General features: G+C 33.8%; 5 protein-coding genes across 8 annotated transcripts; 1 reads left to right on the top strand and 4 right to left on the bottom strand.

Moving 5' to 3' along the window:
• Nucleotides 1-10,656: 10,656 nt before the first annotated feature.
• LOC105780278 (prohibitin-1, mitochondrial) lies at nucleotides 10,657-14,767 on the bottom strand. 3 transcript variants are annotated; one of them, XM_012604506.2, is made up of 6 exons: nucleotides 14,610-14,767; nucleotides 13,667-13,854; nucleotides 13,281-13,397; nucleotides 12,116-12,286; nucleotides 11,814-12,026; nucleotides 10,657-11,563 (listed from the first exon to the last, which is right to left on the bottom strand). In XM_012604506.2, the coding sequence occupies exons 2-6, from the start codon at nucleotides 13,841-13,843 to the stop codon at nucleotides 11,372-11,374; spliced, it is 870 nt and encodes a 289-aa protein (XP_012459960.1). In that variant the 5' UTR covers nucleotides 13,844-13,854; nucleotides 14,610-14,767; the 3' UTR covers nucleotides 10,657-11,371. The 3 variants fall into 3 exon arrangements, with proteins under 3 accessions (XP_012459960.1, XP_052485578.1, XP_012459961.1); XM_052629618.1 differs by having other exon boundaries at nucleotides 14,614-14,634; XM_012604507.2 differs by lacking the exon at nucleotides 14,610-14,767 and adding an exon at nucleotides 14,513-14,554.
• A 3,434-nt stretch (nucleotides 14,768-18,201) lies between these two features.
• On the top strand, nucleotides 18,202-22,368 carry LOC105780184 (ankyrin repeat-containing protein ITN1). The gene is made up of 4 exons (XM_012604366.2): nucleotides 18,202-18,497; nucleotides 19,118-19,852; nucleotides 20,408-20,817; nucleotides 20,984-22,368. The coding sequence occupies exons 1-4, from the start codon at nucleotides 18,473-18,475 to the stop codon at nucleotides 21,812-21,814; spliced, it is 2,001 nt and encodes a 666-aa protein (XP_012459820.1). The 5' UTR covers nucleotides 18,202-18,472; the 3' UTR covers nucleotides 21,815-22,368.
• Nucleotides 22,369-37,491: 15,123 nt separating this feature from the next.
• On the bottom strand, nucleotides 37,492-38,694 carry LOC105779257 (probable membrane-associated kinase regulator 4). The gene has a single exon (XM_012603023.2). The coding sequence runs from the start codon at nucleotides 38,546-38,548 to the stop codon at nucleotides 37,808-37,810; it is 741 nt and encodes a 246-aa protein (XP_012458477.1). The 5' UTR covers nucleotides 38,549-38,694; the 3' UTR covers nucleotides 37,492-37,807.
• A 4,969-nt stretch (nucleotides 38,695-43,663) lies between these two features.
• On the bottom strand, nucleotides 43,664-52,584 carry LOC105780070 (uncharacterized). Of its 2 annotated transcripts, none has more exons than XM_012604176.2 (18): nucleotides 52,292-52,584; nucleotides 51,384-51,605; nucleotides 50,924-51,019; nucleotides 49,920-49,972; nucleotides 49,577-49,673; nucleotides 49,409-49,482; nucleotides 48,662-48,779; nucleotides 48,115-48,228; nucleotides 47,861-47,937; nucleotides 47,079-47,145; nucleotides 46,334-46,399; nucleotides 45,696-45,803; nucleotides 45,445-45,575; nucleotides 45,185-45,251; nucleotides 44,911-44,978; nucleotides 44,760-44,835; nucleotides 44,345-44,415; nucleotides 43,664-44,263 (listed from the first exon to the last, which is right to left on the bottom strand). In XM_012604176.2, the coding sequence occupies exons 1-18, from the start codon at nucleotides 52,439-52,441 to the stop codon at nucleotides 43,873-43,875; spliced, it is 2,046 nt and encodes a 681-aa protein (XP_012459630.1). In that variant the 5' UTR covers nucleotides 52,442-52,584; the 3' UTR covers nucleotides 43,664-43,872. The 2 variants fall into 2 exon arrangements, with proteins under 2 accessions (XP_012459630.1, XP_052485576.1); XM_052629616.1 differs by having other exon boundaries at nucleotides 52,336-52,556.
• A 1,773-nt stretch (nucleotides 52,585-54,357) lies between these two features.
• On the bottom strand, nucleotides 54,358-57,589 carry LOC105780362 (probable receptor-like protein kinase At5g59700). The gene is made up of 2 exons (XM_012604646.2): nucleotides 57,169-57,589; nucleotides 54,358-57,025 (listed from the first exon to the last, which is right to left on the bottom strand). The coding sequence occupies exon 2, from the start codon at nucleotides 56,975-56,977 to the stop codon at nucleotides 54,497-54,499; it is 2,481 nt and encodes an 826-aa protein (XP_012460100.1). The 5' UTR covers nucleotides 56,978-57,025; nucleotides 57,169-57,589; the 3' UTR covers nucleotides 54,358-54,496.
• Between the last annotated feature and the right edge of the window lie 14,500 nt (nucleotides 57,590-72,089).

Raw genomic sequence — 72,089 nt, forward strand, 5'->3', positions numbered from 1 at the left:
CTTAGAGTAAGATTAGGGTGGGCGGCACACCCCTAGTATTCCTACTAGGTAAAATTATGATGAGTTTACCCTTAATAAAATTTTTTGAGAAAATATGTTTAATATTTCACCACTCAACTTGTTCACTATGATCACATGGTTTATTTTCATTTTCGGGTTTTAAAATAGCTCAAAAACATAAACTCAATTTAAATCATTTTTAAGAATTCATTGTTCAGTTCTAAATGAATTCATTTCTCATTTTCATTTTCGTTTTCATTTTCATTTTGAAAAAACCACATTTATTTCCAAATGATTCCATTTTCTTCATTCTCATTTTCAATTTGGAGAAAATCATAATTATTTCCTGAGTGTTTTCCGTTTTTACTATTTCTATCCATTTTTGTTCATTTGATTCAACATGCAATTCATTTCTGGTTTCAACGAGCTAGTGGAGAAACCGATTGGACATATGCGATTAGGGCTTAAATGATTAATAATTAAGTTTAAGTTTTTCGCCTATTAATTATAGACTCATTTAGTCACAAAGTCATTCCACTATAGTTGTAACAACCCAATTTTGGGCCTAGTTGGAACAGTGGTTTCGGGACCACAAATTCGATGACGATAATATTTATTTTTATTATATTTTTATGGTCTACGATTTCACAAAATGATTTCATGAAAATTTTGTTCGAAAATTTCGACGTTTGGGCACTCAATTTAGTCAAAAGGATTAAATTGTAAAAAGTGCAAAAGTTGAGATCTACATGTTAGAGGTGTCCAATTGTTATGAAATTTTAAATTGGAGGTCCTTTTATGGTAATTAGACTATTGGTTAAGTTGGTGGACAAAAATGGACATGGTTAGGCATGTTTCCAAAGTTTTTCATTAAGGGCATTTTGGTCATTTAGTTATTAAAATGAATTAAAAACAAAATTAAAAGCCAATTTTTGTCCATCTTCAACCCCTAGGCCTAAAATTGCATGGAGAAACTATGGATATGGTTTTTCAAGCTTCCAATCACAATTGTAAGTCTGTTCTAGCCCCGTTTTTAATGATTTTTACGTTTTTGAAATCCTCGTAATAAGATTTACCTATTTTTACCATTATTTTGAACTAGGTTTTGTGTTTAAAAATTTACCCATGAATGATATGCATGTATTTTGATGTTTTATGGAAGAATATGATTGTTTGGAGTGTGATGAACGTCTTTTACTAAGTGATTTTCGATGAAAATACCTAAAATGATTAATTTATAAAAGTTATAAAATATGTCACAAGTGTGAATAAGTGAGAATTGTGGACTGCCATAGTTTTGAAAATGGTTTGTCTAGGCCTAAAATGCAAGGAAATTGAATAAAAATTATTTTACGAGCCTAGGGGCAAAATTGTAATTTTGTGAAACTTTAGGTTCAAAAATGTAATTTTTGCCAAAGTGTGATTTTTGGACTAAATTGAATAATGTGAGTGTTAAGTAAGTTAAATATGTTATTATAAATCAAGAAAGACGAGAAATTGACTTTGATCAGTGAAAAAGAAAAGTTAGAAATTTCCCGGTTGAACCTCCGGAATACAAAAGATATGAATGTAGTGACAATAATGATCACATGTGTGGCATGGGCTGTGTGCAGGCCACTATGTGAAAGAGATAGTAATGGTCATGTGTGTAGTACTATGTGTAGGCTACTATGTGTACCGGGAACCATTGATTATAAATGTGGCTACTGTGTGCTGATTCCACCGGGTATCATTGATTATAAAGGTGGTTGTTGTGTGTTGATTCCACCGGGTACTATTTCTTAGGAAAGCGGTTGTTATGTGTTGATTCCACCAAGTATCATTGACTATAAGGGTGGTGCTATGTGTTGATCCACCGTGTATCTGTTATTATTCCGAAGTGTTTATCGAGAAATTGACTAAGTGAAAGAACATGAGATCATGTAACGACTAAGTGTAATTGAAAATGACTACTTGACGAATGAGTGCAGGTATAAGTGTGAAAATTTATGAACAATGTGCTCGATATTTGATCAAACCATCGCTAAGATGCAATGGAGTAAGTGAAATTATGAAAAAGTAAATTTAGCAACAAAACAGTTTTGGACGGCAACAGTTGTATGAATTTGAAAAATCACCAAAAATGGTTCAAATCTAATTAGAGAGTGAATAAGATCTGAAATTAAAGATTAATGAGTCTATTTTCACATAAAAGAGACAGAGCAAGCAAACGAGTTTTATATTATGAGATATTTGAATTTTAGTGAGATAGGGCTAGAATGATTTCGGAATCCCTTGTTCTGAATTTGGAAAATCATTAGAAATTATAAAAAAATAATTGTGGGATAAAATTTATATTTTTAGAATCCCGAATGATTCTATTTTCAAAATAAATAAATGAGAACATTATCCAAATTTTGTACTATGAAATAATTAATTTTTAGTGAAGAAAGGTCAGAACTATCGAGCGATGAAATAGGGGAAACTTTAAAAAATAAAATATACTTACTGGCTAAGAAAAAATTTCTTAAAATTTTATGGTAAGAATATATATGAGTCTAGTTTTGGGGAAAATTAACGGATCTTAATTTGGAGCTCGGTAGCTCGAGATATAAATAAATTAGTGACTCTGGCTCAAACAAACAGTTTGAATTTACATACAGGAAAATAGTGAAAGTATGGATAATGTTGTTTAAGTGTGTTATACACATTAAGGATGTGGAATGGAGAGGAGAAGGAGGAAAATTGGGAAATATATGAATGGTTTTTGTATAATTGGTAATATGCTCGATTATAATTGATAAACGATGAAATAGAAATGATACTTATATTTACGCATTATTGGTCTTGATTTAAGCTCATGTGGGAAAATAAAGTTTTATAGTATGTGTGTATGGTATATTTGGAATATGATTTAGCTTGAAGTAATGTCATGAATGGTTTATGAATTAACACATGTTTGTAAGTTTGATACATTAATAAATGTTGTGCTCATCCATGCTCATAATGTTTATACTATATGTTTATTTGGTTAACATATTTGATGTACATGCTTAGGCTTTGACCAAGTTGTGGCTGGATTATGCCACGTTAAACTTATAAGTTATGTATTGAAATGGTAAGTGCCTAAATGGAAATATGCGAGTGATCATGACAGGGGTGGTAAGGTTTAAATTATGTAATCTCTAGTGAAATGGTTTATCATGTGGTTAGTTCCAAAAAGAATTATGCTTAAATGCACTAGCTTGCGACTATGGTTGAACGATATGTTTATGTCTTGTGTGATATGCATAGGAAACGGGTGTGGAAAGGTAATGAAATAGTAAGTTCATATTTGAAGCGAAAAATGACGAAAAAGGGGATGATGAGTTTAATTGATGTTGTTATTTAAGATAAAGTGATATTTTCATTGTCAAAATTGAGAATTTCATAAACGTGTTAATGAATGGTATAATCGAAAAACATTGAGTTAAATGGTAAATACGTATTAGAATTGAACTTACTAATATTTAATTGTACGTGAATTAAATGGAAATTGCTAGTGATATGACTTGAATTGTGAGCATGAGAAATTGTGAACTGAATGAAATGGAAATGAAGCATTGAATTGCATGGGTATGTATCGGGTCTCGTAGGCCCTATTTATTATGAATATATTATTTTGAGGATATACTGTGAAGAATTATAAAAGCATGTTAAAAATTTTGAAAGTTTTAATTTAGATGAAATTTTATAATACGGTTAAATACGTTTACAAGCGTTTGTGTTCTGGTAATGTCTCGTACCCTATTCTGGTGTCGAATACGGGTAAAGGGTGTTACAATAGTATTGTGACTGAGCTCTCTCCAACGGCATACCATTATGAAAGCAACTCGATCACTGCTCGTCCAATGACCTTGTCATAAGTGTGTTACCCTCATAAGATATCCTTAATCTCTTTGGGATAAATCCGTTCTCCCAATATGATCCTATTTTATCTTATGGTAACCATTACATCTTCCTTCATGAAAAATCAATTACTATCAGATAGTAATCAAGTTATTCATCACAAAGACAAACAACCCGTGGCCATGTTCACTTTTCATCAACGATGTAATGCCAATGAGAGGATATCATTTACCCATGTCTCAGGCTATGAATTTTATTGTTGTGAACGACGCTATATACTGTAGAAGTCGTATACCCAACGCACCAGCTTTCGATCCCTTATCTTTTTGAAATTAGGCTTTTTCTTACATCAAAATATATGGGTAGTGCATACATAGTCCCTAATCCACTCACTATTAAGGTATGTCACACTTTAAACATAACAGGTGCATAAATCCATAAACGAATTTAGAATCTATTCTTCTTGGGTCCAATCCGATGTACTATCAGTCTAATGTACTATCAGTCTAGTCAGTCACATCTATGTCTCTATCTTCTAAGAGTCATCCGCTCCGATGTCCAAGACAAAGCATCTCCCTAATTGGACTTGATATACGGCATATTAGTCTTTCAATCGGTTTGCTCATTTCCAACTAGAATAAAAACATGTTTAGGTCTGCCTACTAATATAAGTTGTCTTTCTGTATTACGATCCAATATTTACTTCTATTTTGCTTTGCATGCAAAAAGCATATGAGGAAAATTATACAAATTATATTAATCTGATCCATGAATTGTTTTATTAAATAACCCATTCGAAAAAATTACAAGTTTACAAACGAATATACTACATTCAGGACACTAGATCCAACACTCGGGACACCAGATCCAACATTTTTTTCCACTCACAGCAATATATATCATTAGTAGCTTAATTATATTACTTAAGCCATTAATTTTTCATTGTTCATACATATATATATTTATTAATCATAGTTATAGATAATGATGAAAGAAAACCATTATATCCCAATATCATACCTTAATTATGGAATAATTACTTCCAAGGGCATATTTAATTACCAAGCAAGGATATTCATATAGATTAAATCAAAATCTTTTCATGTTTTCAAACTTTAGCAATTTAGTTTTGTACTATTTAAATGATCGATTTAATTCAATTTCACTCACTGGTTTGACCCAATCATTTATGTACTCTACATTTAATTATTCTATTATAATTTAATTAATAATTTGATTCACTAAATTCGGTTCCAAATCGAATTTTTTGACATTGTTGAAATTCAAGTCATTACACCCATAGTTCAACTTGACCAACCCTATCCTTGTAAACCCGAATCAAACCTTAACTCTTATTTAACCCATAACAAAACCATCGAATACCAACAATAGTGGTTGACGTGGTGGCTTGATGTTGGCTCTGGGTATAGGTGCCATTTTGTAACAACCTATTTTTCAGTGGTGTCAGAAACAGTGGTTTCAAAATCACAATTTCGACAAATGAGTTCGTAAATATTATTTAATAACATTTACAAGTTTATTTATAAAATTTTATTAAATATTAAATTGATAATTTTGTTTGAACGGTTAATAATTTAAGTATAAGGACTAAATTTATCCCATAATAAATGTATCCCTTCTAACATTTACCTCGCTTCAATCCTGAACATTTCGTCCTTCCTTAATACCATCGAATAGCCACATAACTAATTTCTATTAGCATCTCTAATGACTCCCCCAATTGCAACTAAGTAAGGATTAAGCAAAACTGCACCATCTGTATTGAGCTTAACCCAACCACTTTCCAGAGCTGACCATTTCATAATGGTAACCATAGGTCTCGCATGAAAACTAGGCGTCGATAGTGGAGAGTAACTTCTCATCTGTATTTTTTCCATAGCAACCAGAACACTATAGGAAACAAAGTTTGCCAATCTACCTTATGACTACCACAATCCCCTATGTTCTGCAAGTCCCATACAACCCATTCATCAAGTGGTAAGGAGAAAAACAATACTTGTTCCTGAGGTGGTACAATTGTGCTCCAAACCGCCCATGAAAGGGAACAATCCCTAACAGCATGTACCGACTCATACATATTGCTACATCTCAGACAGTGGCCCTCACAAGTCATATGTCTCCTAACTTTTTCATCATTAGTTAACAACATGTTCTTCCATAATAACCAAATGAACACCCTAACCCACTGAGGTGCCTTAGCTTTCCAAATCAATTTCCAAACATTAGAACTATCAGTTGAACCAAAGGGATGCATTCCTCTATAAGTTTCTGTAGTGGACAAAGAACTTCTAGTCACCCATCTCCATGACAATCGATCATTCCCCAATCTAGTGAAGGTGGCAACCCCAAAGATATTTGCAAAACAATTAGGTTCGATAGGAAACTTCTAAGATGACTCCAATCCCAATCACCACTCTCATTGACCAAATCACAAACACGCAAGTGTCATCTAGTTTCTTGGAGCCCATATAAAAATTCCTTAAAGGGCCCACCTGACGTATCCAATTATCATTCCAAAAGTTTGTCAACGATCCATCCCTTATATTCCAATAGACATTATCTAGAACATCTTGCCAAATCCTCATTAAAGACTTCCATATATAGGAACACTTACTCATAGCAATAGAGTTCGGCAACACCCAACAATTTTTATATTTACTCCTCACAATCTTAACCCATAAATCATCAGTCTTGGTTAACAATTGGAAGCTAAGTTTCAATAGGAATAACTTGTTTTGATCAGCTAAACTTTTTACTTCTAAGCCCCCAACCTGTACCAGATGACAACAATCATCTCATTTCAAAAAAGTCAGCTTCCTAATATCAAAAGTAGAGCCCCAAATAAAGTTACGGGCCAACTTCTCAATTTCACCACACACAGCGACAAGTATATGAACTATAGTCATAAAGTAATTGGGAATAGATAAAAGCACTGACTTTGCTAATGTAATTATGCCTGGTTAATAGCTTCTTCGCCTCCCACCTATTGAGTCTATTACAGACTTTATTAACCACAAACTCGAATGTGCTAACCCCGACTCTCTTATGAATGATTAGAAGTCCAAGGTACATCCCGAAATCATCCACTCATCCATATCCCACCTTCCTTCAAATATCAGAGGCTAAAGCCTTTGGAACATTAGGCGAGAAAAATATTTGAGATTTATTCTTATTCACTTTTTTACTTGAGAAGTGACAAAAAGTATTCAAAATATCATTGACAACCTCTGCCTGCTTCGAATCCGCCTCACAAAAGAGCATAAGATCATTAGCAAAAAAATAAAAGTGATAAATTTGGACCTCTCCTAGATAGCAACAAAGGCTTCCACCTCCACTTGTCAACTGCTTCATCAATTAGATGTCTCAATCTTTCCATACATAACACAAATAAATAAGGAGATAATAGATCTTCTTGTCGTAACCCCCGAGAAGGCCCAAATTCATCTATGACCGCACCATTCCAAAGAACCTAAAAAGTAGTCGACGAGACACAATTCATAAATATCGTGATCAACATGGATAAAACCTCAGCTTTTGAAAGTGTATCCCTTAAGAAATCCAAATAGATTTTGTCACATGCCTTCTCGAGATCAATTTTTAAAATCATGTCAGATTTTCTAACCTCAAAATTCCTTAAAGAATGCACAAACTCCTAAGCAATAACAATATTGTCTAAAATGCTTCTACCCATCACAAAACTAGCTTGGTTTTATTTAGGAAGCCTCGACATTAACGGTCACAACATATTAACCATTGTCTTAGTGACAATCTTATATAAAATTGTACAAAGACTAATCGGACGAAACTTAGTGATGCTTCCCAAACCATCAACATAAGACACACCATCGAACAAACCGAAGGACCAATAGTATCCCACTGAGATTGATAAAACTTCGCATGGAAACCATCAACTCCCGGTGCCTTAAGCGGAGCCATTCCCAAGACTACTTTACCAACCTCTAAATCTATCACCTCCAGCTCGAGGCCACACTTCTCCACCAGAGATAAATCAGGAAAATGACCTTTGCATGGCAGAAACCCATTAATTTAATAATTCACAGAAAAGATACTCTTAAAGAATTTAACAAAATGTTTTAAGATTACAAGATCAAAACACCAATCAACACCATCCACCTTAAGTCCCTCAATTTTGTTCCTTCTACGTCGCAAGGGTCCATCCGTGAAAGTATTTAGTATTACTATCTCCATTCATGAGCCAAGTCGATCGAGACTTCTGAAACCATAAGAGCTCTTCATGCTTCAGAAGCTCTTTCAATTCTTGTCTCAATTTCAGCTCACGAATACGAAACCTATCAGACGACTTTAACTCTAAAATCCGATGTACTTTTTTCGGCTCATGAATCATATGTATTTTACGACTAAAAATGTTGTCGTAAACACACTTATTTCAGTCTTGGACCTTTACTTGAAACTGCTCTAGAATATTCACCACTGAATCTTCAGAATTCCAGTTGCTACTAACCAACGTCCTAAATTCAGCATGGAGCATCCAACTGTCAAGACATTGAAACAGTCTAGCCCCCTAACCTGGTAAGGCTTAAGAGACACTAAGATCGAACGGTGATCAGATTTTAAATGTTGCAGATTCTGAATCAAACAACCAAGCGCAAAGAAATCAAAATTCAAATTCCCCAAAGCCCGGTCCAACCATTGAGATAACTCTCATCTACTCTATGTAAAATGAGACCTACAACAACCTAAGTCTCGAAGACCATTAGTAAACAAAAACTCCTGAAAATAGGCACATCCATTCCTAAATGTAGCCGCGCAACCTATTCTTTCAAACACGTCTAAAATCGAATTAAAACCACTAGCAATAAGCCAAGGCTCATCAATTGAATCAGCCACAGAATTTAAATAATCCCACAATAGACACCTTGTTGTCCTATGGGAATTAGCATTCACAGCCGAAAAGAGAAACCCTGACGAACTCTGGCCTTTACTAATCCTCACATGCACAACCTGAGAATGTAATCCCAAAATATTAACAATAACATTATCACTCTAGAGTACCCAAATTCCACCAGAAAAACCATTTGTCCCAATTCTACAAGAATTTGAATACACCGTTCTGCTAATAATTTCATCAACACGAAAACCACTGACCCAGGTTTCAAATAAACAAAATATATCATGACTAAACTTATGCCTATACTTGGAAATAAACAAAAAAAATTAATTTAAATCCATAAACACTTGAAATAAGAACCTAAATAGAAAGCCACAATCCAAGAACACTAACAGCTTACTGCAACTTCTCGATCAGAGTTTGCTGCCATACCCTCAACCACCGTCAATGAAAAAGTCTCCACAATCAATTGCTCCAGGGCCTGATTTAAATTACCCACAATTCCCTCCATGGTCGTCGATAACTCCATAGTAGGTTGCTCAATATAACCCATTTTACCATCAGAAGGTTTCCTCCTTTAAAGAATATCTTCTAATACAACATTCGATCCTTCCCCCATTATTTCTTTCCCTATGGCTCTAAACTTGAACAATATATTTTCCTTCCCAGACCCTGCACCATGCTAACCAACCTCAACAGTTCGAAAGACCATATGCTTTGACTTGTCCAGGCTTTAAAGAAACAACTTTGACATTCTCTTGACCCAAACTTCCATCCATACCAACACAGCCAACAAATCTCCAACAACAAACCCACTAACAGCCTTCTTTGAAGAAAACCCAGCACCACTATTGTTGGGCTTTAAGACCCTCCCACTTGCCTTAGGCCCAAGGCTCACACTAACCCCTTTACCTTTAACCCTAACATCTTTTTTTTCGAACCCCAAAATCCCTATCAACCGCAACACCCTCCTTCCTTAGTGAAGATCCCGCAAGTTTCCTTTCATCTAAAGTCGACCCTTTCCTAACCAAAATCACCGTCGCACTTGCCTCCAAACCAACAACCCCATCAAGATTGACACTCTCTGTGTGATTATCGACCCTTGTCTCACCCCCCATTGGCCTCTCACATAGTGAATCTAGATCCACCTGAAAGACCACTATTATCGATACCCTTCACCTCCGATAAACCCCGCGGTTTCCCCCTCTACCGTTGTTCAACCAGCATCACTTAGCCTGTAATCTTGATTTCTCAACCTCTGAACTGCCTTGAACAGCCCCATCCCCGTCGTGGTCAATTTGCTCCGGAACACAACGCCGAGCTATGACCAAAAAGCCCGCACGTAAAACAAATGTTAGGTAACCTTTCATACTCAACTCTTTGTAATCTACCATTGATTCTAATTTTTGGAATCATAGGTTTTTTTTCAAATCCATACTTACAACCAATCTAGTAAACCGCCCCCTAACTGCCGCATCAATACAAGCATCGATACGAATCACAGGTTCAATCATTCTTCCAATAGCTCAAAGCAAAAAATCAGAGTAATAGCCCTCGAATAACTCAAGTAAACAAATCCAAGCTACCTGAGTATCCAATTCTCTATTGGTTGTCAAGAAATTGGCCGACCAAGTTTTCGGTGACAAATAATGTCCAAAGACCACCCATGGACCACCCAATAAAACTTTGTCAAAATCATCCTTCTCCTAGAACTAGACAAGATAGAAATAATTTGATGTTACACAATAAAGACACCTTATTAAGGTATTGAATCCTATTTTTCTCCCTAATAATTTGATCACAACTATCAGTGCCATCTTCCTCTCAATAAACCGATGAACACTATCTGAAAACATGACTGAAACATAATTGAAGGTATTCCATTCACACACTTCAAATCAACCATCAGTAAATATTTCTTTTATGAAATTAAAATTAAAATTAAGAAATTCAACAATACCACAAAACTTGAAATTACAACTTATCACACAATATCCAAATTAATCTTAAAACAAATTGTGGGACTTCACTTCGGGTGTCAATAATACCGTACAACTTGCAAGCCACCCAGGAGTTGACACTGGTAGCCACAACCAGCATAACGCGTAACACCACAATATTCTGGTAGCCTCAACAAGATATTTCGGGTGATAATTTTAGTAGAAGCAATTCAAACTGGTTTAACAAGGGCAAACAGGTCTAGCCTAGGGGTGGCCAACCAAACCAGAAACCATCCTATGCTGTTTCGGGTTTATTTGGCGGCGTCAAATAGTTGAAGCAAATTACATAAAACAAACCCAAAACAGCATTGGATTACTATCATTCTACAACTCGACCTTAATCCAAATTATATAAATCCACATCCAACAGGTCCATTAGAGGTCCATTACGTAAGGTATTAACTTGAATAAAATATAAAATTGCAGTACTAACATATATCCAATAGCTCTTCTCTACCTCAACTAAACAGCCCTAGATCCAACTGATATGATGTTTGGACACTAATCCTTAGGACAAAATAAAATCCTTCCAAAACAAAAGAAGACAGACTGTGTTGTATTTAATGTTCCCACAATTGATTTATTGAAAAAGTATGAAATTGAAGTAACTAAGTTACTTTGGGTGGGATTCAAGATCCATCTCCTGAAGGTTCAGCAATAGATCCTTTGAGTTCAAGAAGACTTTGTTGGCTGAATTTGCAATGGTCTGTGCAATTTCTCTAGAAGCTTCGATTTTCCTCAATGTTATGAATGCTGGGTTCTTTGCAATTGCTTGACCAATGAGTTGGGCACTCTTGGCTTCTCCCTGTAAACCAGAAAAAACAAATAAATTACTGTAGTAGAAAAAACAGATCAATCAACTTTATCATATTAAGCCAAATATCAGAATTTTCTGAGAACAGCAGAAAACTGACATCCAAATATGCTTCAGATTATCTTCAACGCTGTAAAGATATCAGATCTACCTAATACTCCCATTTAGCTGCATTTTATCATCAAATTTTATAGAAAAACTACCAAGGCCAGATTGTTTAGTTCCATTTTATGTATCTCACCTGTGCTCGGATAACAGCACTTTTCTTGTCCTGTTCAGCTTTTTCCACAATAAATTTAGCTCTCTCGGCTTCTTGTGCAGCCACCTGTTTCGCCTCAATTGCAGCAGTGAATTCCTTCCCAAAAGTCAGACTTGTAATGGACACATCATCAAGTTGAATGTTGAAGTAAGCTGCCCTTTCAGTCAGAATCTTCCGGATTTCCTTACTGACATTCTAAAAGCACAATAATTCAACTTCACACAATTAATATAAACCATCTACGCTGTTCTTCGGGCATCAAAAATGTATGACAGGATATCTACCTCTCTCTGTGTAATGAGTTGGCTAGCATTGTATTGAGCAACAACAGCTTTTAAAGTTTCATGAATGATTGAAGGCAGGACCCTCTCATTATAGTTCTCACCAAGGGTTCGATAAATTTCAGTTAACTGAGTTGACTTGGGGCGAGTGAGAACACGAAGCCCAATCTTGACCTGCAGAGGATACAGTTCAGAAGCAGGTTTAGTGTCTAATTAAGGCATTACTTCCTGTTAACATTTTTCTATTTTAAATTTTCACCTAATATAACTGTGCAAATGCATGTATGTTATAGCATCAACAAGAATTTTCACCCTCTCATTATAGAGCCTTTTCATATAATTGAATGAAACATTTCGCAGGTAAAAAGAAAGAAAATTTCAAATATTGTATTCATAGTTCATATGACCATATCAGAGGCTGGATAGACACAAATAAATTAATTCTTAAAAGATGGAAGAACCGTTACATAACTTTAAAAATGAAAAACTCAATAGGAGGTATGATATAGAAGGAAAAGAAAAGATTACGTTTACAACTAATACTTTGTATAAAATATAGCAAGTAATATATATTCTTTTAATTAATGTTCTTCCTTTAGTAAGCTTCGATATAGCAATTAGAAATAATATATTTATCCGATTGATTGAGAATGTAAATTAAATATTTAAGGATTTAAACACAATTTACATTTCAAAGTATGGATTGGGATCTAAAAAATAGAGTTGTTGAGAAATAAAACACATAAATGTAAAGTTCAAGATTATTTTTCAAAATTATGGATTTGTTGGATACATAATTAGTGGTGGATTTGAAATTCTTATAGATATCTGTAGATTTGAAATACATGCTTTTCAATGTAACAAACATATAATCATATTGAATCTAACTAATTTATAAATAATGCATGCATTCTACTTTCACAATTTTAATAAAAAAGAATCCAAATTTTCAAGTTCATATTTCCAAACATAACATTGCAGGACTTTCCCCGCAAAAACCACCTTCATCTTACCAGCATTAAAGCATGACGTTTGATAAAGCACAAAAATAAAATAGGGCGAGATTTTAATTTTTTAAACCCCAGATAGTATCTTTTTACATTTAGAAAACTAAAAAGCAATGAGGTAATGATAGGAAAAAGTCTGAAAATTGAAAATCAGCATTTACCATCTGGAGGTCACGACTACCGGAAGTACTCTCAACTAAATGAGGTCTTGCACGGACATCATAGATGATAGGCCTCTCAAACCATGGTATCATAAGGTGCGTCCCCTCTGAATAAACCTGCAGAACCAAGAATTAAACCTCATGACATACTGCTAGACAGAGGCTAAGTCAAAAAAAAAATGTAAATTAGAATGTCAATGGGACAGCAGAAAAAAATTTGGTCATTCAAGAAAGGATAGCACAAGGCTGCTAGTTAATCAATTCAATATAGAAGCCATAGCCATTCTTAATAAGCAAGTTCCACAAAGCACTATAATATCCGCAAACAACAGATAAAGGGAAGGAGATGCATTTTAAATAAACATGCAAACTGGTAGAATGATTACCTTATCTTTGATGCCCAAAATCCGATTGAAAACAATTGCTCGGTGCCCTCCATCAACGTTGTAGAGACTATTGGCAACTCCATAGAGGCCAAGCCCACCAATGACTCCAATCTTAAGCAAAGCAGGAAGTGCTCCGCCTCCAGGCATCTTAGGAACTTTGAGGTTGTTGAGATTCATTTTACTCAATGCTGACAAGTTAAACATTGGATGTCAAATTGCAGAAGATTCCAAAGGTGTTAAAAAAATCCACCAAGCATCAAACAATTTTGGAACATTATATACAGAAGATGAGATAAAGATCAACCAATTAACAACTGCTAAGAAACAAAGATCTAAATGATAAACAAAGAGAGCATGCCTATATCAACATTAACCCCAATATGAGATGTCAGAGAAATGGTTTAAGCAACTCTAACTTAGGAAAAAGCAACTATGCAAACACATCCGTGTTTACACTCTCTATTGGAGAAGAAGCTCCAAAATCAACCCCCCCCCCAATCTAATTAGGATTTATAAGTCATATCTTCCAGAAAGAAGTGTAAGCAACCAAACTATTTCCTTGTCATGAAATAAAATTTATTGCCTCCACAAAGAACATAACACAGCCAATATAAATTCATTCAAAATGTTGCTAAGCAAATGGGTTTCCCTCAGCAGCGTACGAAGTTCAACAAAACCCAGTCATTTCATCAAACCGCAAAACAATCTAGCTCTCAAAACAAGAGGCTGCCGCTTTTGACAATGGCGGGTAGCACTGCCTTGACCAAGAGAAACGAATCAACAACAAGAAAAACAAAGAGGGAAACGAGACCGCTCAATTTAGCACCCAAAAGGCTGATCACTTACGCCCAAATTTTCTAAACAAACAAACGCGACAAATATAATCTAAAACTTTTCTTTGGAAAAAAAAAAGAAGAAAGGAGGAAGAGGAAGATCGAAATACCTACAAAAAGGCCACTTTTGAAGAGAGGAACAGCGAAAGAAGAAAGGTAGGGTTTAGGGTTTTATATATTAGGTTTTGTTTTCAGTCGACCCCGATACTTGGGTTAACTAATCTTATTTACTTAATTAATTATTCCTTTGTGTATTTTTATTTTTAGATAATAAACTTTCATTTTCATTCCGTAAGGAACAGTCATACAAAGAAACCAATGTTGTTGGGATAAGATTGGCGGTCAAATTCCTCACACCATTTATCCATTTTATTGGTGACTAGATCATAATATAATCTTTCATTTATTTAACTTTTTTTTATCTTACATTTGTTTTCATTTTATTTTATCCAAAAATTACTTAAATTCAATAAAAATATTTCCCATGTCTTATTTTTTTGATAAATTAGGTTGAAAATGTTAGTACAATTGTCACAGGTTACGCATCAAAATCTATGACGAATATAAATAGAACGTTTTATAGACGTCAATTTATTAGATGGGATTTATTAAATTCACTTGAACTGGGAGATCCATCTACTTAAAGGAAAATTAGAGTGACCTTGGTAAATATGGAAAGTAATTTTAGAATATTTGTAATATTAGATCGTGTAAATCCTTTAAGAATCTCATTGTAGATTAAACTATATTGTTGGATATGGGGAACTCAACTATAAATAGAACTCTTATTCTCATTTGTAATCATTCATTCTTAAGTAATATTTTTTTTTATGGTTTTTGTTTTCTCTTTGCTTATTTCTCATTCAGCTGCTTCTGTTTTACTTTTGGTGCATTGGAGAATTTCCATCGAGCATTCTCACCTTTAAGAGTTAAGTTGACTTAAAGAGATTTGAAGCAAAGAAATTGTTTAAGGTCACACGGATTACGAGACTAACGTTCTTTTTTTTTTGTTTCAATTTTTTTATTTATTCTTCTAACAATTATTACTTATTATAACATGTGTTCAGGAATTAGTAAAAAAATTAAATAATATATAGGTATAATATCAAATTTAAGACTCAATGTTTACATTTTTTTGTCAATTTAGCTCTCTTTTTTTAAGCTAAATCTGGCTCTCAACCTTTAAAAAAAAGTCAAATCTCTTGTTTTAACAGAAAAAACAGACTAAAACATTAAAAAATTTTAACAATGTTGGTGTGGCAATCAGCTTTGGCAATATAAGTGTATTTTCATACTGACATGACACTTTTTATCTTATACGATGTCAACAAATAATTTCAAAAATATAAAAATAAAAATATTTAAAATTCAATAAAATATAAAAATTCATAAAATTAAAAAAATAGCATGAAGTGCAATTGAATTGTCATTTGAGCTACTATGTTTAAAACTTTAACGTTTAGTTAGTATAAATTTGGCATTATATCTAATATATAACATAATTTTACAAAATTGAAATCTTACTCGCATAAATTGTATATTTTGATATAAAGAATATCGTAAAACAAATTACGTTGGAGGTTAAAGGTCAATTCACATTTTGAGATAGAGAATTGTACAATAAAATTGAGGATGGTTTGTAAAGAGGGCATAAGGAGGAGAGAGAGAAGATCAAACGAGTGTCCAATGGGTCATGTGGCAATCCTTGGTTAGCCGGCTAGTCTCCTTAAAGGTCATCGCTGGATTGGTGGTGTGGTGTTGCTCAAGTTGTAAGTGTGTAAGTGATAAATGATAGTTGTTCTCTTGGAGTAATTTTGCTTGTCAGAAATATTAGCTCGTGTGTTTCCCAAATTCTAAATGAATAGTAATTATAGCGAAAGTAGGTTAACGGAGCCGATGATACCATACTTAGGTAGGGGTATTATATATAATAGTATACACTTTTAAAATACTAACAAATTAATTATCTTCTTTTGTAATTAAAATAAAAGCTTAGTATATTTTGATGGAAGGCCAAGTGTAATCTAGATTACACAGCAGAGCAGCTATTCCAACTTCAAGCTGAGGTGCTTACATTGTATATAAGAGATTAAATTGAATACATTTATTGATTATTTAATAAATTGTAAAATATGTAGAAGATGAATAGTGCAAATTAGAAAATATAGTTAAAAGGTTGAGTTGAGCGTTGGAAGTGGAGTTAAATAATTATAGCGTAGAAATTCATGGTTTAGCACCTTCATCCAATATCTTATACAAATTCTCATTCCATTAAAATTGAATTAATCGATTAAATCGATTCAAATCAAATAATTAATCTAAATAAATAACATATATAGCTCAGCCCTAATATATAAATAATTAATATATATATATAGTATTTATAATGTCTTATTTATTGTTTTCAACTCCATTTAAAGTTTTTTAAACTATTAAATAAAAAATTAGTAATGTATTTTTATATGTTTTATACTTATTTTAATCAAAAATAAAAACATATAAATTTTAGTTAATCGACCGAATTAACGAAATATTTCAATTCGGTTAATGTATTTAAAAAATTTCGGTTTGATTAATGGTAAAAAATTTTATATTTGAATAATTTAATTTAAGTATATTTGAATAATTTAATTTAAGTATTAACTGATCCAACTGTTTTAACACTTAATAAAGAAAATGGAACAAAGATAATTGCATTATTTCATCCAAACGTTAGTGCCTTGAATGCAAATTCCATCGTAACAAATTTAATTAACTTTATTTAATAAATATAATTAAGAAATTAATTTCTTGATTTTATACCATTTCAGCATTCCTTACTGCATTTTCTATTTTCATCCTCTAATTACACTTAAATGTTTTAATTTAAATAATAATAGCAAACCAAAACAAAAATATGGTATTTTTTTATACATAATCCTTTAACGTTGTAAATTACTTTTCCCCTAAAATCTATATACACGTCGCACGCATGACACACACGCTTTTCTTTTTCTTTTAAAATTTATTTTATTTTATTATAATTTGATCCTTCAATTTTCTAAAATTATTTATTAATCTATTTAACACTTGTTTTTCAGTTTATCCCTTTTTTAATTATAAGAAAATGGTCAAATTTTAATTTTGACCTTATATTATGTTGAAACTTAACATTGAATCTAAATATTTTAATTTTTATTTAATTTAATTCTTTTACTTTTAGAATATCACTATTTAGTATAAATAAATGATATTGTTAATTACTTCAATTAAAATATTAACATTAATTATTTTAGAACACTACAATAAAAATAATTTTATTATAACGAGTTTAAATGAATTTTTAAAATAAATCTTAATCAATATTTTAATATTAATTTTACTATTATATAATTATTAATAAATATTTTTTATTTCAAAATTTCACACCAATAAATTTATTAAAAGAAATTCTAACAGCCGTAACTATTACATCTAAATTTTTAAATTCTTCTAAATTTCTAAAACTAAACATAGAGACAGAAATTTCAAATTGACGAAATAAAAAAATAGAGCATATTACAACTTAAGATGATTATACATATTTCAAAATATCAGTACATCACATCACATCAAATGAATGTGATTGATTGGGTAGATGCATGAATCAATCTTCATCTCAATAATTTTATGTATAAATGACAAATTCAAACCCTAATTGGTGAACTAATTAGAATATTGGTATCCGTTTTCTCTTTTGTTGCCTTCCTAATTAAAATTAAATAGTAAAAATTAATTTTGATTCTTTTTCGTACTATCAATACTTGCCTTTTCTATATGGTATCTAACATTACTAAATCTAATTTCAACAAAAACGAGTTAAATTTGATGTGAAAAGGAAAACCCCAAAAAAATGATCTTTGCTTATTAAACAACCAGAGGCTACATAAATAAGGAAGGGCCGATTCCTGTTTTTATTTGCTATTCTCAGCTTTGCTTCATCTCTGTTACACCCATGGCCTCTTCTTCAATCCAACAAGGTAACCCAGTTGACTCTCCTTTCATCCATCTTTAATTTTACATCATTATTTCTGTCTATTTTTTTCTTACTTTTTTGTTACAAAGTTTCTTCCTTTAGCTTAAAAGTTAACTTTTTGATTCTGGGTAACTGATTCTTTCTTCTAAATGCTTAAATTTATTTTTAAAAATAGAAAATGAGCTTAATTCAGCTGAAAAAAGATGTTCCTTTTAATCTTTTTTTAATTGAATTTTAGCTTAAATTGACTGTCTGAAAGAATATTTGAGTACTATTGAACATAGACAATATAGTTTTAGCTATCAAGTTCAGATCTTGTTTGATCCAAAAATACAGTTCATATCTTCATCCGTTGGAGCTTAATTAGAAAACAGAGATGAGACTTTGATGGGAATTAGGGTTCTTTTTTTTGAAAATTTTTCCTAGTTTTATTTTGAAATTATGAATTAAGATGAAGTAGTGGAAAGTGACTTAATTTTTTTGATTGCTTCTTTGGTAGAAGCTGAAGAAGTTAATGTTTGTTGCGTTTTTGGTTGATGGGGTTAATTATATCATTTCTATGAAGGATTATGAAAAAATTGTGGTTTGTTTAAGAATTATTGGAATTGATGATTGATTGTTTAGGTGGAGAAATGGATCTAGAGGAAGGACTAGGTACTCCACAGCCAAGTTGGAATCCAGTCATTGAAGCGTCAAAAATGCCATCCCCATCGTTGACTTCAACAGCTCCGACCCTGATCCTACCGAGTTCCGCAAAGTGTATTGATAGGATGGCGAGCAGCCTCTCCAGTTCAAGTATCAACTCGGCAACACCATCACCGTCCTCAACAGTAAAGGCCCCAGCTTTGGTCCTATCGAATTCCAGCAAGCGGATTGACAGGATGTCTAGTAGCCTCTCCAGTTCCAGTTCCGGCACTGCCGAACCCTCGGTAACACCATCACCATCATCTACAGCAACAGCCCCAGCTCTGGTGCTATCGAATTCTGGCAAGCGCATTGATCAGGCTGGCAAAAGGAAATATGTGAAGCAGGTAACAGGTCGCCATAATGACACTGAGCTGCACTTGGCAGCACAGCGTGGTGACCTGGCATCTGTAAAGCAGATTCTTGCAGATATTGATTTGCAGATGATGAGGACTGCAAGTGGGGAAGATCTCGACATGGAGGTCTCCGAGATTCAAGCAAGTGTGGTGAATGAAATAAATGAATTGGGTGAGACAGCCTTGTTTACTGCTGCCGATAAAGGATATCTTGATGTTGTCAAGGAGTTGTTAAAATACTCTAATAAAGAGACTGTGACTAAGAAGAATAAAACTGGGTTTGATCCCTTGCATATTGCTGCGAGTCAAGGGCACCATGGTAATGATCTTGAGCTTTTCGTTATGTGATTTTGCTTATGGTGATTTTCTTTTATTGGTTGTTCGAGTTCTTAAACCGTATATGTGGGCGAAGACTAGTGAACAATTTTGACTATTCTGTTACGTTAGATAGCTCAGAAAATGTAGGAAAACAAGAGGGCTAAATTAAAAACAAAAAAAATAGGGGTTGCTTTTACTAGATTGCCTTCAACTAATGTCATCTTTAATCTATCTAGTAGTTTATTCACTTCATTAATTATTAGGGAACAGAAATTGTTAAAATCATAGGGTTAACTTCAGTATATTGATGTGCACTTGCTCGAGAAATGTTTTGAGGCACCGTATTTTGTGCCTTACTATATAACTTCCTCCGGGAACAGTCTGCTGCACCCTTATGTTATGAATGTTATGATGAGGCACTATCATTTCTCAACCTTCAGGACAACTTTCATCATTTTGTTTGTCTATGATATGGACTCTAAATAGTGAATAAATGAATGCCTGCAGTATTGATTTGCAGTAGGATGGAACGCTAACCCGGGTTCTTCCTGTGCAGCTATTGTCCAAGTGCTGCTAGATCATGACCCTAGTCTGTGCCAGACTTTTGGGCCATCGAATGCGAACCCCCTTGTCTCTGCAGCTACCAAAGGGCATACGGCGGTAGTCAATGAGCTGTTATTGAGGGATGGTGGCTTGCTAGAGAGTACAAGATCAAATGGGAAAAACGCATTACATCTAGCTGCTCGACAAGGGCATGTTGATGTCGTAAAAACTTTGCTATGCAAATATCCTCAATTGGCAAGAAGAACCGACAAGAAAGGACAGACTGCATTGCACATGGCTGTTAAAGGACAGAGCTGTGAGGTTGTGAAGTTGCTTCTCGAGGCAGAAGCTGCTATTGTGATGCTTCCGGACAAGTTTGGGAACACAGCATTGCATGTAGCCACTCGGAAAAAGAGAGCTGAGGTACAAATATCCCTCGAGATTCCGAGATCTTCCGAAAAATGTATTTTGTGACATTCCAATTTCATTAGATCTAGTAAATGGTACCCATGATTTTGTATATTTTGTGACATTCCATGCAATTTTCTGTAATCGGTTTGTCTAATTGAATCTTCTGATTTCTTTGCAGATAGTAAGTGAGTTGTTGCGCCTACCCGATACAAATGTCAATGCACCCAACCGAGACCATAAAACAGCCCTGGACATAGCTGAGGGGCTTCCCCTCTCTGCAGAATCCTCGGATATAAAGAGCTGCCTTTGTCGTTGTGGTGCTCTCCGAGCTAACGAACTGAATCAACCGAGAGATGAGTTGAGGCTGACGGTGACACAAATTAAGAAAGATGTCCACACACAGCTCGAACAAACCAGAAAAACCAACAAAAATGTTCATAATATCTCGAAGGAACTCAGAAAACTCCACCGGGAAGGAATTAACAATGCCACGAATTCAGTGACTGTAGTGGCTGTTCTATTCGCAACAGTTGCTTTCGCTGCTATATTTACTGTGCCAGGAGGGGATCAAGATAGTGGAGTCGCTGTGGTGGCAAGCTCTTGTTCTTTCAAGATTTTCTTCATCTTCAATGCTATTGCTCTCTTCACGTCTTTGGCGGTTGTGGTGGTACAAATTACGTTGGTTAGAGGTGAAACAAAAGCGGAGAAACAGGTCGTGGAAGTGATTAACAAGTTGATGTGGTTGGCTTCGGTCTGTACTTCGGTTGCTTTTATGGCCTCCTCGTATATAGTGGTTGGGCGGAAACACGAGTGGGCTGCGATTTTGGTTAGCGTGGTAGGGGGTATGGTAATGGGTGGGGTTATCGGCACCATGACTTACTATGTAGTGAAATCAAAGAGGAGTAGAAGGAAGAGGGTAAAGAATTCGAGGAGGAGTGGATCCAACTCTTGGCATCGTTCGGACGCGAGTAATTCCGAAGTTGAAGTTGATCGGATTTATGCTCTCTGATTTCGAAAACGGGAAGGGAGTCCAATTACATAGAAGATGGGATTTAAATGAGGAAGGCTTCATTTGGAATGCCGGTGGTGGTTGTTCATAAGCCGATACGAATTCAGATGTGGTGGGCCAGTCAGCATTGTGGAGGATTTTTAACTGCGCCTTGAAAATGTAGGGTTAAACTGTTTTTTGGCACAAAAGGAACAATGATTCCTGAAATTAAACAAACATTTTGTGCCCAGTGGGTGTGAGTAAATATTAAAGAGAGGTAAAATGGGATTGTTTTATAAGTAGACAGCCGGGAGGTTTGCCTAGAATCAGCCACCCTTGAAAGAGTGCATAATAGCTATTTATCAAAGTTGTGGGATGTAAAAATGCATGAGTAGGGGAGCATTCTGCCTTAGGGGAAGCATCTACATGAGCGGGAGCGAACAAAGCGGAAGCAAGAATGTCGGCTTGAGTAATAAATGCTGCAACAACCACCCCCAACTCCAACTTTTGGGTGCTCAAAATTTTCATATATTTAAAGATATTTTTCTAATAAAAAATTCCTTTTCATAACAAAACCAATATTCGTGGTTGTTGAATATAATCTTAGTATGCTTATGCTAAATAAATTAATAGAGAAGAAATACTTTCCAAATTAAAATTATTTAACGGAGGCTGCTGGAACGCATAAAATAATCTGACGAATTAAAATATGTATTCAGAAAATAATTAATAATACATGTTTAATTAAAACTAAAAGAGAGTTATTAGATAGGGTTTCATGTATTGACAATAATTAGCTTTATATCCTTGCCGACATACTTAGAAAAACAACTCTATTTACAAAAATGTATTACTTTATGATTTTGTTTAGTTATATTAGAGTTGAGTGACCTGAATTTTATTAAAATAAAATATAGTGGTAAAATAAAATAAAATAAAAGTAAAATTCATATAGAATTATATTTAAAATTCATATAGAATTATATTTCTTTTATTTGACATTAATTAGAATAAGATTTTTCAACCTTTAAATAGATGTAGTTGAAACTCCTCTTGTATCATTCGAATTTCAACATTAGTGAATTTCCTTCTCCTTGCTCGTGGTTTTTTTTTCCGAAAGGATTTCTACGTAAAATCTGTGTGTTCTTATTTTTCTTTATTTTTGCTTTGCGATCGTTCTATATTGTCATTATCGATGTTCAGTTTTTACAAACTAGTATCAAGAGCTTTTCGAGTTGCTTGTCTCGATCACGGTAATGGCGACACTGAAGTAAAATATTTCGTTGTTGGATCGCAACACTAGATTCACGTTATGGAAGATAAAGATGCAGACAATTCTTGTGCAGATGGATTTGAAGGATGTCCTACTAGGGATAGATAAGATACCTTCGACATTGACGGAGGAAAAGAAGAAGCGTAAAGATCGAAATGCTTTGACACAATTACATATGCATCTGTCAAATGAAATTTTACAGGACGTGATGAAGGAGAAGACCACTGCTGCATTATGGGCAAAGCTGCAGTAGCTATGCATGTCGAAAACTCTAATTAGCAAGTTGCATATGAAGCAGCGTCTTTATGCTCATCATTTGAAGGAAGATGCATCTGTGCACGAACACTTAACTGTGTTTAAATAAATTCTCTCAGATCTAAAGGCCATAGAGGTTCGGTATGATAAAAATATTTAAGGTTAATTCTACTTTATTCGTTGCCACCGTTTTATTCAACATTTAGAGATACGATTTTTTATAGTCGTGAATCTCTCATAGTTGATGAAGTCTATGCTTCATTAACCTCGTATGACAAGATGAAACATCTTGTGGTTAGATCTGACTCTCAAGGAAAGAGTCTCATTGTTCATGAGAGACAAGAACAAAATACTGGTGGTAATCGTGGAAGGACACAAGAACGAAATTCTTACAGTAAATCTAAGGTTAGATCGAGATCTTTAAACAAAGGTAAAACCTATAACTTCTGTAGGAAGAAAGGGAACATTAAATCTGAGTGCTATAAGTTACAGAACAAGATCAAAAGGGAGACTACGAATCAAAAGGGAAAACAACTAGAACAATCTGGTGAAGCTGATGTTGTAGAAGACTACAGCAATGGTGAACTCCTAGTTGCTTCTGTCAACAACTCTAAAGTGAGCGATGAGTGAATCCTCGATTCTAGTTGCACCTTCTATATGAGTCATAATTGGGATTAGTTTACAACATATGAAACAGTTTCTAAAGGTGTTGTTTTGATGGAAATAATGCTTCATGTAAAATCACAAATATTGACACGATCAAAATTAAGATGTTTGATGGAGTCGTCAGAACACTTAGTGGCTTACGACATGTACCAGAATTGAAGATGAGTTTGATTTCGTTGAGTACTCTTGATTCAAAAGGGCACAAGTACATAGTTGAAAGTGGGGTTTTGAAGATTAGCAAGGGTTCCCTCGTTGTGATGAAAGGGCAGAGAAAGACTGCCAAGTTATATGTTTTGCAAGGTTCTACTGTTACTAGTGATGCAGCCATCACTTTCTCTTCCTTGTCAAAAGATGATGTTACTAGACTTTGGCATATGAGTCTAGGGAATATGAGTGAGAACGACATGACAAAATTAAGAAAAATAGAACTTCTTGATGGACAAGGCATTAGCAAACTAAAGTTTTGTGAGCACTACATTTTTGGGAAGCAAAAGAGTGCTCGATTCACCAGAGGAATCCATAACATGAAAGGAATGTTGGATTATTCATTCTGATCTTTGGGGACCATCCAGAGTGCTTTCGAAAGGTGCCGTTAATTATATGCTGACGATCATTGATGATTTTTTCAGAAAAGTTTGGGCATTCTTCTTGAAGTAGAAAAGTGATGTGTTTTTCGTATTTAAGATTTGAAAAACTATGATCAAGAAGTAAAAAGAAAAACAAATGAAACATCTCCGCACAGATGATGGCTTGGAATTCTGTTCTGATGTGTTTAATGAATTGTAAAAATTAGAAGGGATCGTGAGACACTTGACAGTTCATCATACTCCACAGTAAAATGGCGTTGCAGAATGAATGAATAGAAAAATCATGAAAAATGTTCGATGTATGTTGTCGAATGCTTATTTACTAAAGCCGTTTTAAGCTGAAGCAACCTCTACTGCATGTTTTTTGATTAGCCAGTCTCCGTCCATTACCAATAAGGAAAAGACTCCGCAAGAGGTATGGTCTGATAATCTTGCTAATTATTCTGATTTGAAGATTTTTGGGTGTCCCGCGTATGCTCATGTTGATAATGGAAAATTTAAGCCTAGATCTATTAAATGTGTTTTTCTTAGTTATAAGGTAGGTGTTAAAGGGTATAAGTTATGGTGTCCTGAAATGAGGAAAGTTGTAATTAGTAAAGATGATATTTTTAATGAAACTACTATGCTACCTAACTTACCTCTTAAAGACTCTTCCAATAAAGACTAGTAAAGTTCAAACACACATGTGAAGTAGGTGGAGCTTCAGATTGATCTAAGATCTACAACAGTGTCTATTTCTCAGGTTAAAACAAAAAATCAGAATAGAGTTGCTTCTTCACCACAATTACCACCATAATATTTTATTTTCAAGAATAGACCTAAAAGAGAAATTAAACCTCCAAAAAGGTACGTCAAGGCTGATCCTACTTATTCAGAGGCAGTTAGCTGTGAAAATTCAGGAAAATAGATGTTTTCCATGCAAGAAGAGATGGAATCACTCCATAAGAATAGAACATGAGACCTAGTGAAGCTCCCTATGGGTAAAAAGGTTGTTCGTTGTAAATGGGTGTTCAAGAAAAAAGAAGAGACTCCAGGAGTTGAAGAACCCAGATATAAAGCAAGACTAGTTGCAAAAGGTTACAGTTAGATTCTAGGTGTAGACTTCACATATGTGTTTTCTCCAGTTGTTAAGCATAGTTTGATTCGAGTCTTGTTTGGTGTAAACTCGAAATTATATAGGGTTTTTCTATATATTTTTACCACCTTTTTACTTAATTATTATGCTTATCTCGAGTAATTATTATTAAAATAAATGAATTTTACTTAATTAGTAATTTTAGACATGAATTTGGAAAGTATGTGAAATTATGCTTAATTACATGATTTTCATACATATTTTATATTAAATCATGTTAATTTATTAATGTATGTATTTTCACTATGTAGGTAGGCTATTAGAGACATAAATAAATAAAATATGGTCATGCACAAATTATCCATGTGGACGGCAAGACCGTGTAATTTTGGGCATGGGGTTGACTACTTAACCCAGTAAAAAAGGTGATAAAAGATGGACATGTCTACTAAGTAGACCTGTCCATTGGCCGGGCCTATAAACAAATTTCAGCCCGTTTACTAGGCCCGGGCCCGGCCGGGCCCGAAATATGGGCCTGAGATTTTACCCAGGCCCGGCCAGGAGAAAAAATATGGGGCCGAGTTCCGGCCCTACCTCGCCGGCCCGTTTTAATTAAAATTAAAATTATTTTTAATAAAATTAAAACTAATTGTTATTAAAATTAATTGTTAGTAAAATTATCAAATTATTAATTGTTAATTGTATTAATTGTTGTAATAAAATCTAACATTTGATTAGTAAATTTATCAAATTATTAATTGTATTAATTGTTGTAATAAAATCTAACATTTGATTAGTAAATTTATCAAATTATTAATTGTATTAATTGTTGTAACAAAATCTAACATTTGATTAGTAAAACAAACTTGATGTTTTATTATTATTATTTTGTAACACTAGTCAAGGAAATGAAAGTAAATAAACTTAAAATAAAAACTATTATATTTTAAAAATAAAAATATATATTTAATATTTTTTGGTAGGGTAGGTAGCCTGAAGCCAAAAAACTTGCAGAGGCCGACCCATTTTTTAAACGGGCCTAAATTTTTGCCCAAGCCCATATTTCGGGCCTATATTTTTACCCAAACCCTCCCATATTTTGGGCGGGCCGTCGGGGCCGGGCCGCCCAGCCCATGGACAGGTCTACTACTAAGGTATTTGACTAAAAAAACCGTCCAACAAGGGGAATTAAAAGCCCAATTTCGGAACTTGATGTTGGCTGCCCAAAATTTGTTTTGGGATATTTAATTGAAGGTCCCTACAGTTGGAAAATAATCAAAATTCAGTCCAACAACTTCTTTGTTGAAATCGTCCACTCTATAGCTATTTTTAGGTTGAAATTCGAATTCAAATTGAGAAGACTTGGTCATCCCTTTTCCTTAAAGCATGGTCGACCACATAAGAGAGGGAAGGAAGGAAATTTAAACCTACTTTTAGTAAAATTAAACCTTTATCTTCACCTATAAGTACCTTGCCATTCCTCACTTTTCCATCATCCCTCATCACTCAACATTCATCTCTCACTTATATTAGTTTTCTCTCAATTTTTTTCCCTTTTTCCCTTGCATAGCCGCCCATCCCCTATCTGTTCTTTAGCCTCAAAAGCTTTTTCAAAGGCACTCTTTAGTCAGCTACCTTCTAAACCCTTAGCAAAAGAAGCTTTAATCAAAACGGATGAGTGCTTTAGTCAGAATAGATCCGAAAGGCTGCTAAACTGAGTAGAGTTGAGTACATCAATTAGAATAGATCCGAAAGGCTGCTGAACTGAGTAAACTCTTTCCTCTTTTCATTTATTTTAAACATGTTTACTTTGTATTTTATGTTTTTGACATCAACTATGAAGTTTTAATTCCTATCTGCTAGGATGATTATATTAATTTAATGAGATTTATTTAATTCATGTTAACATATTTTGTGCCTCAGTCGATTATGTTTTCAATTAATATCATGATGTATTTCATTCATACATGATTGGGTGCACTCAGATTAGCTGAGCGATCTTAACTAGACAACGACTAGTAGACGCATAATTGAAAAGTGCAATGCTTAATTTAGGTCATTAAAATCGACTAAGTTAAGGTTCATAATATCTTTAGTTAATTTTATTATCTTGCATGGTTTTTAGATTTATGTAATTAAACTATTGCAAACATCAATATCCCTGTATCCTTGCATAATTGCTAAGGAATCCTTAGTCTAATATGATCAGTAACATGCATATTTAACTAAATAAAACATCCGAGAGGACTTAATTTGGTTTCCAAACCCATAAGAGCTCAAGTTGCCATGGAAGTAATTCTGAACATGTTAGCATGATGAAAGTAAGTTGATTTTACAATTGGTTACATTTGGTATTGTGGCCATGTATGATTTGGAGCTTGAGTAGTTAGATGTAAAAACAAAGTTCTTGCATGGAGAACTTAAGAAAGATATTTACATGCAACAACTAGAGGGTTTTACAATCCTAGAAAATAAGAACTATGCTTGCTTGTTGAAAAAGTCCCTTTATGGTCTGAAATAGTCACCAAGGCAGTGGTATAAGAGGTTTGATTCATTTATGACTACTCATGATTTCAAAAGAAGTAGTTTTGACAGTTGTGTTTATTTTAAGAAAAACAATGATAGTTCATTTGTATATCTACTCCTTTATGTTGATGACATGTTGATAGCAGTCAAAGATAAATGAGAGATAAGAAAGGTAAAAGCCTAACTTAGTAAAGAAATTGAAATAAAAGATTTGGGAGCAGTAAAAAAGATACTTGGGATGGAGATTCTCAGAGATAAAAAAAAATGTAAATTGTACCTAAGTCAGAAAGGGTACATTGAGAAAGTTCTTTATAAGTTCAATATGCAAAGTGCGAAGCCTGTTAGTACTCCATTAACAACCCACTTCAGACTTTCATCGGCTTTGTCTCCGTGATTAAATGATGGGATTGACTACATGTCACATGTTCTATATTCTAGTGTAGTGGGATCTCTTATGTATGTTATGGTTTGCTTACATCCAAATTTATCATATGTAGTTAGTGCAGTTAGTAAATACATGGCTAATCCTAATAAACAACACTAGAAAGCAATTCAGTGGATTTTTATATACTTACAAAGTACTACTGATGTTTGCTTGCAGTTTAGAAAAACTAGAGATGGAGTCATTGAGTATGTTGATTCTGATTTTGCTGGAGACCTTGATAAAAAAGATCATTCACAGGGTATGTCTTTACTATTGGGGGTTGCACAATCATTTTGAAAGCCACTTTGTAAACTACAGTTGTTTTTTCTACTACTCACGTTGAGTACATAGCTATTACTAAGGCTTGTAAAGAAGATATTTGGTTAAAGGGACTCTTTGGTGAACTCAGTAAAGACCTTTAGATCAATACAGTGTTTTGTGATAGTTAGAGTGTCATCTTCCTTACGAAAAATCAAATGTTTCATGAGAGAACAAAGCATATTGATGTTCAATATCATTTTGTGAATGATATTATTGCTCGTGGAGATATTTTTGAGAGCAAAGTTAGTACTTATGAAAATCCTGTAGATATGATGACTAAGTCATTTCCTATAACCAAGTTTGAGTATTGTTTGGGCTTGGTTGATGTTTATTGTTGAAGAATACCCCTTAAGGGGTTTCATGGAAGAGGTGGAGAACTTGTTCATTGAGATTTCGAGGTGAAGAACTTGTTCGTTGAGAACTTGTGTCAAGGTGGAGATTGTTAGAGTTGAGTGACCCAAATCCTTATTAAAATAAAATACAGTGGTAAGATAAAATAAAAGTAAAGTAAAATCCATATAGAATTATACTTCTTTTGTTTGACATTGAATAGAATAATATTTTTCAACCTTTCTACACTTCATCTATTTGACATTGATTAGAATGAGTTTTTTTAACCTTTAAATAGATATAGCTGAAACTCCTCTTGTATCATTCGAATTTCAACATTAGTGAATTTTCTTCTCTTCTGCCCGTGGTTTTTCCCCGAAAGGGTTTCCATGTAAAATATGTGTGTTCTTATTTTTCTTTCTTTTTGCTTTGCGATTGTTCTATATTGTCATTATCGACGTTCAGTTTTACAGGTTAAATTTTACTATTACTTCTAATGCTTTACAAAAGTTGTGAAGTTAGTTCATGTACTTTAATTTGGTCATTTTTTACCCTTGTATTTTTCAAAATTTAAAATTTTAGTTCTCACCAAACAATAACTGTTAAATTCATTAAGTTAAGCTCTGCTATTTCGTAAATCTGATGTGGCAAACATATTATCATACGTGTAATGTCATGTCGAGCTTGTTATTTTCACTAAAAATCTAGTTAGTGAATTAACAACTATCATTAATGTCAAAATTGATAATTCAAAAGTTGAAAAATATAGAGAATTAGAATGACCCAATTAGAGAATATCTCAACAAAAAAATATTTTCAATACAAATTTTAGATGAAATAACCAAAATGCCCTTATGTGGAAAATTTGCATTTTAACCCTTTTTTACCACTTATTACATTTCCTTTACAACAAATTTGACACTTATCAAATTAAACCTTCATAAATCATATTTTCTCTCTAATATATGTCCATGGATGGTCAAAATTACACTTATTCCCTTTCAACAGTGAAAATGGAAAAGTTGCAAGTTGGTCATTATACTTTCCAATCTTTTCAAATTTAGTCCAAAAGTGATTTCCATTGTACTAATTCATATTTCAAGTCATTCTCATGCCAAATAATCATCAATACCTCATATTTTCTTGATTTGGTCGAAATGCATTTGTCCTCCAACTTCTCAAAATTTACAATTTGGTTAGTTTTCCACATTTTGACATTTACAATTTTCTACATCAATTTCCATATTCAATATCAATTTAATTCCTTATGAATTCTCTTTATCTTACTCATTTCCATATTTTCCTAAAAGTTCATTGAGCACGATCTCAAAACAGTACCAAATATTGTATAGGAAATTTTGGGGCGTTACAAGTCAAATTATGGTAAAAATAAAACCTACTATATGAGGCTTTGCCTTGTTGGCTTTAACTTTTTAGATACTACCTGCAATCTCTAATGGACATTTGGTAACGCAAAGATTTCTAGGGCTGTAAGATTGTTTGTCCCCTATGTGTTTCGCTTATAGAGTTTATTATATGTCGATCGTTAAGCAGTGACCTTCCTCGACACTAACTATTAAAATATTTGGCATGTGCCTGAGCATGAACTTTTTGGATTTCATCACTTTTTACAAACTTGTACGCCATCTCGTGGAGGGAGGATAATCTAGTAGGTGGCTTACTGATTAAATCATACTTCAAAAACTCGTAGCTTGTACTTGACACGAATGCTTGGATAGTGAAGTCATCTGACACCCCTATTTGTTATCATTGTCACAACATTAAACCTGTAGATGAATTCTCAAAGGGTTTCATCTTCTTGTTTTTTGGTTGACATGAGATAATTTGTAGATTGTTGCAGTATCTTGTTAGCCAAGAAACTGCTTGTAAACAAATCGACTAATGTTCAAATGCTCAAATAGAGTTTTTTTTAAAGTGATAAATACCAAACATTAGCAGAGTCCTTGAGAGTAATGGAAAATGCTCAACATTTAACTTTATCTAAGGTACTAAAAATGTTCATATAATTTTTGTAGTATTCCAAATAGCCTTGTAGGTTACCACGACCACCATAATTCACCTTGGGAAACTTGAACGTTTGGGGTACGTGGTGTAAAAACACTTTTGATGCTAAGGATTCGTTTGAATAATTCTAGGGTAAGTCGACTGATTCCCCTTTGTAGAATTCTTCAAAAGTATCCTTTCTTCAAATGTATTCTCATTCTCATAGCGAATTTGTTCTTGCCACTGGTTCACCACATAATTTTCATGTCGCAGTCTATGTTGTCCTTCATGAGATGATTGTACAGTCTTATCTTCCTACTCTCGAGGACTCTGCTGCTAACCATTTTTAGTGGCTCTTAGCTCTTCAATAACCTTTTCATTTTTTTCATTCCGTTGATCTATTTGGCACTGGCGTTTATATTTCTCTTGGAAAAGTCTTTGTCGTTCTTGGTTGATTCTTTATTGTGATGACAACTACTCCTCGAACACCTTTATTTTTTCCTACATTTTTTTAAACTATTGGGAGCTTGAGTGAATATTTTAAGAGGTTTGGTTACTTTGTGGGGCATTGGAGTGACTTTAGGGATATTGGTTGTAATACCAAAATAGTGGAAACTGATAATATATGCGTATAATGGATTCTAAGTTGTTTTCCTGGTGCTAGTTTAGGATTGGTCTTGGGTGGGATTTCTTATGGTTTTTACTTTTCAAGATGGGGATTCACCTCCCTAACGCCAAAGGTATCTGAAGCTTGTGAGCCATGAACGTCCACGCTCACTGTACCAATTGTTGATACTAAGAATTAACAATGTGGAAAGCCATCACTAGGTTAAAGGTGTCATGCGAGAAGAGTGAAAAAGAGAGATTGTTCAAGGGAAAAAGAGATAAGGAGTTTTTTTGTATCCCCATTTTCTATTGAGGTGAGAAGGATTTCATATGAGACGTTTGGAATGTCACGTGTTGACATCTTGAAACATTCCATACCTGACCCGATCGCCGGGTCTGAGTTACTGGATGCCACATTTGTTTTCGAAGCAACTATGATCTCAATACAATTTAATGTAACAATTTATACATACTATTTTATTCAATACTTCATTATAACATGTTATATAATCAATTCCAAGGTTAAAATAAGCTTACGGAAGCTCTTTTGATCACTTGAGGTTGAATAAGGACCAAAATAAAAAAAATTCAAACTATGGGGTTAATTTCATGACTTTGGGGGGTTCTAGGTTGCGACGTAACTCACTGTCCATTTCTCGTCATGAAATTAAGGACCCAACAGCGCGACGAGATATTTTGTTTTCACAAGGTCCATATGACGCTGATTCACAATCACCTAAACAATTTACCAATTACAACATTTGAATCATTCTTACCATATTATACCATTTACATACATAATGTACAACTAGATGTGCTCATGGGTTGGGCCTAGAAAAAAATTTCGGCCCAAATCCTAGGCCCGGGCCTGACCCGGCCAGAAATATGGGCCTGAGATTTTGTCCAGCCCACTGAAAAAATTCCTAAGCTTGAGCTGCCCTACCGACCTATTTTTAATAAAACACTAAAATTTTATTTTAAAAATAAAAATTTTTAAAAAGTATTTTAAAATATTTTAAAATTAAAAATAAAATATATATTTATTATATTCAGTAGGGGCAGTTGGGCCCGCCATAAAAGAAGGTTCGAGGTCCACACATTGGGCCTCATTTTTTTGCCCAAGCCCATATTTCGGGCCTATATTTTTACCCAAACCCTCCCATATTTCGGTGGGTCAGTTTGCCCAGCCGCCTACCATGAGCACCTCTATGTACAACCAAATGCTTAATTCAAGTTAACATTAGCTACTAATGTTCCAAAGTGACCATTTATGATACAAAAGTGACTCAAAACATAGGTACATGCCATCTACCGAGAACATAAGGAAACTTTATAAACTTGTTGAGTCGAAAGCTACGGATTAGATGCTAAATCACTTCTCGGGACTTTAAGATCCACCTAAACTTTCATTAGTTAATGGACTAATTTAGCAATTAGACTTTTTTGCTTTGATGGTTGGTGAAGGATGATGTATGTTTCCACAAAGTTAAGTTAAACATACTTATCTTTCAATAATTAAAGATTAATAATGCTGCTAATTGAGGCTAATTAATAGTTAAACTTGGTATAAAAAGAAAAATAAAAAGGAAATGAAAGACACACTCTCTTTCTTCCCAAAACCAATTCAAAGAAGAGGAAATAGGGTTGCCATTGTCCAAGCTTAGGTCTTTCAATTTCTAAGGCAATTTAAGTCATTTTCTTGTAATTTTTATGTTTTTGAGATCCTGGGAGCTTGATTTAGCTAACCCGTGGATCAATTTGTAAAATTGTTAAAGTTTACAAAAGTTTCCATTGTTGAATCTTGAAATTTTTGGTACTAAATTGATAGGTTTTGAGCTTAGCTATGAAAAGGGACTAGTTTGTAAAGAAAAATGAGTAAATTTTAACATAGGGACTTAAGTGCAATAATTTCAATTTTAGCATAAAATTTCTATAAATATAGGTTGTTGAGGTCTGTAGAAGGATGAGATTGAGATTGGTTTTAAAATTGAAGCTCAAATTTCAAATTTATAACAATTTCGATTTTAGGGACTAAATTGAATAAAATGAAAAACTTTAGGGAATATCTGATCAATGGAATTGAACAGATATATAGTTTAGTGTGTTGTTAAATGATGTTTTGAATTGATAATTGAATTATATTATGGTTTAGATCGAGATTTAAACCAATCAGAGGATATTCACAAAAAAAGGGAAAATTATGGATTAGTCCCTAACACCTTTTCAGTTTTCGCTTTTTCCAGGCAAGTTCATATAGAACTTATTATGTTAATTTTAATTATTTAAAAATTATAATATCTTGTTTTTAGTTGAATTGTTGTGGAAATGTTAAGTTGTAACACTACGTGGATTAAATTGCAAAGTATGTAATATAGAATATTTTTAATAAATATGTGGCAATTGATGGTTATGAAATATTTATATAGTAAAGCGATATGTATAAATGATTATATTAGAGATATCAAAATGAAAGTATATAGAACAATGCCATCAGAATTTAGTAAATGTTACAATACGAATAGCAAACTCGTTACCGTTTTAAAGGAATTGGGTGCTAATCAGGGACTACTTTATCAATGGTTAAGATCTAGTATATGTTGTGTATTTTCTACAGCTTGTACGAGCAACATCATATAGAGTTAACATAACAATCCTGACCTACAACTTATGAGAGAAGACCCAAATGATACATATTGGGTACTGGTTAGGGAATTAGTTATCGATGACTGAGATCCAGCATATGTTGCAGGTTCTCTACAACTTGTGTGAGCAAACCTGAGTTATACAACTTGTGTGAGCAAATTATATGTTATCGCTTGTGTGAGCAATTCAATCCTGAATATCTGAAACTAAATTATCATAGTTCTCCGGCAAAGATATAGACGAATTGATAAAAGAAATGGTTGAAAAATCTAATAAGAAACTTGGTTGACATGGTTTTAATATCGTATCAGTTGAAATGGTATAGCACTATATGGTATATATATGTGCTCTAAACACTTTGAGATTATTGTACTAATATGTAAATTTCATGATGGTTTTGTGAAATTGTACAAATAGTTTTACAGATATCAAAGGATTATAACGTTACGCATCTTTGAATTCCTATTGATTAAATGATATAATACTTAGGTAATTTTAGTTAAATCTCATATGAACTTACTAAGTATTTGATATACTTACTGTTGATTTGACTTATTGTAGATTTCTGACCGTGGAGTATGACGGTTAGATCACTTTGGAGCTTACACTATCCATCTCTCGTTTTGGTAGCCTTTTAATCATTTTGAGCTCAGTTATATGTGGCATGTACTTAGGAGTGTCAAGTTGTTTGTAATGTTAAACATGTTTGAGGCATAGTTGATTTTGAGCACTTATGATGATGTTAATTTGCCCATGTTCAAAGTGTTGGTATATTAATATGCATATATGGATATGTATTTATAATGAGTTTGGAATGCTTGATTTAACTTGTTGTTTTGAATGGATAAGTGATATGACATGGTATAAATAGGTGGAATGGTTTGGATTGATTCATGTATCTTTGTTGCGAATTGGTGCCAATTGTGGCATATTGGTTGAGATGTTCAAAAATATGTTCAAATGGTGTGTTTAGTATGAATTTGATATGTTTGGAGCAGGTATAGGTTGTGTTTAATGCAACCCTTTGGCTATTTTGAAAGATGATATGAAATAAGTGTTAAATGACCTTAAAATACCAAAAACAGGATTCACGTCGCAACACTGTATGGTGATCGTCCCGACGAGAAAAGGCCTGTAATGTCACGTTGAGACGAGAAACCTCGTCATTTCAACAAGGCCAAACAATGAGTGACATCACAACGTCGAACGGACTTACATCGTGATGTGACAAACTATTTTGTCGACGCCACGATGAGGAACTCCCTCACATCACGATGTCATTCTGAACTTTTGAAATCTTTGTAGTTTGGTTCTTATTAGATTTCGAGTCAATGTTTGAGCTTACGAAATCTCGTATAAAGCTCGGGAAAATTTTAATTTGTACTGAATGACTCATATGATGGTAATGCTTTTTGATTCAATTTATCCGTTGAATGTCTAAAACTATCTCGTTTTGTATTGTATCATTCTGTAGCTCAATCCCGACAATCGGGATAAGCTAGGAATGTTACAGTAATAGTCTTACCTTAATAGTTAATATGCAACAATCATGCATATATATATTGAACTCGAATAATAAAAGTACAAACCGAAATTGTCGTATTCGTCAATGACTCTTAACTTTCCTTTCCCTCGTGATAGTCTGACTTCATCTTTAGCTATATTTGATAATTCAATAATAGAAACAACATCAATTTACATCCAATTAAAATTCAAATACATAACCAAACATATTTTTCATTTTATTCAATTTAGTTTCTATATTCGAGATACACATATTTTCCAATATCTAACATCGGATTAAAATCGATTTCACATTGTTTCATTAGGGCCTTATACTTCTTATATATAACATAATTTCATGAAATTTTTCAATTTATTCAATTTATTCAATTTATTCAATTTATTCAATTTAGTCCCTAATGTTACAAAGTTACCTAGCAAGCTTAATTAGATTTCCAATTTAGTCCTTATCATGATCTAAGCTTATTAACTATCAAATTCAAGCCTATTTAGTCAATTTCTCTATAACAGTAACTTGCTAAGAACTTAACAATTGAACAAATTTATACATGGGCTAGCTAAATAAAAATTTCATGAATTTAGCTTAATTACCTTATACAATTTAATAGCCGAATTTTTGAACCAAGCTTGAGTTTTCTTCTTTCTTCGTAAGCTTGTACGGTTTGAATTAAAGAAAGAAGATGAAAACCTTCCACTTAGCTTAATATATATACTTAGATTAGGGTTAGTTAACCTTAATTAGTTTAACTAAATTCATTTAATTAAAGCATATTAATTACTATTTGGGATTATGAAAGCTTAGTAGTTTCATCATCATTCTCCACTAACAACATAAAAATAATGGTTTAATAACCATTTAGGCACTTTAGGTAATTGTTATCTAGGTCCCCATGCATTTTTTGAATTAAAACTATATAGCGATTAGAATTTTACAATTTAATCCTTGAGCTTTAATTAATTATTTTCTCGGTTAGATTACTTAACTGATCTATATATTTTCTTAATATCTTTATTAAACTTTATATTTCGCCTTTACAAACTCGATTTACAAAAATGAGATTTCGAAATCGCATTTTTCACCACTTAAAATCGGGTCGTTACACATCTTATTGGTGTATGAGTCACTTCTTTATTCCTTAGGAGGAGTAATGTGACCCTTTAAATTGGCGATGTGACAGTAAAGGGTAGCTTAACAAGTGATGATTGACTCATCATGATTGAAGTGCTCTAATAGAGGTGTCAAATGTCAATTGGTCTTGGTTCTAATGAAGGTGTCGAAGATGATATGCAGAGATGGTATAATATGAGCTCATGCCCAAACCCTACAAGGCAATAGAGGAATTCATGGAATATTTTGTTTTTTGGTTCAAAAATCAAATGCCATTCATGGTAGCAGGATTACGACGAAGTCTTCGTATTGGTGTTTACCTATTTATGTTTAAAAAAGAAGAAGAAGAAATCTCATCACAAAATTTGAGCACGGAATGTTTTAACCCAAACAGGTTTATCCGGAACAAGTTGTAGCACAGACAACTTACATTGATCCAATCAACGAGTCCCCCTAACATAAATTTGCATGAAAATAAGTTTTCACCCACTCACTTGGTCCGACGAAAGCAGGCCACAACCCAATAACATTAGACTATAGGCCTAATAAGGCCCATGGTATGAGGAATGGAGAAATATTTGTTGAAAATCTTTTGTCGTGGAATTAAAATCAGAAAGTAGGGAAACATAAGACAAAAATGATGAACTGCAAGTGTGGGGCCTCTCTTCATCTTCACCAACTGCATTTCATGTCTGAAACTGAAAATGAGAACACCCCAACTTCGCTAACTGTTCTTCTTGACCTAACCCATGCCTGCTGAGACTGCTTGCAATGTGCAATGGCTCCTTGAATGGGGCTCTCCATCTCTGCGTTTACACTGCTGCTTCGTTTAAGAACCAGCAAATGCTGTTGTCCATTTGAAGATCCAGATGAATGGCGTTTGCTGGCCATTGAAAACGATCTTCTATGTGCATTTCCACTCATGTCTTGCTCTAATGGAGCTTTCTTTGTTGATTTATAATTACCAAATAAATATCTGAGATAAACCCTAGAAGCCTTCTTCAGCTTTGAACCGATGGAGGATTGCTTTATCTGCTTAAGCTTTTTGGTCCATGATTTCTTCGGGTTTTCACCACTTCCGCCATTTGAATACTCCAGCTGATCTCCACTAGACTCGGAAGAAGGTGAGATGTCTTTCTTGTGAGGTTCGGTAATGGAGTTTTGCAGCAATTTTTGCACCATTTGCAGGCGAGGAGGAAGGTGAAGAGGAAGGAGTTTCCCCTTGTAAAAAAGCTCATCAGCTGGGGAATTTGTGGGCTCTTTTTCAATGGAAACTGAAGACATTTGGAACTCGAACTCTCTGCTTATGGGGTTGGAGACCATGTTCTTAGAACGTGAGCTCACTTCCATGTCAATGTATTCATCCTCTTCTTCCTCTTCAAGGTTATTTGAGAAGTGGCTTAGTGCCGCCATTTTCAGAAGCTTAAGCAGAGCTTCGTGAGGAGGAGAGGCAATGGAGTTTAGGCAACAAAAAAGCGATGGCGACAGAGGGTGTATATACACAATACTTCATCAACTGAGTGTTGTGTATAGGTTTCACTCTTGTTTAAATTTAAGGATGTGCGGTCCTCTGGGTTGACTTTGGATATGTGGGAAACCATGATTCTGATATAGCTCCCCACATATTTCCAATGAATTTAATTTAGGAGTAAGACAAAAGAGTGTGCATTATTGAAAAGCAGTGGAATCAGGAATGTGTGGAAAATGAATAAAAAAGGTTAGTGTAAGAGTAATGCTGACAATAAAAAGTGTGATCCAACAGCTAAAGTTGGGTTTTACTGGATTTCAGGGGTTTGTTTGTCATTGGGGATTCAAGTAATCCACATCTCTCTCCTTCAAATCATCCCATTTCTCAATTCTCTTTTTCTTCATTCTTCTCAATTTGGTTTTCAATTCAATAAATTGATTTTCACATTTTATAAGTGATTATACAAACTTCAGCTTCCTTGCATTCATTTTAGTCTTTAACCTGTCCTTTTAGTGTTTTTTTTTTAAATTTAAAATTACATTATATGTATAGATTATATTATAAGGTCTGATGTACACAACTTTTTTAATGACATATGTGTAATTTTAGGTTGAATTATTATATCTTTCATATTAATTTTAAATAAATATTTTTAAAATTTTAAGTAACATTTAAAAGAATTAGATAAAATGTGAAATTTTATATAATTTTATGTAAGAAAACAAAACAAAAATAAAAATAAAAATTTCAAAAATATGAAAAAAAACTAAAAAGCTTTAAAAAAATTTCTCTTTTGTAATTATATATTCTTTCAATATTTTAGGAAATTTAAATAACTTTTTCAATTTACTAATTAATTTTGTTTCTCTAGAGATGCATGGGTTAAGAATTTTTTAATTTTAATATATATAAAGTTTATCTATTATCTCTTAAATAATTTAAACTATAATGATAATTTTAATATATTAAAATTAATATTATCTCTTTACAATTATATAAGAAATTAATTAATATATAAATTAAAAAATCAGTCATATACCCAAAAACTTTAAAATTATTTTAAATAATAATATTTTAATTTTTTTCATTTTTAACATATATTTTTCTATGTTTTTACTTTGAAATTTTTTCTATGTGTCATTATTTTTTTTGAAGATTTTAAATATTAAATTAAAAATAAATTATATTTTAATTAATATAAAGATACTAGTTAAATAATAAATAGAAGAGGATGAAAGAATACATGAGTTGTCGAAAAGAATACATGATGGGCACTTGGATGATGGGTGAGAATACAGATGAGAAATTGTGGACGACAACACCCAATCATAACTCAACACACTTTTTTTAAAAAATAAATAAATTTTTATTTCTTTTTGTATGTGTTTTGTTTTTGTTGATTTGCATTATTCCCTCCTTCACTCCCCACTATTACCCACTAAACAATATATTCTGCAATCATGCCCAAAAAACAAATCTAAATACTTTGGAGTGGTTGTATGTGTTTTTGGTTTATGAATAAACAAACCCCAAGGAAAATACATCTCAACTAATGTTTCTACCTCTTCATCTTTTCCAACTTGTTTCCTCACCATACCACTTCAAAGGAGGTCGCTGTCTCAATTTTTTTATTTGTTTCCTTTTTTATTCTATGTAACCACCTTCCTCGGAAGTTCTCGTTAAGTCATCTTTTTGTATTAAGGAAGGGTTTGCTCAGTTAAAAGTTTTTAAATACTTATCACATGAATCGTCACCGAATCACATTAAGATTCACTCAAAAATTTCTCTTGTTATATCTGATAAAATTTTTCATAATTCTATTACTAACTAGCCGCACCTTAATAAAGCACTCCATGAATCTACTATCAACTATTCATAACTCTACTATCGACCCTACAAGATAGGACATGTATTCAAAAGGGTCCATACCAAGTTCTTCTATATAAGTTGCCTCCATCTCCATGAAGAGTCCAAGCACTCAACACTCCTAATTAACCTCCAATTTAAGCACCCAAACACCCTCTAAATTCCACTAGTGGCTCCAAAACACTTTGTATCAAAGTTGTATTTAGTTATAAAAAACTCATATAATTATTTACTATAATATTAAAATATTATTTTAAATAACATTTATAATTAAATTTAAATAAATAACAAATAATTATACATCATTGCTCAGCTCCCATCCAATATAATGGGAGATTTAAAATTTAGTCCTTGGATTCTTTTATATTTTCCTTTTTTTTTTTCGATTTCAATTAAGATTAATTATAGCAAAATGGCATTTCTTATAGCGAAGAATAAAGACGAGTGCAAGTACATGTCTTGGAAGCTTGTATAGGTACAGTGTTTTATGTTGTACATATATATATATTGATTTATTTGGGAGCCCTCTTGGGTTTTGTAAAGAAAAATTGTATGTTACCAACAAGAAACAAGGTTAGATATTGCTATGTTGAGACGGGACATGACAACTATGATAAACAAGCGACAACAACAATAATGATTTGAGTTCTTTCTTTTCAACAATTATGATAAATGCATTGCCTTATTATTTGAGAAATGGAATCTTGATATTTTCCATTGTTAAAATCTAATGTAATATAAGTTAATGTTCTGTACATACAATTATTACACTTTTTTTTTTTCAAAAAGGGATTTTAATCATGATAGTCTGTATCGCATCGATATTGATTATATTTGTCAATGTATATAATTTTAATTCTAAACCCTTATCAAATAGTCTATGTCCTGTTCTGGTCAAAATTCAAGTACGTTTCAATCATTTTGGTGTGTTTTAATCAATACCGGCTTATACCGGTGCATACTGATCCGTACTAGTTGGTATAAGATTTTGATATTTTAAACTATATTTTAAATTTTTTATTTTAACCATTTTAGATTTCCTATAATTATATTTAAAATTAAAGGTATTAAATTAAACTATTGAACATGATTAATAATTGTAAAATTTATTTATATGAATTTAATTGAGATATAGTTACATGTATATATATAAATAATATATACTTTGTTAAGAAACTAAAAAATTAGGCTATATATATAAATATTTAAATATATAATCTATCAAGAAATTAATATATGTATGAAGAATATTTAAAAATATTGATAACCCAAAACGGTACAACCGTAATACGTCGGTACCAACCAATACATATCAGTAGACCAACCCTGACTATCTTGATTTCAATACTTTTCCATTATTTCAGTTGTCAAAAAAAATGTCAGACATTTCTTGAAAAAATAAATAAAGTAATTTTCCGTTCGTGCAACAAACACAAAGAAAATGGAAAACATTACTTAAATCAAAATACAACTCAAATAACCACTGTTTGATGGATTTGCTATTGTCGAATATGAGGATTTCTCATGTCATTGCGCCACGATTTCATGCCAAGTTTGATTGTAAACTTCACATGGAAAAATACTTGGACAAAAGCCACATCAAACGTTGAGAAGAAAAAAAAAACCTTTTCAATCGTATCACAGTTATTACATGATTGTATGAACAAAACTAAACTAATCAGTCGGACTAAAAACCAACTAAAATACCAATCCGAAATGAAGCATCAACCCAATTAACTTGGGAATTGATACAAACCAATTAAACTACACTTAAAAACCTTTAATTAATTGGTTTTTTGATATATATATATATTTTATTTTTGTAAACTTTTAATAATTATTTAATTGAGCCAACCATCAATTAAGTTCATCACATTATTCGTAATTGCGATAATCAATCGCAGTAGACGTCTATAATAGATAGCAATGATGGAAAGAACGAAATCACAAAATAATACACATAATGGGATGCGACCACTATTTATGTCCCGGAAAAGTAAGAGCAAGAGATATATACCGTTTATGTATGAACAAAAAGAATACCGTCGATGACCTACCACTCAGAAAAAGAGAGTTCCGGGTAGGGTGGTGTCAGTTGCAATAAAAATCTATAATGAATATTGATGATGAAATGAACCAAAATAATGACCATAACGCCGTGTTAACACCACTATTTATGTCCCCCAAAATAGTACCAGCAAAAGATAGTATTAGCCCAAATGAATCCCCACCAAAAGAATGGAGAGTCTAGGGGTGCTTAGAGTGGGGTAGGAATTGACAAAGTAGAGACCTCTTCAAGCTCAATCAGATAGGCACCATTGCCGGCACCAGCAAATGCTTAAGAAATACAATGTAACAGCAACGACCTAGTTGCTAGCAATGACCATTTGACTAAGGGTGGGTTTGGATGGGCGATTGGATGCGGTACGGTGCGTTTAGTTTACTTTTTGTCTTATGCTACAGTATCGCTACAGTATCTAATTTCACCGCCACCGCTGTTTTTACACTAACCGCAGGTAAACGCACCGCCCATTCAAACTCACCCTAAGTCATTTTGGAACCTCCCTTCTAGAAGAGAGGTTATGAAGGTGGAAAGCTCTTAGATTCAGGCAGCAGTTGACAAAGAAGAGCTTTTTTCAAGCTTCGCCAGAGTGACACCATTGCCTGGTTTTAAACAGCAACAAAACCATCAAAAGCTAAGAAAAAAAACCAATTTGCTAATTCATTCTGGACCCTACCATTTGGAATAGATTATGAAGGTGGAAAACTCTTAGATTCGGGTAGGATTTGACAGAGAGCTAGACCTGAGGGACACCATTGCCAGGCATCCCACCAGCAAAAGTAAAGAAAACCTCTACAGTAACAACACAACTGCTAGCAAGAACCATTTGGCTAAGTCATTTTGGACCTGCCTTTTGGAAGAGACTTTTTTATGGTGGAAAGCTCACGTCCAACTAGCTTTCATTCCCTGGTGTTGAAAGCATCAGAGCCTCCCCTGCAAAATGAATTTGTTATTCTAAAGATGAAAAACACACATCCGGATACCTTTTTCAATGCGGATGATGTTGTTTTCATGGGGTTCACCACTGCCTCTTGCTTCATCCATCTGTCCCATATACTGAACCTTTCACATCAGCTTTAAATTTACTCTTTCTTAAGGCTGAAGACATCATCCCGTAAATTGTACAGGTTCATAACTGAATACTGATTCATGTGTTCTATAAATTCCATATTACAGAGTGAAAGTATTTACAGAAGAATCAACTAATTGAAATCCCCATCCAAATTTACAGAAATAACAGCAAAAGCTTGTTTCCTTTTTAAATGCAGCTTTTTGGCAGGTAGATAGTTGACAGTTGATACATGTCATAATTACATTCTTCACAAGGTTAATTTATCTGATCTATTTACCTGATGCAGAATCACCAGAAATCAACTCCCTTTCAAGTTCATCGAACTCCCAATCACCTATCTCCTCCGAAGTGTAGTCTTGGTTAACCTTCCCAAACTCTGACTCTAGCTTCGCCAGTTCGGCTGCAGCATCTAGCACCGGCTGTGTTTCAGGATTCTCTTTTGTATCAGGTTTAGGTTGTGTTTTGGGATTCTCTTTTGTATCAAGTTTAGGTTGTGTTGATTCCAGAGGTGGGTGTGGAGATAAAATTTCCTGCGGCCTTTCATCGGGACTATCGACCTTTGGAGTCTCCATTTCTAAAATTGGCCTTTCAATGGTTTCGAATTCCACTCTTAACTTTTCAATGTCATCAAATAGCTCTTTAACCTTTGGATCATCTTTCCTGTATAGGAGACAGGAAGACTGGCTTAAAAACCTAATTTACAGTAAATTGGAAAAATGCAAGGATTGCTTTTTATCTCACCTTGAAGTTGTCCCATGCTTAGCATTAAAATGCTCTCTCAAGTTTTCAACCACACTGAAGATTGTTATAATCTGAAATGGTGAAACAGTCAACAGATAGGTCTAGAACCAGGCAGGACCAATTCTTTAAAGAGCGAAAAATAAGCATACAATTACAACTTCTAGATTCACAAATCTCCTAAGCTTAAAAATTGGAATTACAAAAACCCATGACTAAAAGGAAAAATGCTTGAAACTAGTAAAATGTCAGAAAGTAAGCAATATATCTTTTCATTGGTGCAAAAGTCCACTAAAAGAAGAAAGAATCAGAAAAGGAAGAAAACGGAGGAGGGAGATCTGCATCTGGAGCATAAATGCTGATAATAGCAACTCATGACATGACACCATTTGAAGAATAAAAGTTATGAGACTTTTACCTTGGTTTCATAACCCAAATATTCCTCCTCAAGATGTTTCCTTGGGTTTGATTCTTTAGAATCATCATTTCTTGCACTAGATTCGGGAAAAAGAAGAATTAAAAACTGAAATAATATAGGCCAGAATAATTTTTCAGGAAATGTAGATTACCTCTCACTCAACTTCTTCAGGTTCTCTACAAATTTACTGATACGGCTAATTGAAGGGCCTAGCTCTTTCTGCAAGAGTACAATAATTCCAAGAGGACAAAGGGATATGACCGTCCACTAAATACATGGAAAAACTAAAAAAACAAATAGAACATACCCATGCCAAACATATATTGTATCCGACACGTACACCCAAGTCCAAGTAACATAGGGAGAGCTACCCATCACTTAAGTTCTCAAAGTAAGTATTTTTTCCAACGGAATGTACTGCATACCTTGTAAGCTGAGAGAAGGGTAATGGCAAAGTTCACAAAATAATCCTCATGTCGCTCCAATTCATCACTGTAAAATGCAAACAAGTATCAACCAAAATGTTAAAAGGCCAGTATTTAAGTATTTAATTTATAGGATTAAGAGCAGAATTCATAATATTTTCTTTCTTCAAGCAGAGAATTTGAAAAACCTTCAATAAAGGAGGATAATGAGAAACATAATGTCTGTACTCAACAGAAGAAAAGAATGTCAGATTACATACACAACTTGCTTGTTCTTAGTTTCTACATATGAGGACTGGAGAAGCCAAGTATCTTCCAAGAAATTAATCCATGTATGGAGAACTTTTGCTTCTACTTTACATGCAGAAATCGATTTTGACAGTTCATCTTCCTGTTAATATATCAGGAAGAATTCTTACATATTTTAACCATAAGATCAAGATGTAGTAATTTATAAACATTACAACTTTATAAAAAAATATAGAAACTAGGAAAGAAAAAAAATCACCACCTTTGTTTTCAGATGGGCAACAATCTGATCATTAGCTTCATAGAAGTGATCTCTTTCTTCCCTGACATTGTGTAGACGTGCATTAGCAGCAACCAACGAGATATGAACCTACAAATATTTCACCAAAATGGTAATGGGACAGAATCCACCTTTCTATACAGAAGGTAGTTAAACACAGACAGAACTTTCTATAACATGAACCCAAAGGAGGTTCAAACCTAAAGGTAATAATTGGAAATAATATCCGTTCATTACCCATCAAGTGCAGCAAATTATAATAAAAAAAAAGATTTAAATAGTATAAAGAAATAAAACATTCATAAAACCGTTCTTATACATTTCATGGTAATCAATTTACAAGCTTTAGTGACATAACTTCACCACTCACCCCCAAAATGTAATTAAGTATATAAAAGATTTGCTTCAGCAAAAGTATACAGTCACATCCCAATAAATGAATAACTAAAAGAAAGCTGAACAAAGAAACGGAAATTATACAAGTAAAAAGTCAAAGAGGGAACAAAATAGAATACATGTATGTAATCAGACTCAAACATGCAAAACACATTCCATAAGATGTATACATTTTCCATAATGTAAGACAACAAGAAACTAGAAACAGAATGCAGTAGAAAGACCTTTTTCAGCTCTGCTTCAAGTTGATCTCTTTGTTTCTCGAGCTCAGAAATCTCAGCTACTATTTCCTGGATATTATTCATTGAGGACAAATTCAGATTTCCCACCCAAAACAAATAAATACACCAAAACTCACAAGCTGAATTGCTCAGACCTGCATGGCTTTCATTGTTTCGATGAAAGCTTATATTGCTTATGGATGCTAATGAAAGCTTAGTCAAAAGTAAATAAATAAACCTTAATTTATTTTTCATCCTCAAGATGCAAACATAAGACTACCTAGTTGAGTCTCACGTTCTAAACATTACCCATGCTACCTAGGGGGCTATTTGAACAGCATACAATACCATCTAATCAACAATGTATTACTGCTATGAAGTACCATGATGCAAGAACTCATTAAAATATGGGACCATTCCTTTGTAAGCCAGTTAGAGGAAACCGGCCAGGAAATATTTTGATATATTCTATATTAAAACTGCCAATGTCATCAACTAGTTAAAGACGCTGAATAAAAGATGTATGAGTGGAAGCATAGAAAAAACTCTTCCCCAGAGTGACTTAACCAAACCAGTCACGAGTTGAAACTGGACTTGATTGTAGACAGCAAGAAAACAGGTAGCATTAGGCTCAGAGAAAAATTCTAGCATTCAAATCTTGTACTCTTAACTTAAAGTTGAAAGATAACAAGATTTTCCTTTTGATCTAGCAGAGCACATAGAGAACACATCAGCACAAGTAAACAACCTTCTCTCTTTCATCAGTTTCATTTGCTTTGACCACACGAACAGTTAAGGCCTCCTCCTTCTGAAGTCTGCCAGTAATACAACAATGACCAGTTCATATGTAACATGTACCTTTCAGAAGTAAATATTTAGATGATTTTTAAACAGAATCAGATGTAATGAGACTAAGATTGCTTTATATCTAGCTTCAGTATTCTGTCTTCAAGAATTTCATCCAGAATCCAGACATTATCTGAAGTACAAGTAGAAGCGTTACAGGCAAGCACTCCATGAAATCACCAGATACAGGTTCTGATCCCTTAACCACTTTTGCCAAATAGCATGGCAACCCAAGGCTAACCTTTTCATCATTAATGATAAATAAGATCAACAAGAAGGAAAGTTAGGTCAAAGGTCATACGCAAGTCAAAAGAAATATAAAACCACACTAAACAGTTCAGCCGACATCCTTTAAAGCAACAGTGATTCTGTTGACCAGATAGAGAGTACATGTTTCTACAACATGCTTCTACTTTCTTTAAAATTTTCAAATAGGATCCATCTAAAATAGGCAGTACTGCTTTTTACTATTTACCACCGAAAATAATCACTGCAAATTTTCTTTTCATAAAACAGAATTATCTAATGAGATGCTTAAATGTTAAAATTAAATAAATCAATTAGTTCACACTGACCCTTTAATAATATATCACATGAAAAGACGGCGATTAATATTTATGTAGAATACAGCATTGGTAAAGTCAAATATTACTTAGAACAACTCTAAAAAAATCCTTAATATACCTGTGATCTGAAATGCGTTTCTCTGCTTTTATACTGGAGTTGGCAAGAGATTCTGATAAGACCTTCAATTTATCAACCTACTCCAATAAACAATATAAAACAACTGAAGCCTCAAGAAATGCTGCATTTGCCAGAACACACTCATCCTTCTTTAGATAGAGGAAGCAAAGTTTAACAAAAAGCAGGTTGCATACACATATTCAAGCTTGTTAAAACAATAACCAAGAAACAACCAAATAGCAAGAAAGTTCTACCTTTTGAGCATGAATCTCAGGAGAGTCTCCATTGTTTACAGCAAGCTTCTTTTTCTGTAAAATTCCTTCCAAAGTGGAACGGATTCGTATTTCTGCAAGTGCTACTTTCAGATCCTACCATAAAGATAGGATAATCAGCTTTCAATTTTTTCTTTTGGGGGAAAATATATTGGGAAGTTTAGCATCTGTTTTAGGGGAGACATAGCTATAGTTATAGACAACATTTTATTTCTGTAGGAACTCCCAGTGCCTACTTCCTTTTTGTGCAGCTCTGTCTAGAGAAAATGGTTTATTTGATTTGTAATTCTTAAAGGATTATGCACATGACCAACCATGAAGAAAAAGGAAACAATTAGCATTAAGCAATTACAAGATAAAAAGGAAAAATGAACCAGTATAATGTCACACTAGCAATCCCCCCCCCCCAAGATTAACTAAACAAGAATATCTGAAATTGTTTACTAGATTTTAAAACAGATTTTTTAATCAATAAACAACGTCCTATAGCTTATTTTGACTGTAAACTCAAATCAAGCTTACTGCTCACCTCAATAGCTGCTTCAGTCGTCGTTTCAGATGCATTATCATGACCTCCTTTTGGAAGCTTCAGCAAAGTGCTCATTTGGTCAAGTTTTTTCTTCAGATCAGAAGCTTCACTTTCCATTCTGTCATCAGAAATCAAAGAAAAGGTTAATCTCTCTTGCTTAGTAAGTATGGGCAATTGATCACTTCACATTCAAATCCTAAAATTTTCTGGCTAACATTGTGGCTGCGCAACAATATGAACCAAAAAAAATGATAGCAGCACATTCCTAATTTCTTAAAATAAAACGGGCAAGTGTTGGGTACACTAGTAAGGCACATTCCATTCCCAGGGAGAGAACTCAGATTCGAACCCTAGAGACAACATTCTTGGGAGGGGCAGCCATGAACCCCGAAAGGATTAATCTTCGTGAACCGTAAAACGGACATGAAGGATACCTTAGCCTTACAAAAAAATAAAAATAAAATGAAGAACTAGATTTATGCTAAACAAGATGCAAATTTGGAATGTGCAAACTATGATCAAAAGTAAATTTTATTCAAGCCTAACAGAAATATCTTAGCTAGATATTAGAAGGTTAAAAGTCAATTCCCAAGAGGAAAAATTAAATATATGTATAAACTATGAAATAAAAATCCTTAACTACTGCCAGAAACACACAAGATTTTGGCATTATCACAAGCATGAGCTGAGAAAAAGACAAAGTACAGAACACAAGCCAGGAAATGGAAGCTCCTTGTTTTGAACTACCTTACAAGATCTGCTCTGATCTTCAATCCTGTTATGGCACTTTGCGCAAATTGAAGCAGTTCCTCCCGTTTAACCTATATGGTCCCATATTAAAAAGATGGGGAAAGAAAGAAGAAAGAAGCTAAAATGCAAATCTTCCTAAAATGTAGAACAGGTTTGACTGGTTACCAGCACTTCATCTTGGTAGCTAGAAAAAGCAGTAGCTAGATCCTGTATACTGCTCACTATTGCATTGTGAATTTCTTTTCCTCCAGTGAGGCAGAGCCTGCAAGTATTATTATATAATTAAAGGCAATCGCCAAATTCAATTTAAGTTTCAAGTTAAATATTCATAATGATAAGTTATTTATATTTAGCCAATCAAAACCTACAAGCAATCAATTGTAAAAATCATGTTATGGTAGGAGAAATAGCATCTTTTGCAACATATTCAATGAGAACAGACTTAATTAACTCTAAATATGGTATCCGGGATGTAATAAAGCAATAGACCTAAAATGAGAGGACTAACCCAAACATCTCCAAGAGCAGAGAAATTTCTTCATCATTTGGTGCTTCAATAATCTGAACCATACAAAAGATTCAACCTGCTTTAATCTCAATTATCAGACGCTCTAAAGCCATAAAACTTTTAACAAACAACTTGCGTATTTTCCCAAAACAAGCTTTTTCTATCATAAGATTAGCTCATTAAAGTTAGCTAATAATGAAAAAAAGATCTCCAAATCCTGATCATAATTAGATGAAATTTTCAGAAAACCAAACTTACATGAAGTATCCATGATACTCCAACAGAAAGATAACAAATCTATAAAAATCTTAGATGCGCTTATATTGGATAAAACACAACAGACTTGGAGCTTTTTGGTAACCTTCGTCAAAGATGATTCAATCAATAAATTTGCACTTAATGGTATGTGCACAATTAACGGAACCATGACATGCTGTCATATTGAGGTAGTAAAATTGAGCTCTAATATACCGTATCTGTATCCTTTTCTTATCTCCACATTGTTGCTAACCCATTTTATGTAGTCAAAAATAGATTGTTTTGATAGCATAAGGCATAAAAGGCCTTGAAGCAGCCTTACAATTCACCGGAATTGATAGTAACTGATTGATTTAGACAACACATAAAAGAGTAATATTCCACTTCTTGCATAGCACTCCAGACTAAGGACAATTTCCAGTAAAGCCATTGCAGCCTGGGTACATGAAGTGCGGGAACTAGGCTTTATTTTGTTTCTGTTTGGAAAATCATAATTCATTAGTAATCAATAGACAATATCAAAAACTTCACCAGGTTCATGATAATGTCAATTTCTATCTTTCTTTATTTAAATCATGTTTGACTTTTTTTATCATTTTCCTGGGTAAGATTAAGATCCACAATAATCTGAAATATTGATTTTTCTAAACCATCATATAATGCTAATCCTCTACAGAATTAGTGAAAAACACATTACTGATCAAAAGAAAAATAAGAACACAAATGACCAAGATGCAAAATCATACCATAGATACTGTTATGCCCTCCAAAGCCTGGCTCTGAAGAAAAACCTCTCTAAAATCCATTGGTGCACCCCCAATATCAGAGTCATAATACAAGACCTATAGATTATTAAGAAGAACCACAAGATATCAGATACAACAAGACACTCATGAATATTGAACATGCCAGCTTATTTCAGGCACGCAACTTACAACCATCCATCAACATCAATGGTTTCAAAATCCAACTGACATAAAACACTTTAAAGGAAAATATGTGGAACGATGATAAGGTAATCTTTAACCTAAGTCATGAAAGAATACATAATTTATAGCAGACTATTTGGAAAAATGGACCTACCTTTTCCTCTTGTTGAGCAGATATTTAACTGAAAGTCTTAGACATATCATTTACTACTCAATAAGTAAAGCAAGGCATAAGACACTTAAATTTGATTTTCACTAACATAAAGGAAGAACTCACCATAGATGTTCTTTTAGGGTTCTCCCTTTCATCTTCAGAAGCAAGAATTTGCCCAAGGCTCTTTTGACTGCCTTCAGATGATGAACTGGCTAACTTCTCAATTTCTTTGAGTGCAATCAACCAACTTCTCAGCAGCATAACTCTCTCAGAACCCCTACAAGATATTGCTGCTTCCTCTAATCTTTTGACAGTTTGCTTTACACTCCTGACATTCCGAGATGCCTGCATAAGCATACAACTTAAGCAAGCCAGATAGTAATATTACAAGATATCCACAACAGGAGAAAGAATTTCTATGCCTAAACAGAACAAAATGTAGTAGTACATTAACTCAAGATAAGGAATGCTAGCTGTTTTTAATATGATAAACGACTAGATCATAAAGCTCTAACTAAGCCACTGGTGTTGATTTCATGTCCTGGTTGATATCAGGTCCGGGATTCAAACCCAGGACACCCCCCTCCCTTCCCCTAAAAAATGGCCAAAAAGAACTACTGCTAGTTTACATGTCAGTGTCAAAATTGAAATTAGACTAAATGTTTTCCTATCCATTTTCGGAAGGGAAATCACCAGAGCCAACTCATGAAATTATAATACAAATGTAATCTCATTTTGATTTCTTTTTTTTACAGTACTACGTATAATTCATTATCCTCTGAATGAAAAATCAAAATATAATTGGAAATAAAAACTAACATTCTTGCAATTTAAAGATAACAAAACAGTGTCTTAAAAGTTACTCCAAAATTCTAAATAACAAAAAAAAAAAGGTACAACAAAAGTTCAACATGCAAACCTTTCATACTAACTAAAATTCAGTCTCAAATTAGAATCTCTACACTTCAACATGCAAATAAATAATAGGAACAATAAAATTATATTTTTAAATTGAAAAAAAACGAAAGTACAATGCGATCTTGCAAGAGTTTAGCTCCTTCAGCGACAGCTTGACCTGCATGATGAACAACGGTATCGGCGTAGTTCCTGAAGTTTCGAGTAAGGTTATTCTTGTTCCCAACCTCTACCGCTTTGTTCACCGCCGTTCTCAGCCACGACATCTCGTTTCTTTCCCTCTCTCGCCGCTGAATCGATTAATGCGATTCGGTTTAATTATTTTTCTTTCTCCAAGGAATTATCAGGGTTTTGGAGTTTGAAGAAGAGAGAAATGGGGAAAATTGTTTTAATTTCTTTTTGTCTGTAATTTGAACGACGACGAAGAAAAGAAAACCAAGTTCGGACGTTGACTTTTTAAAACGTTGCGACGTCGTTTCGTACGCAACATCCTCCTACCAGTCTTGTCTGTCTTTAAAAGTCCCGCTTTTTTCTTCTCATTTTTCTCTAAATTTTATCAATTTATTAAGGGTTTTAAATAAGTTATTTATATTTTATTATATTAAATAAAATTTTAATTTTAATTTACAACTTTCAGGATGCTGCAACGTTAGTTTTACTCCCAACCTACATCTTTAATATTATTTCTTTAAACAAAATTTCTGTCGGATGTATTCATGGAAACCACAAATTAAAAATATAAATATATATTTTAAAATAACATATAATAAATAATAAAATATATTATTTATAAATAAGTATTTAACTGCCTTATGACACTAAGGTAATTAGTAACATTATTTATATAAATAAATTTAGTGAGAAAAGTCATCATTTTATGTTAAACGTTTTCTTTTTCTTTAATTTGCTAAAAATTATTATTAGTGTAGTGGTAAAAATTGTTTATTATTAATCAAATCAAACATGGATTAAGTGGTTTGACATGTTCATTTTAATTTTTTAAATTTTAAAATGATATAAAAATATGAAAAGAGAAAAATATCATTCAAATAATATATTAATCATTTTCTAACCGAGTTAACACTCGATTAATCCATGACACTAAATCAATTAGAAATTTTATTAATAGTATAAATAACACTAGAATCTCCGCATTTTATCATTTTATTTAGATGAATTTTATATCTTATTGTATTAAAAATCTTTAAAATTTTTAATTTATATTCGAATAAGTTTTAACCTTTAATTCATATCATATAAAATTAAACAAAAACATTATCTTTTAACCTATAAGGCACTAAAGAGTCATATAATTTTGGAATAAATCTCAAAATTATACATAATTTTAATTTAATGTGCAATTTGTATATATGAATTTTAATTTGGTGCAACTATACACATGAAGCTCTAATTGTGGTTCAAATGTATACTTGAAACTTTAATTTTAATTTAATCATACACATTTAAAAAAATAAATACATTAATTTATTTTTATATTGTTCTTGTTGCAATATGATGAGAGGTTATTCCTCCCAAAACAAAAGGATTAAAACCTTCCATGCCCCATGTCGGATTTACAGGTTGCACCTTGTCAGTTAGTCCATAAGGGTCCGACACCCATATTCTAAAAAGGTTTTTCTGTGCGCTCATCACAAAAAATTTCTAAATCCCAATAACACAATGTCAGATAGTTGTCAAGAAGCACAAACCAGAAAACACAATATGTGCTCCGGCTACACCTTCGTAACTCCAAATACTTGGATTTGTTATAGCTCCCCTTGTAATACTCCAACCGCCCCATGAATTGGTTATTCCTAAACGAGTTATGAAAGTTATAACGAACATACATTGTCTCTACATTGGATCAAGAACGGAATTGGAGGGATCAAAAACAGCTAATTCATATAGAGCCATTGAACCGGCCCAGCTAGCAACAAGAGCCGTATGCATTATATGAATAGAAAGCAAGCGGCTGAGATCATTTAATACGACATAAAAAATGATGTTATATCAATAATTTGGTTAATAATTTACAAGAATTGAATCAAATAAAAAAAATCATGTATAAAATTGTATAAAATCAAAGTTCATGTATACAATTGCACATTAAATCATACTTCATGTATAGTTTTGAGATTTATCCCAATATTAAATGATTCCAAGCGAAAAAAAATCTCATCCGAAGCAGAAAAATTAAACATGAATAAACTAAATAACTATTCTATACAAATATCAAATCTTTTGCGTACAGTTCGATATAAAGATTTATAGAATGATATAAATAAGCTGAATTGAGCTTCGATTTCATATAAATATTGAATTCAGATGTTTCTTACAGGTCTTTCCTGTCTCACCATTTCAGCAAACATTTTACTCATTGAAATTCCAGCAAGTTCATCATCGTTGACGCCGCTACTGGCTCGGCTGAATTGCTGACTCGTTTCTGAGGTACTAATACAGCTGATATGTGAAGAATGTTCATTGTTTTGATTGGATCTTTCTTCATTCTCTTGTTGTTGAAGTGCGTATTCCAAGTTCCATAGGACCTCTCCCATTGAAGGCCTGCAAATCCCATTTTCTGCCAAGCATTTCTCAATAATATCCCAAAGCTTCCTTAAACAATCTGGTTTTACTTGACCAACAAGGCAAGGATCCACAATATCTTCCAGTTTCCCACTTCGGTATGATTTCATCGCCCACTCGAGCAAATTTGCCTTTTCTCTGGGAAGTGATGGATCAATAACAGCCCTTCCCGAAAGGACTTCAAGCAAGACAACACCAAAGGAGTACACATCTGATTTCTCTGTTAGTTGCTGCCTTGTCAAATACTCTGGATCAAGATACCCGAAGCTTCCTTTGACCGCGGTACTCACATGTGTCTGATCAATATCAGGACCGGTCTTTGAAAGTCCGAAATCAGCAACTTTAGCCATGAAATGCTTATCGAGTAATATGTTTGCAGACTTGACATCGCGGTGTATGATAGCCTTAGCTGAACCTGTATGAAGATAGTGAAGCCCTTTAGCTGATCCAATGCATATCTCAAGCCTTTGTCTCCAACTCAAACTAGGAAGATTTGAGCCATATAGATGATTCTTGAGTGTCCCATTCTCCATGTACTCATAAATTATGATCATCTCATCTTGTTCATCGCAGTAACCGATCAGTGATACTAAATGCCGATGTCGGAATTGAGATAACATTTCGATCTCCGTCCGGAATTCTGCAAGCCCTTGGTTTGATTGAGGAGTTCCCCTCTTGACTGCAACCTCGGTTTCATCTTTCAATATTCCTCTATAAACCTTACCGAAACCACCAACACCGATTACCAAATTTTCACTGAAATTATCAGTAGCCTCGAGAATTGCCACGAAAGGATATCGATAGCCAATCATTGGGCTGGAAAGTATGGAAGTTCCATTAGAGTATGTACTTCCAGTAGTATGAACTTTTTGTCCCCGATTCATCAGAAAGTGCTGTTCTTTCCCCAGAACTGGCTTCATTCTTCTTCTGAAGAAGAAAAGGATGACAATCACAACCGAAACAACAACGACAAACGATCCAACAGCAATGACAACTATAACTACAACTTTTATCTCAGAATGTCCCGAGGAAACAACATCGGGAACATCAAGATTCCCCCTAGCATCGTTTATCTTCATGATCTCCAAACCATTGAGGATGACCGTAGGGTTATTGAGCTTAGACGGACCAACACTTACATTAAGCTTAGTACTACCGGATACTCGTGTGCAGACATCCATGAAATATGGGGCACCGAAAACATCCGATGTCCTTGAACCAAGATCAAGGTGACCTGCATGACGTGAATCAATAAAGATTTCAAGAAAGATGGCTTGCTGAGTGGGTTCATTCATTATGTTACAAAAGTGAAGCCGGACAAGATAATCGAAACCCGGGTTAACATCAAAGGTCCATGTCAAGTTTGCATTCAGATTTGGATCACTCGAGTTCAAAATAGTTGCAGTGCCATATACCGATGCAGGAGCAATATCCTCAGTCACTTCAGTAAAATTCACAGCTGAGACATTTGACACCGATGATCCAAGATTATTGTGTATCAGATACGCATTGTCCGAGATCCAAAGTCGCCATAAGGTATCGTTTTGAGGAAGAACAGTCGTGTTCCCCATATCGACCCTTGCAACCGTCTCCAGTGCTTGCTCCTGTAGACTCTTGTTACCACCTTGCAGATCAATTGTTCTGACCTCTTCCGGAAAGAGATTATCCGGAACTGAGAAAACTTCCAAGCCATTGATAAAAGCAAATGAATTGACAGCAGGTCTAAAAGTAAGAATCAGTTTATTAGAAGTAATGTTCAGGCTATACTCCTTAACAATATATCCATCCCCCATTTGAGCTCTGAGAAGTGTAAAGTTTTGCGCGAAAACAGAGAATTTCGCCTTGCTCATATCGAACTTTTCGAATACGTAAGCAAAGAAATGAAGCCGAATCCAGTGCCTCCCTTGTTGTTTGATTGGAAAACTGTAATGGGAAGTTGCGTTGAAGATTCTAGCCGTTTGATACAGAGGTGAATCATAGTAAAGTGAGGTTGGATTCGAATTCGAACTCGAAATTGCGAAAATCTGATGTGGGGTTGAAAGATTATATGATGGAGTGGAATTATCAGCTTGAAATACTCTATCACCCACTGATATGTTCTTAATGGATCCACAGTCTATCAAATAGTTATCTACAGGGTTGAATCCTAGTGAAAGATGAAGTAAACCATAGATGGATGAAATCCAAATAATGAAACCAAAATTCCCAGGATTATCCATGAAAGAATCTCCAATGGAGGACAAAGATTGCAGTGGAAATGGCAAATACTAGAGATAATCAAGAGAGACCAAATGCATTAAAAATGGAAAAAAACAAGAGATGGTCAAGAACCCAGTAGCAAAAATTAGAAATTGTAGCAGACAGTAACCTATATATATAGGCACAGTACACTAAAAGAAAACAGACTAACCTGTGATAAAAAAAGTTGAGAGCTGGGTTGTTACTTCACCGATGGAGCAATTTGAGAAACACCCAACGAACAAATGAATAAACAAAAAGGGTGACCTGAAAACGTCACCTGACACAGTAATTAATCAAAGAGAAAAGATTGAAAGAAGATTGCCGACTAATGAAAACATCAACCGCATAAAAAACCCAAGTTGAAAATACAAACAAAAACCGTCACATTCATGAGCTCCACAACTTGTAGCTATTCAAAGCACCAGATAAGAAAATCAAACAGGTAACGAGAAAGCGAACTTCAAACCCAAAAATAATTAAAATGTGTTAAGGATCAACGTGTGGGATGTTTGACAAGTTCATGGTATTGAAAAGAAAATAATAAATGGATTGGAAAGTTGATAAGATTGTAGTTCAAAAATAATATAAAATGGAAAGGTCGAAGAGGGAAGAGGAAGACAGCTATGAAGGGCAGCTGAGTCTCACTTTCCTGTCGTGAATAACGTTAAAAAGCTTTGTCGTACGTTTGGTGGTTTTAGTTTATCAGTTCCATGTCTTTGGTTGGTGTAACGAAACCAAAAAACAGTTTACAAATCAAACTTAGAATTAAATGGTTCACATAAATATTTTAAGTTTGCGGCATCTCTTTTGTATTAGTAATGCTTAAATATGTTTATTGGTCGGGGTTACACATGAAACATATTATTGAAGCTATATGCGTTAGGTCATAATATCAAATATTTTTGCCAAAGTTTGAATTATTTATTAATATTAAAATATTTTTATGAATAATTTATGAAATATACTATAATTATATAAAAATTAAAATTATGTTACGATTAAATTTAAATAAAAATATCTTTGTAATCTATCTCTTTTAAAGGAAGAATTCATTAATAAAATTGATAGACACAATTAAAATCCACAATGATAGGTTACTAAGTCCATAATTTATTGAAAATCGATTTAAATTTGTAGGCATGTAATTCAAAATTAAAACAATTTAATAGAATAGTTTTACAAAAAATATGAAAATAGTAAGTAAATAAGAGCTACTTATCACTTAATAGAGAATATTTTAATTAATTAAATTAAATTTTATTTATTTTAATATTATATCATTCTATAAAAATTTTACATTTTATTTTTTAGAATAAGGTAAAATGTTTAAAAATAAGGATAAAATGTAGAATATATATTTTTATAATTTAAAATCTATATTTATCCAACAATCTAGTTATATTCCACAATTAATTTTAAGTAATATATCAAACAAATTTTACAACTTAAATTCAGTACTTAAATTTTAAGCACTTATTTTTTTCTTCACTTAATTTTTCATTTTATCAAACAACACCTAAATCCTAAGCCAATAGGCTTACCCGATATACTCGAACCTATGCCCTTCAAAGTTAATGGGTGAAGACAAAGGTCGATCTAAATCTTGAATTTGACTATTATAAACTTAAGAAAAAAGAAAGAGGAATGAATTTTTGTGTGTCTATTACTGTACAAGTGATAGATATTTATACTAGTACCTAGGAACTATACATGGAAACTAACTAGACAAAAATCCTAGATCATAGCCTAATTTGCATGCTAGAATCAGATTAATACAGATTTACATTAACATCCCCCTCAAACTCAAGATGGTGCTGTGGACTGTAGCTTGAGTTTGGAAACTAAGTTTTGAAATATGGTTGGAAGATGCGTCTTTGAGAAAATGTCTGCGATCTGAGCTAATGTGCAGACAAAAGCAATGTGTAGAGTTCCCTGAGTAACATGATTTCATACAAAATGACAGTTAATCTCTATGTGTTTTGTACGTTCATGAAACACATCATTATGAGCGATCTGAATTGCATTGCAATTATCACAATGTAGGATAGTAGCAGTAGGAGACAAGAGTCCCATATCTTTAAGTAGTCGGCGTAGCCAAATAACTCTGAAGTGGCATCAGTAAGAACACGATATTCAAATTCGGTGCTAGAGCGAGCAACAAAAGTTTGTTTCTTACTTTGCCAAGAAATGAGGGAATCACCTAGAAAGAAACAATAACCAGTGGTTGAATGTCGATCTGTAGGATCTCTTGCCCAATTAGCATCAGAGTATTGAAGGAGAACAAAGGAAGAGTAAGCAAAGAAATGAATACCATAAAAAAGTGTACCCTAGACATATTGAAGAATATGAAGAACTACTGAAAAATCAGATGATATGGGAGATGTCAAGAATTGACTAACTATATGAACTGCATGAGTGATATTAGGCCGAGTCATTATGTAACAGCCCATTTTCAGTGAAATCGGAATAATGATTTCGGGACCACGAATCCGAGTCCGAAAGGAAAATCATTTTAATATTATTTCATGATCTGCATTATGATAGGAATATCGTATGAAAACTTTGTAAAGAAATTTTACTGATTACATGTTTAATTTAATTGAAAGGACCAAATTGCATAAAGTGCAATAGTTGGATTCTAGTAGCTATATGTATCAAATAGCTATAGAATTCAAAATTTGAGGTCCTTATATGACAAATAGACCATTAAGTGGAGTTAGTAGATAAACATGATTAGTCATCATGGGAAAATCTAATAAAGAAAAGGACTAAATTGGAAAGTGGAAATAATAAAAGATGATAAATGATTAAATAACAAAATATCATCTTTTTCATCATCTTTCCCAAATTATTTTACATGGAAAACCTAGTTAGAAGAGCTTGAAGGTAGCAAGCTTATTTGGCTCAATTAGGTGAGTATTCAAGTGCCGTTTTTAGTAATTTTTATGTTTCCGATATCATAATAGCTTAATTTAACTATCTCAATGATTAATTTGCAAAGTTATCAAAGTACTAGGGTTTTGCCATGGATGAATATAGTTGAATTATGAAGTTTTATGGTAGAAAATGGAAGGTTGTTGATAGATAAACAACTTTTGTAAAGGGAATTTTGATGAAATTATGATTTAGGGACTAAATTGAGAAGTTGTAAAATTCATGGAAAAATTTTGAATGTTATGAAATACATGGGCTGCTATTGTGACATGTAAAAATCAGCTAGGCTTGGAATAAGAATTAAATTGCATGAATTTCATTTTCCGAGCCTAGGGACGAAATCGAAATTAATTAAAAGTATAAGGGCAAAATGATACTTTTGCCTAAGATGTGAAATGGACTTAATTGAATATGAATTGTATTGAATTGATATTAAATTCATTCATATAGATCCAGATAGATTAAAAACGGAGTTAGATCGTGGAATAGAAAAAGTGTCGGATTAGTCGATTTTGTGTACACGAACAATTGTCGAGGTAAGTTCGTGTAACTAAATTGTGTATATTTATATGTTTGAATTTAATGTTGTATATGTGAATTATATAAATGTGATATCTATGAAATTGATCACATATCCGATAATGCCCGAAAAATAATAAGTCTCGTTTAGATAAATGAGATTCAATGGATACAGGGTTCCCAAATTGGTTGTGGTCCTGCATATGTTGTAGACATACCATAGCTCAAAAGAGCATCACACTATTAGCTCTTATGAGCATCTTGATAGTTAGCCCTCTCGAGCTTCTCGTTATATGGTTCTTGCGAGCTTCCCATTAATAGCTTTTCGGAGCATCCCGATCGGTTATGATCCTGCATGTGTTGTGGTCACACTGTAGCTCTTATGAGCATCCCAATATATGGCTCTTCATGAGCTTCCCGATTAAAGACTCTTTGTGAGCTTCCTAATTATAGCTATCCGAAGCTTCTTGATATAGCTTGCTTGAACTTCCCGGTATATGGCTATCTTGAGCTTCCTGATTAATGACTCTTCAGAGCTACCCATTATTGGCTCACATGAGCTTCCTGAATATGGCTCTTATGAGCTTCCCGTTATACTGCCCGAATAAGCTTCTCATTACATAGCTCACATGAGCTTCCCGTTATATGACTTGAGAGAGAGCTTCTCGTTTATGTGCTCGTATGAGCATTCCCAAATATGAATTGACGATTTACAGCTTTATACACTTTATGTGTACTACCCTTGTATCCGTCGATATTTTAAATGATTTAACGGGTAAAGTTCCGATATGAGATGATATGAATTCAAGATGAATTATTATGAGAAATAATTGAAATACAAAGATATGATATGTACATTTTCATGGACACTTGAAGTGATAAATACATGTATGTGGAAATTGAATTTTGATGAGCTCATTCATGTTTCATGGTATTTATGTGAATTACATGATTAACAAGCTTGATGAGGATATGTGTTTAGGCAATTGGCCAAATAGGTTTGAGCATGTTTATTTGCTTACCTTAAATGTGAATTAATTGGTAAGTTAATTTCCTGTTATACGAACTTACTAAGCATTAAATGCTTATTCTGTTTATTTCTTTTATTTTATAGTATTCAAAAGCTCGTAAAGGTTGGAAGCTGGTCGGAGCTACATCACACTATCCTTCAGCTCAATTCGGTATATATATATATAACAAACTAAATTTTGGTTATAATGGCATGTATAGGTTGAATTGGGCCATTGATGGCATATATGTGTTTTGGTTGTAACTAGCCTTTGGAATGGCTTGTGATAGATATGTTTTGAAAAGTATATAAGAGTCTAGACATGGTTGATATGTGTTTGAAATGAATGAGTGGTAGAAATCATATGGATAAATTGATGAATGGCATATTTAGTACAAAGATGTTTTTATATGTAATAGGTTAACTTGATAAAAATAAAGACTTGGTCATATGTATTAATATGTCATATATGAAACTTGATATTGGCTTGATTTGGGTGTATTGTAATGATTTAAAAATATATTTAAGTATTTATGTAGGTGGAAGGCAAATTTGTGTGAGAAATATGGCTTCAAAATAGCCCTATTTCATCTAAACGGGTAGAGACACGGGCGTGTGTCTTAGCCGTACGTGACACACGACCTAGTACATGGGCGCGTGTTTTGGCCGTGTGTCCCTTGCATCTTTAAAATTCCAAAATAGAATGCTCAGAATTGATCACACGGCCTGGTACACGGGCGTGTGGCTTGGTCGTGTAACCCCTGTACCTATTTAATGAAAATTATTATGTTCACACGGCCTAGCACACTGGTATACTTTTGACATCTATCTAATGCAATTTCCATGTTTAACTACAAATATGGCCAACAGACTATGAACAGAAGTAAGACAAGCCATAGGAGCAAATGTTTCCTCATAGTCAATACCATACTCCTAGGTGTACCGTTTGGCTGCAAGTCGAGGTTTATAGCGCTCAACAGATCCATCAGAGCAGGTCTTGATCTTGTACACCCATTTACAGCCAATCGGTATCTTGCCAGGAGGAAGATCAACCAGATCCCAAGTATGAGTTTTCTCTAGTGCCTAAAGTTCGTCAAACATTGCTTACTGCCAAGATGAATTAGTACTAGCCTCGCGATAGGATTGGGGTTCACAGAGAGTGACAAGAGCAAAAAAATTATAATCTTTTAAGTGAGAAGATGGTTCTCTTACCCGGTTAGATCGATGAATAACAAAAGTAGGAGCAGGATCTTCAACTAGTTCAGATTCAATGGATGTAGAAGTGGAAGATAAAAGAGAATTGAGCTTATCGGATGCATCAGAATAGGGGAACAACTCAACAAAAGCATCTATTAAAAAAAGATAGAGAAGAGGACAAGGAAGAATGAACTGTGGGCCAAGAAGAAAACTTCACATCCTTCTAGAAATTAACATACTGGGAGATACGTAATTTATTGGATATTAGATCCAACAGTGATAGCCTTTATGCTCAATGCCATACCTAAGAAAATAGAAAAAATGAGCACAAGGTTCAAGTTTAGTATGTTTATGGGGTTGGAGGAGTACAAAGCAAACACATCCAAAGGTTTTTAAAATTGAATAATCTGGAGGTTGTGAAAAAGGCGTTCTTGCGAAGAGAGATAATTAAGAACTTTATTGGGTGTACGGTTGATTGTATGGACAACAGTTAAAGCAGCTTCCCCCTAGAATTTTTCAAGACATTTAGCTAAAAGAAGGAGGGTCCTAGTGGAGTCCAAGATGTGTTTATGTTTACGCTTAGCTCGACCATTTTGTTGAGAAGTATAGGGACAAGAATGTTGAACCTAAGTATTTTATTAAGAAAAGAATTGAAGAAGAGATAATTCTTTGCATTTTGCAACATTACAGTACGAAAGGTTTTTATAGTAATAAAAAATAGCAGATAATTGGGAACTATTTTTCATAAAGTAAATCCATGTGAAACGAGAGTAATCATCAATAAAAATCACGAAATACTAAAAACCACTAACAGTAGAAATAGGAGAAGGACCCCAATGTCAAAGTGAATAAGTTCGAAAGGAGATGTAGTATTAAAAGTGCTACTAGTAAAAGACAAAGTTGGTTGTTTAGCAAGTTGACACTCAAGACATTTAAATGACTCAAATTTGGTGGATCCTAATAATCCATGAGACACTAATGGACGAAGTTTACTTTTAGAGGCATGACTAAGTCGAAGATGCCATTGAAGTAAAAAAGGCCGCAATGTGGTGACAATAGAGATAGTTTTCTCAAGTAGATGCAACATAACGATCTCAAATAATCTCCCTACTTTCTGACTTGTTACAAGAATCTTCCCTATAGTCGTATCTTGCACCCGACAACTAGAGGAAGAAAAATTAACTTTAAAACCAAGATCACAAAGATTTCTAATAGAAATGAGATTAAAAGCTAATGTACGAACACAGTAGATGTCCAGGACACTAAGAGTGGAGGTGGATGCATGACCTACATATGTGATAGGCATTTATGTATCATTAGTTGTATGAACAAGTAGAAAAGAGGTGGTAGAGACATGTGTGGAGAAATTTTGGGAATTAGGTGTCATATGATTATAACAAGTAGAATTGAAAAGCCAAGTAGAATTTCTCAGAGTAACAGACAAGATGGAATGTGAAGAGGAACTGAAAGATAAAACTTGTTTCAAGAGAGGTACTAAGTCACTTAATGAGAGGGAAGCAAAATCCGCGGAAGTAGTAGCAACAACTGATGAACCAAGAATAAGAAAAAATCCTTCGGAGCTAGGAGAATAAGATGGCCATGTTTATGACAGTAACGACATTCCACCTTAGGGTAGGAGGATAATTGATGATTTTTCTGATGACAGTTTTTATAGAAAACATTGTCAAGGCTAGAAATCTCCATTTTCTCCATGATAGAGACAAATAAGATTAAAATAAAGTGAAGAAATAAGAGTAGATTGATGGAAAATGGTGGGAGCGGTTTGGTCAACGGAGTAGTCAATGGCTCAGAATAGCTTGAGTATGATGGCTCGGCTTGAAGGTGGCTCGGCTTGAGCAAAGAAACACAAAGTATGGGAAATAGAGGACAAAACTAGAAACAAGACAAAAAAAATAGAGGAAAACAAGAGAAGGGGAACCTTAGCTCTTGATGCATTGTTGTACAAGTGCTAGGTATTTATACTAGTACCTAGGAACTATACATGGAAATTAACTAGACAAAAATCCTATATTATAAGCCTAATTTGCATGCTAGAATCATGATAGAGGCCGATTAATACAGATTTACATTAACATTGACATATAAAGTGGGGCGAAACATCTTACATATACCAACCAACAGGGAATAAAGCTACCCGAACCAACTAATGGGACACTTTATAAAAGATATTTTACAAAGTTCAACTTTAGTATGTCAAGCCTTTCGATTTGATAGGTATCTGTACTCTTAGACAGGTCGAGTTTAATGTTAGTGATTTAAAAGAAATATACATATATTTTTATCTATTGAAAAAAATACGTTGATTTTTTAAGAAAAATATTCTTTTAGAGATGACTCTTTTTCCAAAATAGTGTAGAATTAAAAGGGATAAATAATATTAATATTAACTTATAATTTATTTGTTCTTTTATATTGTTTTTATTTGATTTTGTATTATGAATAAATAAAATTAATTCAACTTAAAAATTTATAAAATGAAATGTATATTTAAATATATATAATTTTTTATTAAAAAAACATAAAATAAATATTCTTAACATTGCCATTAGAATATTGAAAGTTGTCTTGATTTGAATGAAAGGATGGTTAAAACTCTGGTTAGAAACTCATTTGGCATAGGTTTGAACATATTACCCTTACCTCTTGATAGTATAATTCGAGGCTTATGAAATGGCTCCACTTAATTTATTAATAGAAATCTCTATTTATAGAGGTAAAAATATTAATTCAAAAATAAGATAAAATTATAATTAAAAAATCATTTAAAAGTATGATAATGATAATTATTAATTTATTTGAATACTTCAAATCTAAGACTACATTAGAAAATACATATTATGACCGAAAACACACATCACAATTGCATATGGTAGGATTCGTGCTAAGGACCCAAAACCTTAACCAACAATTCCAAGACCTCATAGGCTAATAAAAGATGACATTGAACATCGAAGCATCTAGGGCTAAAATAGGGACAAAGTCATGACGAAGGCTTCTTCCACGTCACGACAACGCGACAAAATTTTGAAGATATATGGCCATGTTTTGGTAGTTGTCGAGGGTGTATTTGTCTCGTTAAAACCCTAATTATTTCAAGGACATTTTAAGAATTTAAAATCCTCAATTGTAGCATATAAAAACCTCATTATAACCTCATTAGAGGGGAGTCAACCTAGGGAATCACCCTAGGGAGCCGTCATATATATTTCATACTTTTAATTTTAGTTTTTAGTTTTCTTTCGTTTTTTCATTTTTAATTTTAGTTTTTCTTATGTTCGCGTAATCAAAATATTTCTAGTCCGATGTGAAAACGATTGCGAGTGAAGATTGTTTTGAAACCGATCTTCAATTATTTATCAATGAGCATTCTCTTTTCCTTTATTCTTTTATTTTTTATTTATATTTCATTAACTTGATCAACTAACGTTTGTATGAATATTGAGATAAATTCTTGTGCGTATTTTTCATCTTTCATGTTTCGGTTATGGGACTAATTTATTAATTAAGTAATTATTTATCTAAAATTGGGTGTTTATTCAAAAGTACGTAGTATACTAGGAAGTGAAAACCTTAGTAAAATATCTGGGCAGGTGATACCGAGAGGGTATCCTGTTAAGTATAACTTGTGCCAAGTGGTGAGGCCGAAAGAGTATTTGTATGCCTAGGTGAGACCAATAGGGTATCTAGGTGGTAATCCTTAGGGACAATGATACTGAGAGGGTATTCTAACTAAGGATGATAAATTACTCAGTTAAGGGTAATTGGTTGCTTAGTTGATAATTAAATATTTAATCGACCATAGGCCGAGAGCTTGCATCTTTGACATTAGGAATATAAAATTCTATTAGATTACTTTAGATTAATTAATTTAATTAGTTTATTTAATATTTGACTTCTGCATCAACACTATTAACTTATGACTCAAAACAGTTTGCAACACGGTCTGACAGACGGCCTGCGACATGGTCGTGTGACCAACTTCGAATACACATACGATTTTTATTATATGTTAGCATTTTATTTGTTAAATTGTTTTTGTTATGAATTAAATGTTCTGTTTTGCTCGGTAACACTCAATAACCTTAATCTGACAACGAAGGCGAGATAAAGGTGTTACAAAATTTACCTGACTAAAAAAAATAGGGATACTGTTGACGAATCAAGTCCTTAGGCTTCCAAGTGGTGTCCTTTGAACCATGATTCCCCTACAGTACCTTAACTAAAGGAATGGTCTTCCTCCTCAAGACTTTAACCTCATGATTTAGAATTTGTATTGGCTCCTCCACAAAAGACAAGTCTGACCTTAACTAAATTTCCTCCACTTGAATCACATGGGAAGGGTCTGATCGATAATGCCTCAACATAAACACGCGAAAGACGTCATGGATGCGATTCAACTTCAGAGGCAACTCTAACTGATAGGTGACTGGCCCAAACACCTCAAAACCAAATACGACACAACAAATTGAGGGCTTAACTTTCCCTTACGACCAAATCTGAGAACTTTCTTCTAAGGAGATACCTTAAGGAAAACACGGGCCCTTACCTCGAACTCAATATATCGTCTCTTAAGGTCCGCATAAGACTTTTGTCTATCAGAAGCGACCTTAAGCCAATAATGAATTATATGAACCTTATCCTCAGTCTCAGCCACCAACTCAGGACCCAGAACCTTTCTCTCACCCAACTTAGTCCAATAAAGTGAAGTGCGACATTTTCGACCATACAGTGCCTTATAAGAGGCCATCTAAATGCTAGACTAAAAGCTATTATTGTAACCAAATTTAGCTAGCGGTAAAAACTCCACCTAACTACCTCAAAAGTCAATAACATAGCTCCGAAGCATATCTTCCAAAATCTGAATTACCCTCTCAGACTGACAATCTGTTTGTGGATAAAATGTCGTACTAAAATCCAATAGAGTACCTAGAGCCTCATGTAGCTTATTCTAGAAGTGAAAAGTAAAATGAGGATCACAGTTCTGAGATAATCGATACCAGAACCCCATGAAGCGTAACAATCTCAGGCACATAAAGCTTCGTCAAATTTTGTAAGGAATAATCAGTCCTGACTAGAATGAAGTGATCGGACTTAGTCAACCAGTCCACAATAACCCAAACTAAGTCCTTCTTAGTAGGTGTCAAAGGCAACCTACTAACAAAGTCCATAGTTACCCGTTCCCATTTCCAAAATAGAATCTTAGTAGGTTGAAGTAATCGAGAAGGAAGTTGGTGATCAGCCTTAACTTGCTGACATGTCAAACAATGGGACACAAAATCAGTTACAGCATGTTTCAACCTGGGCCACCAATACAACTCTTGGAGGTCACAATACATCTTATTGCCATCTGGATGCATAACATAAGAGCTATTATGTGTTTCACACAAAATATGCTACCTCAAATCCACATCACTAGGTACACAAATCTGACCTCGGAAGCACAAAATACCATCGCTGTTAAACTCAAAGTCTAAAGTCTTACCTTTATTAATCTACTGAACCCGACTGATCAAAAACTCATCCAGAAGCTGTTTACTCTTAATTTCACCCAACTAAGACGATTTAACTTACAACTCTGCCAGAATCCCACCATCATCAAACAAACTTAGGCAAGCAAACATCGCCTTCAACTCAGACATAAATCTTCGACTAAGAGCATCAACCACTATATTGGCCTTATTGGGATGATACTCGATCGAACAGTCATAGTCCTTAAGCAACTTGATCCAATGATGCTAGCATAGAATTTAACTCATTCTAAGTGAAGAGATACCTACGGCTCTGATGATCAGTGTAAATGATGCACCTCTCACCATACAGATAGTGCCTCCAAATCTTAAAAGCAAAGACAATCGTGGTAAGCTCGAAGTCATGTGTCGAATAATTACCCTTGTGCCTCTTAAGCTGTCTAGACACATCACTATACACAACAAACACTTTTGCATATTCAGGCTGAATCAGAACGGGTGCCTGAGTCAAAACCAATTTGAGTTTTTCAAATTTTGATTACTGCTTAATAGCCTAAACAAACGGAGCGTTCTTATGTAACTTAGTCAAAGGAGCTGCTACCAGTGAGAACTACTCAAAAAACCTCCTATAGTAACCTGTTAGACCTAGGAAACTCTGAAGCTCAGTCACATTTCTATGCTGCTTCCAATCTAGAATAGTTTTATCTTCTTAGGGTCTACTCGAATACTTTTAACAGAAACCACATGCCCTAAAAATATAACTTCACTCAACTAGAATTCACATTTACTTAACTTGGCATAGAATCTGAAGAACTACTCTAAGATGCTCAACATGCTCATCCTCGGTCTTAGAGTATACCAAAATATCGTTGATAAACACTACGAAGCACTGGTTCATATACAGCTGAAAAACTTGGTTAATGAGATCCATGAATGCAACTAGAGCATTAGTCAAACCGAATGACACGACAACGAACTTATAGTGCCCATAATGAGTCTTAAAGGCTGTCTTTTACACATCGACCTCCTTAACCTTCAATTGATGATACCCCAAACGAAGATAAATTTTTGAAAACATAGACGCCCAAAAAAATTGATCGAACAAGTCATCGATCCTCAGAAATTGGTACTTATTATTTACCACCAATTTGTTCAATTAACGATAATTCACACACATTCTCATAGATCCGTCCTTTTTGACAAAGAGCACCAGTGCTCCCCATGGGGACACACTGGGCCGAATGAACCCCCTATCTAGAAGTTCTTGAAGCTACAACTTTAACTCTTTCAACTCCTTCGGTGCCATTCGATATGGGGCGATGGACACCAGAGCTATCCCTGGCAAAACCTCAATTCTCAACCTTCCTATCCAGAGGTAATCTTGGAAACTCCTTAGGAAAGACGTTAGGAAAGTCATTAATAGTACGAATCTCATCCATAGTTGAACCTACCATACTCGTATCGTGCACATATGCCAAATACACATCATAACCCTTATGAACTAATTTTTTGGCTACTAAAGTGGAGATCACATTAGAGAGGTAATCTCGCCACTCACCGACCATCACAACCTCCTCACCATTTTCACTCTTAAACGTCATCCTCTTAGACTCACAATCTAATATGACCTGATGCTCCACCAACCAATCCATACCCAATAGATTGAACTCCCTAAACAATAAATTCATTAAATCAGTAGGGAATACAAACCCTTGAACCTTATGCAAACACCTCCTAAACACTTTACTAACCCACATAGACTATCCCAAAGGACTAATTATAGAAAGCTCACTACTTTACTCTGCTAAAATCCCCAAATTACCCGATATACTACTAGATACGTAGGAATGCATAGAAACACAATAAATTAGTGTAAAATAAGGAACTGAATGCATAAAAAACGTACCAACAATTACATCAGTCGCATCTCGGTCCTCTCGGCACCTTGCTGTATAATTTAAGGCTGGATGTCTAGCCTTAGTTTGAATTGCACCTCTACCCTTATATTCTCTGACCACGACCACCACCATTACCTCCCTTAATCTGACCACGACCCTTAGCAAGCGGTTGACCCACCCTTTAATGCTAAATCTAATATTGAATCGGTGCCTGAATCGGATTAACCATTCAATGACAATCACTAATCTTATACTCAATGGACCTGCACCTATAGAAAACCCTAATCCTCCTCCAAAACTTGCCTGAATGTTGTCTATTATAGAACCCACAGATTAGTACCTGCTAACCTCTAGCAATAGGCTTAACTCTGGCAGATGTCTTTATCTACCGAATCAAACCTAACTCGTTTCATAGGTCGCTGAAAAGAACTGGATGGACTTGAATACCTCTTGTTCATGTTCTGAATTTTCTCCTTCTCCCTTTTCTCGCTCCCAGGGCGCTTAATATCTTAGCCTTCTCCAACAAAGATTCGAAGAGTTGCTCCTATTGGGGAGCTACCAGAACCTTAATGTTATTCCTCAAACCCTTCTCAAATTGAATGCTCTTATCATAAATAATTTCTATCAAACCGCGAGCATACTTGCTCAATCTCAAGAATTCGAACTTATTTTCGGCCACCGATCTATCCCCTTGAGTAAGTCACATAAACTCGCCTCTACGAGCCTCAACATAGCTCGACCCCATATACTTATTCAGGAAGGCACTCCAGAAGTGATCCCAAGTTAACCGCTTAGGCTAATTACCCTCCTCTACTTTTAACCACCACTGATACGCCTCATTACGAAACAAAGATTCTGCACCTTTTAGTTTCTGTTTAGGGGTGCAGTCTAAATCATTCATTATTCTTTCTATGGCCACCAACCAAAACACAACCACAGTGAGGCGACTCTAGTGACACCTCTAAATAATTCAACTCTATTGGACATGAGTCGTTCAATTATCGATCCTCAACTCTCAGATCCAGTATGGGTTCCAACGACTCTCTAAAAAACCCTTAACATAGCCTAGGATAGTGCGTCGTCCCTGGAAGTCTAAGCCCCAGACCCAATCTTAGCAGTCGAAATTCCAACAATCTCATTTGTATCTAATTGGGGCATACTACAATTGAGGATGACTCAACTCGAACCCTCCAACGGTGGCCATCGCGCCTACGTGTACCACGTGCTCAAGATCCGCGAGTACTCATTATCTTATCTATAATTTTCAAAATTTTATAGACCAGTTTAGGTTTTAAAACCTTAACTTTAATGTTTTATCGGAGTACATATCAATATTTAGAGAGTGTGTTATTGCACTACAGTCTCTAAAGGCAAATACTTATAATAAAGTGTCACATACAAAAGTATATCTAAAGCATAGCTAAAGTTTTAGATTTCTTACTTGGATCGGCGTCGAAGTCTTGGCTTCACTTTCAAAAAAATCAAAAGTCATTTTAATGAGATTTTCCCAATTAAAAATAAAAATTATTTCTCTAAAATAATTTGGACCCAAAATGCATAGCCGGAAATTTATAACTTAGCTCTAATACCACCAAATGTAAGAACCCAAACCCGGCCTAGACATTACAGTTAGATTATGAAAGTTACATCTTACACGAAGACAATGTTACTAAATTTTGGTGAAAAACTCATTTTTCACTTAAAGGGAAACATAGTTGTAAATCACATTGATAATGTAACATTAAAAAAAAAACACGTGTGTATACTTTGATGAAAACCATATTTTATTAACTTTATTAAAACAAACCCAACTCATTTTATCACTTGCGTAGTAAAAACATAGTATCAAGTTTCAAATACTTTGTAGAGAAAAACATTTAGCAAATTCAGGCTTATGAAATAGTAGTTTATTATTAGTTACGTCTTCTTGATTAGTATACCAATTGAAAATAGTAATTTTGCAAGACAAAAACCAAAATTAATGTTAAAGTCCAAAACAAAACTTAAGAGTTCCAAAAATTCGTAAAGTCCATTAATAAATCCA

This window comes from Gossypium raimondii, chromosome 4 (assembly GCF_025698545.1).
Source record: "Gossypium raimondii isolate GPD5lz chromosome 4, ASM2569854v1, whole genome shotgun sequence".
Taxonomy (NCBI): Eukaryota; Viridiplantae; Streptophyta; class Magnoliopsida; order Malvales; family Malvaceae; genus Gossypium; species Gossypium raimondii.

Coding starts and splice junctions, on each gene's coding strand:
- LOC105780278 (XM_012604506.2), bottom strand. CDS start 13,843: ATGAATCTCAACAACCTCAAAGTTCCTAAGATGCCTGGAGGCGGAGCA. Junction 13,398..13,666: donor TTTTGGGCATCAAAGATAAG/GTAATCATTCTA, acceptor TTGGTTCTGCAG/GTTTATTCAGAGGGGACGCA. Junction 12,287..13,280: donor GTAGTCGTGACCTCCAGATG/GTAAATGCTGAT, acceptor TATCCTCTGCAG/GTCAAGATTGGGCTTCGTGT.
- LOC105780184 (XM_012604366.2), top strand. CDS start 18,473: ATGGCCTCTTCTTCAATCCAACAAG. Junction 18,498..19,117: donor CTCTTCTTCAATCCAACAAG/GTAACCCAGTTG, acceptor TTGATTGTTTAG/GTGGAGAAATGGATCTAGAG. Junction 20,818..20,983: donor CTCGGAAAAAGAGAGCTGAG/GTACAAATATCC, acceptor ATTTCTTTGCAG/ATAGTAAGTGAGTTGTTGCG.
- LOC105779257 (XM_012603023.2), bottom strand. CDS start 38,548: ATGGCGGCACTAAGCCACTTCTCAAATAACCTTGAAGAGGAAGAAGAG.
- LOC105780070 (XM_012604176.2), bottom strand. CDS start 52,441: ATGTCGTGGCTGAGAACGGCGGTGAACAAAGCGGTAGAGGTTGGGAAC. Junction 49,483..49,576: donor GCTACCAAGATGAAGTGCTG/GTAACCAGTCAA, acceptor GGGACCATATAG/GTTAAACGGGAGGAACTGCT. Junction 46,400..47,078: donor AAACTGATGAAAGAGAGAAG/GTTGTTTACTTG, acceptor AATAATATCCAG/GAAATAGTAGCTGAGATTTC.
- LOC105780362 (XM_012604646.2), bottom strand. CDS start 56,977: ATGGATAATCCTGGGAATTTTGGTTTCATTATTTGGATTTCATCCATC.